The 72,089-nt window shown below is 46.8% G+C and overlaps 1 protein-coding gene across 1 annotated transcript; it reads left to right on the top strand.

Annotated features, from left to right (window-relative positions):
- The first annotated feature begins 16,357 nt into the window (after window positions 1–16,357).
- On the top strand, window positions 16,358–68,693 carry sparc (secreted protein, acidic, cysteine-rich (osteonectin)). The gene is made up of 11 exons (XM_072512934.1): window positions 16,358–16,456; window positions 26,954–27,054; window positions 40,348–40,420; window positions 40,946–40,993; window positions 53,844–53,934; window positions 54,997–55,118; window positions 56,277–56,397; window positions 61,406–61,542; window positions 63,938–64,086; window positions 65,819–65,967; window positions 67,824–68,693. Exons 1-11 carry the CDS (start codon window positions 16,358–16,360, stop codon window positions 67,850–67,852), a joined length of 1,119 nt encoding a protein of 372 aa, XP_072369035.1. The 3' UTR covers window positions 67,853–68,693.
- Window positions 68,694–72,089: the final 3,396 nt, after the last annotated feature.

Below are 72,089 nucleotides of genomic sequence, written 5' to 3'. Positions count from 1 at the left end.
CAAAAGGTTAGACAGCAGTTAAGTTGGCATGGGTACAGGGCACAGTCTAGTTATAGGGGCTAGGGCACAGACTGTATTTACCTCTTCACATCAAACGCCTGTTAATACCGTTGAAAGCTGCCTCTGTGCTCTGTCTGATGGGTGTGGGGGTGGGGCGGTCAGTGAGGGCCACTGGGAGTGAGGGTCGGTGGATGAGTGAGGTCCAGTGGGTAGACCATGCAGCCCCCCCACCTCCCCCAACCATCCCCATCACCCTGTCCCCAGCGATAAGACAGGACCGTGTGATGGACTGGCCAGCTCGCATGCAGGGATCACCCAGGCGGATGGTGCGACTGTTAGCATGGGTCAGACATTGTCTAACGATGTGAAGCACGGAGCTCATCGCAGAGCGGGCTGTCATCATCCTCCATCCCATGGACCAGACCCGCTGTCACTGCCAATCCAGTGCCCCAGCTCGTAATGCCACAGGTATATATAACGGAGGGGGAGGTGTGTGCGGGTGGTCGGTGGTGTGGGAGGTGAGGGTGGTCGGTGGTGGAGGAGGTGAGGGTGGTCGGTGGTGGGGGAGGTGAGTGTGTTCGGTGGTGGGGGAGGTGCGGGTGTTCGGTGGTGGGGGAGGTGAGGGTACTTGGTGGTGGGGGAGGTGAGGGTGGTCGGTGGTGGGGGAGGTGAGTGTGTTCGGTCGTGGGGGAGGTGCGGGTGTTCGGTGGTGGGGGAGGTGAGGGTGGTCGGTGGTGGGGGAGGTGAGGGTGGTTGGTGGTGTGGGAGGTGAGTGTGTTCGGTGGTGGGGGAGGTGAGGGTGGTCGGTGGTGGGGGAGGTGAGGGTGGTCGGTGGTGGGGGAGGTGAGGGTGTTCGGTGGTGGGGGAGGTGAGGGTGGTCGGTGGTGGGGGAGGTGAGGGTGGTCGGTGGTGGGGGAGGTGAGGGTGGTCGGTGGTGGGGGAGGTGAGGGTGGTCGGTGGTGGGGAAGGTGAGGGTGGTTGGTGGTGGGGTAGGTGAGTGTGTTCGGTGGTGGGGGGGGTGAGGGTGGTCGGTGGTGGGGGAGGTGAGGGTGATCGGTGGTGGGGAGGTGAGGATGGTCGGTGGTGGGGGAGGTGAGGGTGGTCGGTGATGGGGGAGGTGAGGGTGGTCGGTGGTGGGGGAGGTGAGGGTGGTCGGTGGTGGGGAGGTGAGTGTGTTCGGTGGTGGGGGAGGTGAGTGTGTTCGGTGGTGGGGGGGGTGAGGGTGGTCGGTGGTGGGGGAGGTGAGGGTGATCGGTGGTGGGGGAGGTGAGGATGGTCGGTGGTGGGGGAGGTGAGGGTGGTCGGTGGTGGGGGAGGTGAGGGTGGTCGGTGGTGGGGGAGGTGAGGGTGTTCGGTGGTGGGGGAGGTGAGTGTGTTCGGTGGTGGGGGAGGTGAGGGTGCTCGGTGGTGGGGGAGGTGAGGGTGCTCGGTGGTGGGGGAGGTGAGGGTGCTCGGTTGTGAAGGGGTGTGGTATTGTGGTGTCCGTGCCCTTGCCCAGCAACCCCTTGTTGGTGAAACGTGTGTCGATTAATGTGTCCCATAATCACTGGCCCTGGCGATGGCGTTGTGCGGCCTCCCGTGCCTGGCCAGCCCTGTCGTCCGATGAGGCACGCCCTTGCAGCTCACCCTCCTCTAGCACATCGCCCCTCTGCTGTGCTATATTGTGGAGGACGCAGTAGACCACAACGATGCAGCCAACCCTCCTGGCCTCGTACTGGAGGGCCCCTCCAGAGCGGTCCAGGAACCTGAAACACATCTTCAGGACCCCAAACCACCTCTCGACCACACCCCTGATCGCACAATGGGCATCATTGTATCGGGTCTCCGCATCGGTCTGTGGCCTCCGTGAAGGCGTCATCAGCCACGACCGCAACGTGTAACCTCTGTTGCCCAGAAACCAGCCCCGCAGCCGTTGAGGGTGTCCCTCGAACATGTCGGGGATCACAGATAGTGCCAATACGAACGAGTCATGCACACTGTTGGGAATCGGGCGCCGACGTGCTCCTCATCTGATGGTCACAGACCACCTGAATGTTCACGGAGTGGTACCCCTTCCTGTTCGTGACCGCAGGGCGACATGCACCCTATCAATGACCCCCTGGATCCGGGGCCTCCCAGCGACGGCAGCGAAACCAGCTGCTCGGGCATCCTGGTGGGCATGGTCCGCAAGAGCATACAGGGCATCGGCGGCGGCACGGATGCAACTGTGCGCCGATGCATGTGAAATTCCGGGCAGGTCCCCACTCGGCGACTGGAAAGACCCCGTCGCATAAAGGTTCAGAGCCACCGTCACCTTCACGGCTACCGGGAGTGGGTGTCCTCCCTGCGGTGCCAGGCGTGCCATCATGTGGCAGATGTGTCGGACAGTCTCCCTGCTCATCCGCAGTCTCCTCCTGCAAGCCCGGTCCGGGAGGTTCTCAAAGCACATGCGGTCACGGTAAAGCCGTGCCTTCATACGGCGTGGCCTTGGCACCACCTCCTCCTCCTCCTCGTCCTGTTCCCCCTACCCCTCGTCCTATTGGGCGACCGGCCCTCCAACCTCACTGGCTGCCACCTGCCTCTCTGCAGCCCGCTCCTTTGCTGCAGCCTCCTCTCTGAGGCACCCCCGCTCGCGCTGCCACAGAGCTGCATGCAGGGCAGCGGCTGCCGCCATGGCGGCCAACATCGCTGGTTGGTGACCAAACATGATTATCTGCAGGGGGTGAGGGGAACACATGTCACCATGGCACGACCAGGTATCATAGGCTACATGGTGGCCCGGTTGTCACCGCGCGTCCCAGCCACTCATGTCCCCCACCCCGCACCCCGGCCCCGTCGGCGCCCCCAGTCCTGGTGCCAGTTCCTGTTGCCAGGGCCATCGATTGATGGCACTGTCCTCAATGGAGGCTGCCGTCAATGTGGCCCTGGGTGGTGTCGCCAGTAGAGTGGGGTGGCCGGGGAGGGGTCGGCACCCACCCATACGGCTGTTTTCTCTGTGGCCACCCAGGGGCCGGGGCTGGTGGCCAACAAGATGGCGACCGTAATGGCGCTCGGTGCGTGGGCACCGCCCCTGTTATGTTGGGGGCTCCCCGGCTGCTCGGCCTGTTCCTCCTTTCCCTTCCCCTCCCCCAGCCCTGGCAGGGCCCCCCCCCCCCCACACCCGCAGGAAGCAAGGCCGGTGTCCGATATGGGAGCCCGCAGTCCTCCCACGCCAACTCCTACCTCCTCTCGCAGCCGCCTCAGCCAGCACGCCGGCTTCATGATTTAAACAAAGTGGTTGGAAACACGCCGCCGGGAAATCAGCCCATCCAGGGCGCTGAATCGCTGAGGCCCCGCAGAATTGGTTGTCAGGGCAGATAATGAGGTGCATACTGTACTTCCGGGCAGCACGGCGGGCGCCACGATTTTGTCAGGTTGGGGGGTCCGGCGAATTCCGATTTGGCGTGAAACCGGCGTCAAGCTCGATTTTGGCGTCGGAGCCAATTCTCCCGCCGATCGCGTTTCGCGATTTCGGTGCGATGTCATGGGGAATCCAGCCCAATGGGCGAAATGGCCTATTTCTGTTGCTATGTTTTACGATCTTAAAAGCACCAGAGGCTGCTCTTACCCTTTTTGGGCTAAATCGCTGGCTTTGAAAGCAGACTAAGGCAGGCCAGCAGCACGGTTCAATTCCCGTAACAGCCTCCCCGAACAGGCGTCGGAATGTGGTGACTGGGGGCTTTTCACAGTAACTTCATTTGAAGCCTACTTGTGACAATAAGCGATTTTCATTTCATTTCATTTCATTTTTGAGAGAGAGAGAGACAGACAGACAGACAGAGAGAGAGAGATGACTGGTGGTCACTTAACCTTTTTAAAAATAAATTTAGAGTTCCCAATTAGTTTTTTCCAATTAAGAGGCAATTTAGTGTGGCCAATCCACCTAGCCTGCACATCTTTGGGTTGTGGGGGTGAAACCCACGCAAACACGGGGAGAATGTGCAAACTCCACACAGACAGGGACCAGGGTACGACATCGAACCCGGGTCCTCAGTGCTAACCACTGCGCCACCGTGCCACCCCGTGGTGATTTAACCTGAGGGTCACTACTCCTCAGATGAGGGGCAAGGTTGAGAAGGCAGGGCCTTCATGAATAACCTCACCAAGTAGAGGAATTAAACCTGCGCCGTTGGCATCGCTCCACATCACGAACCAGCAATCCAAGCTAATCGTTACAAAATGCACCTGCTGAAGGCTCATGGACATGTTCTATTCAAAAGATTTAAATTCCAGTAAATTGCTGTTTGCTAAGGTTTACTCTGCTCGCACAATTTCTGCAACTCTCATCCTGTGTATAGTTCTCATTAGTGCAAACGTTTATTAGATTAGATTAGATTAGATTGGATTAGATTAGATTTTGATTTATTGTCACGTGTACCAAGGTACAGTGAAAAGTATTGTTCTGTATACAGTCCAAGCAGATCGTTCCATACATGAAAACATAGAACATACGATAAATACATGAGGATACATAATGAAAATACATAAACATAGACAGCGAGTGAAGTATGCGGTATATAGTGCTACAACTGGAGAGAAGACGCATAGAAAGATCAGTTCAGGCCATATGATCAGTGCAGTCCATAAGAGGGCCATTCAGGAATCTGGGGCGGGATTCTCCGATATCGGCGCGATGTCCGCCTACCGGCGCCCAAAACGGCGCAAATCCCACCTGCATCGCGCCGCCCCAAACGTCGCAAAGTCTCCGGCCCGGAATGGGCTATCAGTGACGTGACGCTATCCGCGCTGGCTCACGTGGTTCACGCCGCACGGCGTGATGGCTCATAAGACGCGCTGCTCCCCCCACCCGACCAGAACACCCGACCGGATGGCCGCCCGCCGCTCAGCCCCGAAGTTCCAGTCCCGCGACATTGAGGCGCTCCTGGACGCAGTGGAGCAGAGGAGGGAGGCCCTGTATCCCGGACACGGCCGCAGAGTCGCCCCACGCCACAGCCGGCGTCTGTGGAGGGAAGTGGCAGAGGCCATCACCGCTGTGGCCCTGACACCACGGGCAGGCACCCAGTGCCACAGGAAGGTGAACGACCTCGTCAGGGCAGCCAGGGTGATCCCCCCCCCTGCCCGATATCCATATCCCCCATATCCCCCCTCCCCATATCCCCCTCCCCAATATCCCCCATATCCCCCCTCCCCCATATCCCCCCTCCCCATATTCCCCATATCCCCCTGCCCCATATCCCCCCTCCCCATATTCCCCATGTCCCCCCTGCCCCATATCCCCCACCCCATATCCCCCCTCCCCCATATCCCCCCTCCCCCACATCCCTCATATCCCCCATATCCCCCCTCCCCCATATCCCCCATATCCCCCCTCCCCCATATCCCCCATATCCCCCCTCCCCCATATACCCAAGTGAATCCAGCCCTAACCTTAACCTCTGCAATACACGCGCAACCAATGGCGTGCATTCATATACCTGTCCAACACTGTTGCCTTTTACCCCTGCCACCACCCCCCCACAGACGAAGCGCGCACACAACACCAGGGAGCATGTGAGGACTGGAGGAGGCCCTGCTGATGAGAGGCCACTGACCGAACATGAGGAAATGACCCTGGAACTGGCTGGCGGACCTGAGGACCGGGAGGTTGCTGATGCAGAGGTCGGGGGCCCACCAGCAAGTGAGCCACCGACAACCCGTCCCCCTATCCCCCCTCCCCCATATCCCCCCTCCCCCATATCCCCCCTCCCCCATATCACCTGATCACTGCCTGCGTGTCTAACCATGCATGCTTCATTGTGTATCGCAGGAGCAAACGTCGAGGCACCCATCCCCGCAGATGCAGACCGCCCGCACGATGCCCCTCGGAGACCACGGGAGACGGAGAGACCCGGACCCTCTGGCATGCGACGCCCACACGATGCCCCTCGGAGACCACAGGAGACGGAGAGACCCGGACCCTCTGGCATGCGGCGCCCGCACGATGCCCCTCGGAGACCACAGGAGATTGAGAGACCCGGACCCTCTGGCATGCGACACCCGCACGATGCCCCTCAGAGACCACGGGAGACGGAGAGACCTGGAGCAACAGGGAGATGACGCCCCCGTCTCATGCGGGTGCGGCGACGCAGGCGTCTGCCACCCAGCGACGAGAGGGGCAGCCCCAGGCCCCCGTCACAGCCGAGCCACGAAACCACAACCCAGGACACCCCAACCCAGGAAACTGAAATACCGGACAGTGACACAGATTGTATGGGCGGAGACGAACCCCCACCCCAAAGTGCCATGGACCCAGAGTGGGACGCTGCGCACGGCACAACGCCACTGCTGTCACCAACACCCTCCACCATCGCAGAGATGCTCACCTCGGTTGGGCACTTTAATGATGAGGCATCTGGTGCACTCACTGGTGCGCACAACACAGCCGTCCCGGTACAGCAGGTGGAGGTAGGAGCAGCAGAGGGGCCGGGCGGTCGGAGGGCAGCCCGGCGCATGCGAACATCTGCCGCCCAGATGGATCCCGGGTTCCTGGAGTTACCACACCCACCCATAGGTCCGATGCAACCACCGAACCTGGGACGAGCGAAAAGGGTGATGGCCAGCTTGCGGCGGCTGCAGTCGCAGGTGGAGGAGTCCACCCGCGTCCAGGAGCTGGAAGTGGTGCCGGTCATGCGTGCCACCCAGGCCGACACCGCACGGGTGGCGGCCGCGGTGGAGGCAATGGGTGCAACGGTGTCAGACATGGGGAGCGGTTTGCGAGGCCTGGGGCTTTCCGTGCAGGCGGCGTCTGTGGCCCAGGACATAGCTGCCCTCTCACAGGAGGCCATGAGCCAGTGCCAGCGGCAGATGGCAGAGGGGCTCAACTCCGTGGCACAGTCTCTGAAGGCCATGGCCCAGTCTCAGCAGGCCATGGCCCAGTCTCAGCAGTCCATAGCCCAGTCTCTGCAGGCCATGGCCCAGTCTCTGCAGGCCATGGCCCAGTCTCAGCAGGCCATCGCTGAGGGCATCGGCGCCATTGCCAATGTGCGAGCCGGCGTCGCACAGTCACAGACAGGGTTTGCCAAACCCCTGAGCTCCATGGCTGCAAAACCTGCAGACCCCTGTCGATACCAGCACGGGCCTCCAGGACTGGCAGCGCCAGATGTCGGGGGGGGCGTCGGATGGCCAGTCCGTTCGCATCCCCCACCCATGTAGAGGCCTGGGGGCCATCGGGCACCCCGAGGGAGGAGGATGTGCTGGGGCCCGTTCCGGGTCCCATTGTAGGAGAGGTCCCGGAACACCTCAACACCTCGGGCTCCCCCCCTTCCGTCCCAGGTGCATCGGGTGGGCAACGGGCAGGACAGGCTGGCAGCTCGCCATCCCAGTTGCCCGGGCCGCAGCCTGGCCCATCCAGGCCAGGACGCCCAAGGAAACGGGCGCCAAAGGGATCCCGTGTCAGAGGGCAGGAATCGCAGGAGTCCACCTCCAGTTCTGCTGTACCGTCTGGGGAACCACCTAGGCGTAGTCAAAGGGCCCGTAAGGCCAAACAATTAGACACTGAGTAAGCTGGCACGGGTGCAGGGCACAGATGAGTTTTAGGGTCTAGGGCACGTGCATGAACTCCTTTCGTTATTAAAGTCAATGTTACACCTACAGAAGCTGCCTTTGTGCTCTGTCCAAAGCGCGTGGGGGTGTCATGTACGTTGAGCGCAAGTATGTGTGTGAGGCGTGGTCTTACCTCAGCCCCAGGTGAGTCTGCCCCCTTCCCCCTGGGCCGCCATCAACATCCCCCCGGGCAGAGGACGGGACCGTGCGCTGCAGTGTCACAGCCGCATGCAGGGATGGTCCGGGTGGATGGTGGTACTGTGGCCATGGGTCAGACATCGTCCAATGATGTGGAGCCAGGAGCTCATCGCAGAGCGGGTTGTCATCATCCTCCATGGCCTGCAATAGACACGCGTCCACCGGCAACTGTGTGAGCCCGGCCGTTGTGCCACAGGTGGATCGGCAATGGGGGGGGTGGTGTGCATGCGGGTGGGGTGGGTGGGGTTGGGGAGGGGGGTGAGGGTGCTGGGTGGGTGGATGGGTGGGGGGTGTGGGTGGTCAGCTGTTGCCATGGTGTGCGGTCTGTGGCCATACTACCCGATTCCCTAGTCAGTGAAGCGGGCGTCTATCAGCCTGTCCCGTGCCCGCTGGCCCAGCCGGTAACGATGGACAGCCACCCGCCCATGTCTAGCCCGTCTGCCCTGACCATTGCCCCCATCCCCCTCATCTGGGGAGGACTGCGCCTCTTCCTGCTGCTCCTCCACTCCGCCGTCCTCTGCCTGTAGCACATTGCCCCTCTGCTGGGCTATGTTGTGCAGGACGCAGCACACCACAATGATGCGGCCGACCCTATCTGACCGATACTGGAGGGCGCCCCCAGAGAGGTCCCGGCACCTGAAACGCATCTTCAGCACGCCAAAGCACCTCTCTATCACTCCCCTTGTCGCTACATGGGCATCATTGAGGGCACCCTCAGCCGGGGATGGCGTCCCTCGTACATGCCGGGGATGTATGATCGCGACAACACATATGAGTCGTGTACACTGCCCGGGTAACAGTGCAGGATCATCATGCGGTGGTCGCAGACCACCTGTATGTTCATCGAATAGGTCCCCTTCCTATTGGTGAACACGGCCCTGTTATCTGCAGGTGGTCGCACGGCGACGTGCATCCCATCAATCGCGCCCTGGACCATGGGGAACCTGGCCATGGCAGAGAAGCCCACGGCCTGGGCATCTTGGCTGGCCCAGTCCACAGGGAAGCGGATGTAGCGGTGCGCAATGGCATATAGGGCGTCTGTCACTGCCCAGATGCACCGGTGCACCGATGTCTGCGATATGCCGGACAGGTCCCCACTCGGTGCCTGGAATGACCCCGTTGCATAAAAGTTCAGGGCCACCGTAACCTTGACGGACACGGGGAGAGGGTGTCCCCCGCCAGTGCCACGCGGTGACAGGTGTGCCAGCAGGTGGCAGATGTGTGCCACGGTTTCCCGGCTCATCCGGAGTCTCCTCCTGCATTCCCGGTCCGTGAGGTCCTGGTACGACAGCCGGGGCTGGTACACATGGGGCGTCGTCGGGTGCCTCCGTTGCCGTGGGGCCGCGACGTCCTCCTCCCCCTCCTCGTCCTGTCGGGCGGGTGTCCCTCCAGCCTGGTCGGCTGCCACCGGCCCCTCTGCGGCAGCCTGCGCCGCCTCTCTGGCACGCTCCTCCTCCTCATCCAGGGCAACATGGACATTAGCGGCTGCCGCCACGGCGGCCAACATCGCTGGCTGACCGGAAAACATGACGGCCTGTGGGGGGTGGGGGGGGGGAACGACGACATGTTATCATTGCCCATACCCCTTCCTCCCCCCAGCCAGATGGCATGGACCCCATGGGTCCGACTGTTGGAGGCTGGCACCTGGCCAGGTGGACCAACTCACTTGCCCTCGCATCCCCGCTCCCCGGCACGCACCTCCCCATCCCCCTTCCCGGCACGGACCCCCACCCCCTCCGTCCCCCTCCCCGGCACCCACCTCCCCGTCCCCCTCCCCGGTGGGGGGTCGGAGAATCGCGCCCCTGGTAACAGCAGGGAAGAACCTGTTTTGAATCTATTGCTGCGTGTTCTCAAACTTTTGTAATTTCTGCCTGATGGAAGAGGTTGGTGGAGAGAATAACCTGGGTGGGAGGGGTCTTTGATTATGCTGCCCACTTTCCCAAGGCAGCGGGAGGTGTAGACAGAGTAAATTAGTGGGAGGCGGGCTCATGTGATGGACTCGGCTGTGTCCACGACTCTCTGTAGTTTCTGTCTTATGTAAGGATCATGGAGAATGCTAGAACCACATAATAATACAAATCTTTATTGTCACAAGTAGGCTTACATTAAAACTGCAATGAAGTTACTGTGAAAAAACCCTCGTCGCCACAATCCGGCGCCTGTCTGGGTACACAGAGGGAGAATTCACAAAGTCCAAATTACCTAACATAGAATACCACTGGATCCTAGAAAATGTGAATGTAACATAAAGAGGTACCAAGCCAATTTCACAAAAACACATTGTTCCTTTGTTTTAAAGTGAGCCAAGAGACTTAATTATAGTTCTGCATTTGCCCAAATCTAAATACAGTTTTTGGCTTTGTAAGGTGCAATTGTGAACACAATGACTTCACGAGGGAATCAAATTGGTTCTTGTCTTTGGAGCATTAATTCAGCATGAACCACAAGATCTTACAGTAAGAATGGTTGCAAGTCAGGTAGTTGCATGTCAGGAAGCCAGATCCAAACCTTGACAAAACATGCTTTCTCTGATTGAAGGATTGGAGGGTGGCTAATGTAACTCCACTATTTAAAAAGGGAAGTCAAGGGAAAGCAGGAAATTATGGACCAGTAAGCCTGACATCAATAGTGGGGAAAATTCGAGGATCCATTATCAAAGATTTTATAGCAGAACACTTCGAAAACAGTGGCAGGATCAGACAGAGTCAGCATGGATTTATGATGAGGAAATCATGTTTGACAAATCTACTGGAATTCTTCAAGGATGTAACTCGTAGAATTGATGAAGGGATGGGCCGCAGATGTATGTGACATAGACCATATGTAAAAAAAAACAAATCAGTGATTTTGTTTGATTCAAACTAATTTGTACTCAGTAAGATTTACATTATAGTTTGTCATGAAATGCAAATTGCTGTTTCCAATTACCGGTTAATAAAACAGTGGATGTAAAGTATTTGGACTTTCAGAAGGCTTTTGACAAAGTCCCTCGTAAAAGATTAGCATGTAAAATTAAAGTGCATGGGATTGGGGGTGACATATTGAGATGGATAGAAAATTGGTTGGCAGACAGGAAACAAAGAGTAGGAATTAACAGGTCTTTTTCCAATTGGCAGGCAGTGACTAGCGGAGTACCGCAGGGATCGGTGCCAGGGCTTCAGCTATTAACAATATATATTAATGATTTAGATGAGGGAACAAAATGCTATATCTTCAAATTTGCAATTGACACCACGTTGGGTGGGAGGGTGAGATGTGAGGAGGACGCAGAGATCCTTCAGTGTGATTTGGACAAGTTGAGTGAGTGGGCAAATGAATGGCAGATGCAGTATAATTTGGAGAAATGCAAGGTTGTCCACTTTGGTAGCAAACACAAGAAGGCAGATTATTATCTGAATGGCCATAAATTAGGAGAGGGGAACGTGCAACTAGACCTGGATATCCTCATGCACCAGTTAATGAAGGTAAGCATGCTTTTACAGCAGGCTGTAAAGAAGGCAAATGGTATGCTGGCCTTCATTGCGAGAGGATTCGCGTACAGGAGCAGGGATGCCTTGCTGCAATTATACAGGGTCTTGGTGAGGCCACACCTGGAATATTGTGTGCAGTTTTTGTCTCATTATCCGAGGAAGGATTTCTATAGATGGAGTGCAGCAAAGGTTTACCAGACTGATTCCTGGGATGGCAGGACTGACGTATGAGGAGAGATTGAATCGGTTAGGAGTTCAGAAGAATGAGGGGGGATCTCATAGAAACATATAAAATTCTAACAGGACTGGACAGGGTAGATGCAAGAAGGATGTTCCCGGAGGTAGGAGTGTCCAGAACCTGGGGTGGGATTCTCCGCAATCGGCGCGCTGTCCGCTGACCGCCGCCAAAAACGGCGCGAATCAGTCCGGCGTTGCGCCGCCCCAAAGGTGCGGAATTCTCCGCATCTTGAGGGGCCGAGCCCTCACCTTGAGGGGCTAGGCCCGCGCCGGACTGATGTCCGCCCCGCCAGCTGGCGGGAAAGGCTTTTGGTGCCCCCCCCAGCTGGCGCGGAAATGACTTTGCCGTGTGGCGCATGCGCGGGGGCGTCAGCGGCCGCTCACGGCATCCCCGCGCATGCGCAGTGGAAGCGGTCTCTTCCGCCTCTGCCATAGTGGAGACCATGGCAAAGGCGGAAGGAAAAGAGTGCCCCCATGGCACAGGCCCGCCCACGGATCGGTGGGCCCCGATCGCGGGCCAGGCCACCGTGGGGGCACCCCCCAGGGCCAGATAGCCCCGCGCCCCCCACAGTACCCCGGAGCCCGCCCGCGCCACCTTGTCCCGCCGGTAAGAGAGGTGGTTTGATTCTCGCCGGCGGGACAGGCATTCCAGCAGCAGGACTTCGGCCCATCGCGGGCCGGAGAATCGCCGGGGGGGGGGGGCCCGCCAACCGGCGCGGCGTGATTCCCACCCCCGCCGAATATCCGGTGCCAGAGAATTCGGCAACCGGCGGGGGCGGAATTCACGCCAGCCCCCGGCGATTCTCCGACCCGGCGGGGGGGCGGAGAATCCAGCCCCAGGTGTCACAGTCTGAGGATATGGGGTAGACCATTTAGGACAGAGATGAGGAGAAATTTCTTCACCCAGAGAGTGGGTGGAATTCATTACCTTAGGAAGTAGTTGAGTCCAAAACATTGTATGGTTTCAAGAAGCAGTTAGATATAGCACTTAGCGCAAAGGCGTCCAAGGATATATGGGAAAGCAGGTTTAGGCTATTGACTTGGATGATCAGTCATGATCATAATGAATGGCGGAGACAAGGAAGAATATTGGTCAGACGATTAGATTTCCTTTCATCTGTTAAGTGGGAAATCTATTGCACAGTGAAAAAGGATCACAAGATCTGGTCATAAGTATCACAAATACCAGCCTACGATAGAAGAGCATTGAGGATAATAATGGGGTTAGTGAGAGCATAATCTGTTCCTCCTTCTCATATTAAAAAGACAACAAATGTGAGATTTATAAATATATTGTAATGTGTGATGCAATGCTGTAAGAAGAAATAGAATAGTGGGTTTCTCATGTTCTATGAATACTGATGAGATTATTTTAGTAACTTTAGTCATAAACATCTGAAAACGATTTGGAAGGAAAGCAATCTTCCACTGCGCTTGGTTAAATATAGTCATTGTATTTTTAAACAAGGCAACAGAAAACTAAAAGTTACCTTTATTCACTCAGGCGATAATGACCTTTCAACATTTGAGCGCCTAAACCCAGTTCAGTTCACCCTAAATTCAGTTGAAGTTGTCTCCTGCAATATGTTAATCTACACTTGAATCACCACTCTTACAGCTTGTTGATGTGTATGTGGCTTTTGGGAGTACCACAATTCAGAAAGGTTCTCTGTAAAATTAGGAAGTAACTTTCATCATAACTATTGTTGAGCCATAATCAGGACTAACTAAGTGAACCATCAGTGTTCAGCACATTGGGCCAGATTTTAATGTCCAATGTGGGAATCGGGAAAGTGTGAATTCTGCCATCGCAATCCCTCCTCCATCCTATGAATGCTGGCAAGCAGGGTCTTCCAGGGATCCAGACCTAAGTGGCTTGGAGGTGGGAATGGAGGCAGGACAAGGCTAGATGGTCAGATGGAAAGGACCATCTCTGTTCCCGTAAAAGCTCAACTGAGTGCTTCTGGGGCAATTAACAACTCATCTATGTATACTTGAACCTTCTTACCACATTAATCCCCACATCTCATCCTCACTCCCTTACCCCTCAACCCTCTACCCTCAGCTCCACACCCTTGCACTCCTCAGTTCTTTACCCTCACCCCCTAACCATTACCCCCTCATTCCCTTGTCCGGGCATCCTCATACTCTCCCCCCCCCCCTACTCCTGCTCATAATTTGTATATTTGTATACTTACCCTTGCTTCTTCACCTTTACTCCCTTCCGCCCTCTCACTCACTATCCATTTTATGAATTGAACTCACAGCCATATTATAGCAGTTGGGCACTATTAAATAGTCTGTGGAACTTCCTTAATAAAAGAACAGACTCTTCAAAACAGTTGTACAAACAATGTGAAGCATTTGTGAAAAGATTAAGTAGTTGGATTGCAGCCAGGGGTCCATCAAACACCCTGAGTACACAAATAGAAAGAACAAAGAACAAAGAAAAGTACAGCACTGGAAAAGGCCCTTCGGCCCTCCAAGCCCGTGCCGACCATGCTGCCCGACTAAACTACAATCCTCTACACTTCCTGGGTCCGTATCCCTCTATTCCCATCCTATTCATGTATTTGTCAAGATGCCCCTTAAATGTCACTATCGTCCCTGCTTCCACCACCTCCTCAGGCAGCGAGTTCCAGGCACCCACTACCCTCTGTGTAAAAAACTTGCCTCGTACATCTCCTCTAAACCTTGCCCCTCGCACCTTAAACCTATGCCCCCTAGTAATTGACCCCTCTACCCTGGGGAAAAGCCTCTGACTATCCATTCTGTCTATGCCCCTCATAATTTTGTAGACCTCTATCAGGTCGCCCCTCAACCTCCGTCGTTCCAGTGAGAACAAACCGAGTTTATTCAACTAATCTCTTAAAAGCAGTTGCATTATCAAAATGAGTTATGTTTAAACAGATTAGGATGTGTAAACACATTATGGATTGCAGCTAAGAACCCATAAACCCCCCCCCGGGTAAACAAGCTGACATCAGAACTGCTATCTTGGTAGATGTCTCGACTGAATACGTAAAAACAATGGAAAAGATTACATTTATGCTTTGTTACCATATTTGCAGAACCTGTCAACATTGTGAAGTGCACTCTACATTTTTTTCCATGAGTTTATTATTGTTAAACTCATCCGAAGACTTTCACATCTACAATGTTGACCTTTTACTTGACAGAAGTAACAATCTGGCAAATGCATTGTTTAATGGGTAGTAACATCTTGCAATCACAGCACTGTCACATCTCACCTTACTGAACACAGACAGAATCATGCTACAGCAATTTATAATGAACTGTATAAATGAAAAACCAATTTAGTTACCTTCCCACCTTCAACCCATGGTTCATGCTTTCATGCAGCTGTTGTAAAACACGACAGCTTCAAAGGTTTGGCTGATTCCAAGAAAATGAAGAAAACTTAACTGACGTTGTCACTTGCCGCTTTAATAGGAGTAGGTAGGTGGTTTCTGGGACCCGTGACCTCCAATGTCCTTGCAAAAGTGGCATTGTATGGGAACAGAGGTGGGACCTTTGGCTGTCTCATTTTTTGACCCTGCATCCATCTGATAATAATAATTTTTATTAGTGTCACAAGTAGGCTTACATTAACACCACAACTGAGTTACTGTGAAAAGCCCCTAGCCGCCATTCTACGGTGCCTGTTTGGGTACAATGAGGGAGCATTTTTTCAGGACTTGTGGGAGGAAACCCGAGCCCTCGGAGGAAACCCACGCAAACACAGGGAGAACATGCCGACTCCGCACAGACAGTGACCCAAGCCGGGAATCGAACCCGAGTCCCTGGCGCTGTAAAGCAACAGTGCTAACCACTGTGCTACCGTGCTGTGGATGAGGACTATGAAAATACAGTCCATGGTTTTGTTCTAATCTGTTCATCCTTCATATTTTCTCTCCCTGATGAAAGGGCACAACTGGATTAAAGTGTCACATATATGTTTGACGGGTAGGCCTCAGATGTATGTGATATAGACCATATGTAAAAAAAGAAAATCAGTAGCCAGATTTTCTTTGATACAAACTAATTTGTACTCAGTAAGATTTACATTATAGTTTGTCAAGAAGTGCAAATTGCTGTTTCCAATTATTGGATGAAAAAAAACAGCTTTGTGCATTTGTAGTACTCGCATCCAAACTAGAAGGTTGTGAGTTCCACATTGAATTGATGAGGATGTAATGGTCTCTCTTGAATTCTCAGTTGGAGGAGAATATAAATGAGGCTGTGAGGAATTCCCAATATAAGACAGATGTTTTTGTGTTCTTTTGAATTCTTGAATTGAAAAGAGTACATTGTGTTAGTCTTGACCTCCGAGCAAAAGAGAAAGTTATTGCAATTGGATTGGACTGGATTTGTTTATTGTCACATGTACCGTGGTACGTGAAAAGTATTTTTCTGCATGCAGTTCAAACAGATCATTTAGTACATTAAACTACGTAATAGGGCACCACAAGGTACACAATGTAAATACATAGACATAGGCATCGGGTGAAGTATACAGGAGTGTAGTATTAATCAGATCAGTCCATATGAGGGTCGTTTAGGAGTCTGGCAACAGTGGGGAAGAAGCTATTTTTGAATCTGTTCGTGCGTGTTCTCAGACTTTTGTATCTCTTGCCCGATGGAAGAAGTTGGAAGAGTGAGTAATCCGGATGGGAGGGGTCTTTGATTATGCTGCCCGCTTTCCCAAGGCAGCGGGAGGTGGAGATAGAGTCAATGGATGGGAGGCGGGTTTCTGAGTGGAGGAATGCATATATTCGGATGATAAATACTAATGTGGATTGGTTGATTCTAAGTTGAAGACGATATGACAAAATAATTCATTACCCCTGATTATGGGTGGTTGTGAGGTCCAATTTAAAGGAGGATATGCAATGAAGGATCTCATCTGGCGGAGGGTGCTCAGCAGTGACTTTGACCTGAAGGAGATGTGCAGTGATGCTAACAGTGCTAGCAAGAGAAGATTGCAAAAGGTTAGCATTGGATTAGCTACAAGATCCCAAATAAAGTGAATTCTGAGTTGCCAGTGCTCTGCACTGCCAGCCAATTGGATAATAATTTGCTATTGTGTAGTGGGTGCTGTGCCAGGGTGATTCCCAGGCCCATACAGGCACCGTTGATGTGGAAGTGGCACATCATTTGTTGATGTGCACCCAACAAAGGCCGCTAGACAAAGCAGGAACAAAGAAAGGTGAAAGAGAAAGAAACGGATAAAGAACCAAAAGAAAAAAGTACTTAGCAGACAAACTTAAAGTTTGAGTTCTGTGACTTTTAATTATGAAATACACAAGTGGTTCGCCATCAGTCATTACCATTCTTACCTTGTTACATTGATCCCTCTATATTGCGACCATCAATTATCACACCTGGAGGGTGCTCTACCCTATCATTTTCAGAGTAAATTAGAGGATATTACTGACAAGTAGTGCGAATTGTGTATTATCCCCAAGGAACAAACACTCATAGTATGTTAAAATTGACTGCTTCCTTTGATAACGTTCATTAATTATTGTATGCTACTCATTTTTAAATCGCTAGGAGATTTGTGAAGCCAGATCTCATGAAGCATTGCAGTTTGAGATGAAGCAAAGGCTTATCTTTCCAAATGAGAGGGTGGCACAGTGGCACAGTGGTTAGCACTGCTGCCTTACAGTGCGGAGGACCTGGGTTCGATCCCGGCCCCGGGGTCACTGTTCGTCTGGAGTTTGCACATTCTCCCCATGTCTGTGTGGGTCTCACCCCTACAACCTAAAGATGTGCAGGGTAGAACAAAGAACAAAGAAAAGTACAGCACTGGAACAGGCCCTTCGGCCCTCCAAGCCTGTGCCGCCCATGTTGCCCAACTAAACTAAAATCTTCTGCATTTCCTGGGTCCGTATCCCTCTATTCCCATCCTATTCATGTATTTGTCAAGATGCCCCTTAAATGTCACTATCGTCCCTGCTTCCACCACCTCCTCCGGCAGCGAGTTCCAGGCACCCACTACCCTCTATGTAAAAAACGTGCCTCGTACATCTCTTCTAAACCTTGCCCCTCGCACCTTAAACCTATGCCCCCTAGTAATTGACCACTCTACCCTGGGGAAAAGCCTCTGACCATCCACTCTGTCTATGCCCCTCATAAATGGATTGGTAGGTGGATTGGACATGCTAAATTGCCCCTTAATTGGAGAAAAATAATTGGGTACACTAAAACTTAGTTTTAAAAATGTTTCCACATGAGAATAACAGTCAACACAAAATTTACAAATGTTAGCAATTCCGTTGCCCTACCATATACATCAGGCTTTACACCTATTCACTTCACTTTGTACGAAGTTTTACAACACCAGGTTAAAGTCCAACAGGTTTGTTTCGATGTCCACATCATGACTTCACTTTGTGTTCATGCTGTTGAATGGATGAGATGGTGTATGAAATCCCAAGTGCTCAGTGGGAGTTACTCTGTCCATTCCTTGCCCATATTAGTGTCTGTGGCCTTGTGCTTCCTCAAATTCCCCCTTAAAAGTATCCTCTATCAATCAGCAGAATTGAGTAATTCAGTTACTGTGTCCTTACAAAGATTTTACAATTACAAATGTTTTCCTGAGCATTGCATGAGATGTGAATCCAATAATGTTCAATGTCCTCTGTGCCTTGGCCAGAAATAGGAATCTGGTTCAGTCTTTAAATATTAGAGGGTTGAAAGAACTCACAGCGACGATAATCCTAAGACTCGATCAGAGATCTTGCAACAATAAGATAAGTTGCAATTCCTCTTTTCCCCTCCCTCTCCTCTCCGGAATGTTCTGACTCATGCTCGGGTACAATCTCATATTCTCATGAACTATCGCCAGGCACCATGACCAAATTATCATCCTTCATGTGACCTTGATAGCGTACCCATCAAATCTGATCCGTTTCTCAGTCAATATGACAAGTACTTCCCCAGAAAATGTCACTAAATATGAATCCGAAGGAGCAACATTGGATGATATGTCCTCACCCAAGGAGCAATGAGGTCAATTGCCAGATCCTGACCACTGCCCAGTAGAGGTCAATCAACTCAGCAGAGAACAGGAGATTTTGGTCTATGTGTCCTAACATTTCACTGTGGGATGCTTGTCCCAGTATTGAGAGAGCTCAGGCATTCATCGCTTGTGTTATCAGTTCACAAATCATGCCAGTTACTCTTGCCAGTTCGATGAAGGTAGGACATGTTTCATCTTAAGATGCCTTCGTGAAATAATATAAAGAAAGTGCTTGCGTGTGCCACAGGACTGTCTCGTTCACACAACATGACAACGGTTGTGCAAATAAGATACTGACACAAGAAGGTTGACAACCATGCATTAGCCCTGGTTTCACCATTACGTCTCGCAAACCTGATTCAAATAATTCTTTTAAACCATTATCTGCTTCGAGCCATGAAATTTAACTTATTTCTTTGTCAGTTTTGAAACTGACACTGCTTACTAGGCAATACTATTATTTTCTTTGATAAGTTTTTCCCAAGTAATCCAGATATATTTATCCTTACGCATTAGGTACATTTTCACATTCCAAGATGCACAGAGCTACAGAATACATAAGCATACAAGCATATAGGAAGGAATGCAGACAGCATGCAAAGAATGAAAAATGAATCAATGAACAGAGCAACACAAAAGGTTACAAAGAGGTGGTCAGAGACATAAGCAAAATGCTGTAGGATAACAAAATGGAATCACAGACCTGTCCAGTGATGCCTTCACCCTATCTTAATGTTAAAATACTCCTGTGAAAGACTTTAATGCTTAATACTTGTTGTTGAAATGTCGCCACAGTCCCAGAGAACCACAGGCTGCTCTCCCCTTTGAGAGCTGACTGGTGGTGGTTTAACCTGAGGGTCACCACACCCCAAATGAGAGGCAAGGTTGAGAAGGCGGGGCCTTCGCGGATAACCTCAGCCGGTACCAGAATTGAACCCACGCTGTTTCCATCGCTCTGCATCACGGATCAGCTGTTCAGCCAACTGAGCTCTAATATAACAGGACAGGCCTTTTTTTGTAGCATTGTGATTGAATTTATGGCAGCCACTCTTTACAATTCAACATGGACCTCAAAATGAGATTCAAAATCGAAAATAGCACAAGATGAGGCTTCTGACAAAAGTATAGAATCAAATTAATATATTTCACACTTCCGGTGACGGCGGGCGGGAGGCGGCCGCACAATGGAGGGCTCCCATTCTGGAACGGCATTTTCGGGGCTTTAAGCCCGGTCCCAGGGTCCAGGGAGGCGGCAAAAGCAGGGAGAAGGCACAGAGGCGGCAGAGTGAAGGCACAGTGAAGAAAAATGTCGAGGGTGAGCAAAAGAACGTCCGTAAGGAAAACAGCTGAAAGTCCGTCGGAGAGTGGAAAGGTCACCAAGGAAAATGGAGGCTGGAGCACCAGGGGAGGCCACATTGCTTACGGCTGAAGAAATAACTACGGTGATGGCTGCGGAATTCGAAAGGCAGTTTACAAAATACATGGAGACAACGAGGAAGGAGATGAGAGAGGTTTTGAGTGTGCTGGTGGAGGAGGCGATTTCCCCGGTGAGGACGGAGGTGGCGAGCACAGTGGCGGAGGTGCGAGAGCAAGGGGAGGCGCTGAAGGAAGTGGAGGAGACGTTATTGCAGCACGGTGATCAACTTGCCTCGATGGGGAAGGAGATGCGGAAGGTGATGGACATTAACAAGGATCTGCAAGGAAAAATGGAAGACCTGGAAAACAGATCCAGGCGACAGAATTTGAGGATTGTGGGGCTGCCCGAAGGAGTTGAAGGACCGAGGCCGACTGAGTATTTTGCCGCGATGCTGGCAAAACTATTGGGGGAGGGGGAAGATCCCTCCCGATATGAACTGGATCGGGCTCATCGGTCGTGGAGGCCTGTACCAAAGGCGAGTGAGCCGCCAATGGTAGTGACTCTGCTTCCAGAGGTACAGTGTGAAGGAGCAGGTCCTGAGCTGGGCCAAGCAGAAGCGGGTGGTGCAGTGGGCTGGAGCTGGTATACGTGTATACCAGGACTTTACGGTGGAGCTGGCGAGGAGGCGGGCTGCCTTCAACCGGGTGAAGAGGGCACTGTTCATTAGCAAGGTGCGGTGCGGCATTGTATATCCAGCGAAGCTGAGGGTGACTTACAAGCTCAGGGACTTTTATTTTGGAACGGCGGAAGCAACGGAGGAGTTTGCAAAGGCAGAAGGACTGTGGCAGAACTGAGAAATTGAGGAATGGCCATGTGCCGATGTAACCTCATGACTGTATTTTCTTCTTTTTTGTTTCACTGCGTGCGGGAGTATGTGCTAAAGGAGCCAGTGTTGTATATATTTCGACAAGGGAAGTGATGGGACTTTCACTCGAAATGAGGGTTCTTTGGGGTGTAGGTGGATATGCGGGGTTTGTGTGCTAAAAGGGGATTTCTGGGCTTTCCTAGGGCCGGGCAAGGGGGTAAGGGACCCGGGCGGGAGCCTCCACGCTGGCCGGTTTAAGCCGGCCAGTGAACGGGAGTGAGGTGGGGGGAGGGGCTGCGGCCATCGGAGCCTGGCAGAACAGGGTCCGAGTGGTCTAGCCGGGGTGGAAGGTTGGGGGGAAGGAACCGAGGTTGGGGGGAGGAGTTTTACAAGAGGCAGTGGACGGGAGGAGTTGGAGATTGGGGGGGGGGTACAACTCTTGGGTATCATGTACGGTACTCCTTCAGAGGTTGGAGGGTGTTGAGTGTAGGGGGGGATGGGGGAGTGGACTCTATAGGTCAATGGTGACTATGGGTGGTCCCGGGCTCCTTTTTCTTTTTCTCCTTTGTGTTTTTGTTGCCACCGTGGGAGGGTTTGTTTTATTGGATGCCTATATTGACAGGTGGGCAGTTGTTTGGGGTGGTGGGAGGATGGGATCGTTGGTCTTGGTTTTTTTTTGGGGGGGGGGGTTTGAAATTTTTAATTTAAAACACATTTGTAACATTTACAGAGAGAAAAAAAGGCCCTATGCAAAGAGCCTTAACATAGTGAAAACGAACAGTGGGAAAGAATAAACATGTTACTAAGGCACTTCCCCTTGTTGCTCATTGCAATCTCCCCAAAACACCCTAAGCAGTGCGCCCTCCAGCCCCCGCTCTCTGTCCTGGCTGAAAACAATCTTGGATAAAACATTACAGGACAGGATAATTTAACAAACTGCCGCCACACAAAAGCTCTGAGAGCCCAGAGTCCTTTAGTTCAAGTCCAGCTTCTTCTTTTAATAAAAGTCCACTCCTAGTCAGAGTAAGTTAGGTTAACAGACCGCCGCCACTGTACAGCAATGAAAAAACTAAGTGCCCGTTAGTTCAAGTCCAGCTTCTTATCTTTACTGAAAGCCCAAACCTGTTCTGGTGTCTCGAAGTAGTAATGGAGTTCCTCAAAAGTAACCCAAAGCTTCGCAGGATACAGCATTCCAAACCTCACCTCCTTTTTGATGAATCCTGCACGCCTCTTGGCCAGCTCCGTTCCCAAGTCCTGGTAGATGCGCACCTCGCAGTTCTCCCATCTGCTGCTCCTCTCCGCCTTGGCCCATCGCGGCACACGTTCCCTGTCAGCAAGCCGGTGAAAGCGGATCACCAAGGCCCTCGGTTGGTTGCCCATCCTGGGCTTCCTTGCGGGGGCTCTATGCGCCCCATCCAACTCCAGGGGTCGAGGGAAGGCCTCCAGTCCCATCAGCGCCTCGAGCATACCCATCACGTATGCACCCACATCCGATCCCTCACAGCCCACGGGGAGGCCAAATATCCTCAAGTTCTGCCTCCTGGCTCTGTTCCCCAGCTCTTCAAGCTGCTTCTGCAACCTCCTCTGGCGGGAGTTCAGCTCCTCCCCTCGTGCTCCAGCTCCGTTACCGTGTCCGCCTGGCTGGAGAGCTTCACCTCAACCTCCCTGAGCGTCTTCTATTGGACCGCCTGTGTCTCGACCATTCGGTCCATTACCGCTCTCATCGGGTCCAGCGTGTCCTTCTTCAGTTCGGCGAAGCAATTCCTGAAGAACTCCATCTGTTGCTCTCTTGGCCAGTGAGCCTCCGCTCCCTGGTCCCTGCCATCTGCCATGCTTCGCTGCCCGGTCTGGGGTCCCAGCTGCTCCCGCTTCGATCTTTGCCGCTCCACTCGACCACTTCTGGTCCAGCTGTCCATACCCCGGGGGGAAAGCCTCTTCCCTATCGTCCCCTCCACCAATTCAGGTCGGCAGGTCCTGGAAAAGTCCTTTGGAAAAGGTCCGTTTGCCCATCGTGGGCGGGAGCGATCCGACCTGCGACCTGCTTCCTCGAGGGCGCCACCGGAAGTCGATCGTTGGTATTGTTCAGGGGATTGATTTTGTATTTGTTACCGTTTACTGTTTGTGGGTGGGGTGTAAATTTTGAAGGAAAATGTGAAAATGGAGAATAAAAACATTAAAAAAATATATATATTTTTCATAGGATACAAAGAATTGTAACAATATATAGAAAAGGATATAATGAATCACAGGACCGAGAGACAGAAGGTGTCTATCAAGGATTGGAGAGCAGTTCATGGGATGTCAGAGCACAGAGGCTATCATGGTGAATCTGAGGATAGAAAGTAATTTCAGAGATTTTACATTAGAAATGGTGTGGTACATCAGAAGTAGATTTTTAAAAATTCATTCAAGGCTGTGCCCATCCCTAATTGCCTTTGAGGGGCAGTTAAGAGTCAACCACAACGTTGTGGGTCTGGAGTCTCATATAGGCCAAACTAGGTAAGGACGGCAGATTTCCTTCCCTGAAGGACATTAGTGAACCAGATAGGTTTTTCCAACAATCGACAATGGTTTCATGGTCATCCTTAGACTTTTAATTCCAGATATTTTGTTGAATTTAAATTCCATCACCTGCGATGGTGGGATTCGAACTCGGGTCCCCAGATCATTATCCTGGGTCTCTGGATTGTTAGTCTAGCGACAATACCACTATGCCACCTCCACCTTTCCTACTCCTATTTGGAGTAGGAAAATGATACCAGGGTGCAACAGGAGATGAGAGTAAGTATGGTGTATTAAAGTGCTGGAAGGCATGTTGTCTAAAGTGTACAGAAGATTCCGAATCCACTATAAGTTTGGCAGTGAAAGCAATAAGTATTTATTCTCACAAATTGTGGTGGAAATCTGGGTATGGGTGCTGGGTCAATCAAAAGTTTCAAACTATTGAATATTTTGTTAGGTATGCATATTGAGGGTTACGGAACAAATCAAAGTGACTAATTTGAGGTACACATCCGCCATGATAAAGCTGAATGGTGGAACTGACTCGAGCAGCTGAATGTCCTACTTTGTTCCATAGAACCATACTGATGTTATGGTGCTGAAAGAGGCCATTCAGTCCATCATGTCTGTGCTGGTCAAAAGAGAGAAAAAAGAAACTAGCTGCTCATTTTCATCCCACTTCCAGCACCCTGTCTATAGACTTGTGTAGCACAATCAATCAATCACGAGGCGAGAAGAGATGAAGTCAATCACTGGCTTTATTACGCAGACTTGTTCCCCAGCAGCTCGGTTACAGAATGCGGCTGCTGGGAGAACCCGGGTTCTTATACTCCACCTTACTGGGTGGAGCCAGTAGACGGCAGATCCAATCAGGACCCAGTGTCTGTCCACCAATAGCCTCTCGGCATCACTGGGTACCGTAATACCCCTAATACATACCACCACACCTTGCAGGTTACAGCACTTCAGATGCAGGTCCAGGTACCTTTAAATGAGTTGAGCATTTCAACCACAATCACGAGTGAATTCCAAATGCTCAGCCTCTGGGTGAAAATATTTTTCCTCATGACCCCTCTAACCTTGCTACCAATCACCTTAAACCTATGCCCCTGGTAATTGAACGCTCAGCTAGGGGAAACAAGTTTCTCCTGTTTACTCTACTTAAACCCCTCATTATTTTGTACACCTCACTTATGTCACTCCTTGGCTTCCTCTGTTCTAAGGATGTTCCTTAGAACAATGAGCAATGAGTAAAAATTGCAATTTTGGCAAAGGTATAAACTGAAAAAGGACATGAGTAGAACGATGCCAATAAGTAGGCTTTGAATGTGAACAGAATCGGTGCTTAGGGCAAAAACAGGCAGTGGGAACTGCATATACGCAAATTTCTAATTTTGGACATGAACCAACCCTGATCCTAAATGAACATGGTGCTTGGGTGTGAGAGTATAAAGAAACATTTACATATGTATAGCACCTTTCAACATATGAGAATATCTTTTGCTGTCAGTTAAGTATTTCTAAAGTGTCGTCACTGTTGTAATGTAGGAAATATTGGAAGCTGATTGCGCTAGTGGAGGCCAATTATCCCAGAACATCACTGCTCAAGATCCTTAGAATAGTCTCCTTGGCCCAATCATTTTTCGCCAATTTGTTAATGATTTCCACCAGAAGGACAGAATTGGGGATGTTTGCTGATGATGGACAATGTTCAGGCCATTTATGACTCCTCGGAAACTGGATCAGTCAGTGTTCATATGGAGCAAGACCTGGAGGAGGCCATTTGGCCCATCGAGTCTGCACCAACCCTCTGGGGCAATTTAGCATGGCCAATCCACCTAGCCTGCACATCTTTGGACTGTGGGAGGAAGCTGGAGCATCTGGCAGAAACCCACGGAGACACGGGGAGATTGTGCAAACTCCACACAGGCAGTCAACCGAGATCGGAATCAAACCCAGGTCCCCGGTGCTGTGCTAACCACTGTGCTGCCCCTAATCAAAACTTAGACTGATAAGTGGCAAGCAACACTCACACCACACGTGCCAGAAAACAACCATCTCCAACAAAGTGAATCTTACCACCTTCTGTTGATGTCAATGGCATTACTGTTGTTGAATCCCCCACTCTCAACATCTTGGCCATGACCATCGACCAGAAACCGAAACCCACGCAGACATGGGGAGAATGTGCAAACTCCACACGGACAGTGACCCAGGGCCGGGATTGCGAACTCAGGTCCTCAGCACCGCAGTCCCAGTGCTATCCACTGTGCCACATGCCGCCCACTACAGATAGGTTCTTGATTAATAAGGGGATCAGGGGTTATGGGGAGAAGGCAGTAGAATGGGGATGAGAAAAATATCAGCCATGATTGAATCGCGGAGCAGACCCGATGGGCCAAGTGGCCTAATTCTGCCCCTATGACTTATGGTCTGATGGCGGCTAGGGATTCTGTGGTAAGCAGCTCAGTTGATTGGCACCCCATCCATAGCCTTCAACATTCACTCCCTCACCAACAACAAACAGTGGCAGCTGTGCATTTCATCTTCGAGATGCACTTTAGGAACGCACTAAGGCTCCTTTGACAGCACCTTCCAAATCTGCAACCTCTACTACCCAGAAGTACAAGTGCAGCAGATGGCTGGGAACACAATGCCCTATGCTGCTCTTGCTCATGTATTTGCTTTGTTTGGCCTTTGTTCCACACTGTAACCAATCACTATTTGTCAATGTACTCTGTTGATTATTCTTTTTGTTGACTATGTACATACTGCATACATTCCCTTGGCCACAGAAAAATACTTTTCACTGTACTTCGGTACACGTGACAATAAATCAATCAATACCTTCAAGTTCTCCTCGAGGCCACACACCATCCTGGCTTAAAATATATCACTGTTCCTTCACTGTCACTGGGTCAAAATCCCAGAGCTCCCTTCCAAACAGCACTGTGGGTGTACCTGCAGTGCATGGACTGCAGCCGTTCAAGAAGGTGGCCCATCACCACCTTCACAAGGGTAATTCGGGATGGAAAATGAGAATGCTGGCCTAGCCAGCGACCTCCACATCCCTTGAGTAAATTCTTAAAAATACAGTCACCAAATTGTGCAGAGCAAGCATCCACAAACGGCGATGGGATGGTGTTCAGACAATCTGAGTTTTTATGTTAACTGAGGGGTAAATATTAGCCAGGCGACAGAGGGGAGAGCTCCCTTGCTCTTGTCAGTTTTAACATGGCCTGGATAATAAGTATACTCTGCTGACTGAGTTAGAACTATTGAGCAACTGCAAAGGCAGAAACAACACAGCAAAGATCCTGGAAACATTCAAGCCACATTTTGGAACCAAACTCTATTTTGTTACCAACAATAATTAGATGTGGGATATAATCCAACGTTTGATTTTAAACGGAAAGCCATATGTTTGTGAAAAGAAAATCCTACTTTTTCCCCCAGAAATGCACAAAGCAAATGGCACTTGCATGACATTCTTGAGGAGCTAATCTGTGAATTCCACAGCTGGAGCAATGCCGGAGCATGTCTATGGAGGGTGCAGCTGTATGCCACGTCTACTGAGATGAACTGTGATAATTGTCTGCACTCCCTTCATTGGGTCTCTTTAAATTTAAAATTTGGACCACGTACATATGCAGTTGCCACGTTTACAATTCTCCCCCCCCCCCCCCCCCCCAACCCCGGCATATAAAACAAATCCAGATGTTTTTTTTGTTATCCAGACATTGCCAGATAGCCAGCTGAGCCACAAAGAACCGATTACAGAAGAAACGGATGAGTTGTTAATAAATCCATACACGCTGATACCATTCACCACACAAGCGTAAGTGGAATCCGTTGAACAAAAATCGTTTTTCATGTTACAACGCAGATTTTGTTTTTGGCAATAGGGAGGTAAATCTGCCCGAAGGAAGCAGGGGATAGATTGTTCTGGTCTGTGGCAAAGGGTGCATTCCAATAGCAAACTATGCATTTGATTTTCCACCCAGAACAATTCGAAGGGGGAGGGAGAGACTGAGAGGGGGGTGGGGGGGAGGCGAGGGAGGAGAGCCAGCCCACCAGGGACATTGCTTCATTTCCTGCGAGCTTGCTCTAAAGAGGCAGCTCCTTCCAGTGCCTCAGTTAGCCTGGTGCTCTCTCACTGCCGGTCAAGTCTTCTGCTTTCCGAGGTACGACTGCGCTTTGTGTTCGCTATCTAAAGCTCTGTTCCTTTACAGCACTTCTGCAAATCGGGGATAAATCACTAACTGCAATGCTGAGGTTGCATCCTTTTATCCGCTGCTGAGCGTTTCCTGACAATCTGCTCTTTTGTTGGTGCTGAACGAGAATTTACTGTCACTCCCACTGACTGACAATGCGATGCTGTTTAGCAATGTTTAGACTGTTAACTGTTGAGACGTTTTATTCCCGTTATTGCTCCAGGGGTTGATTCTAAGGGATGTCCTTTGTTGTTTGTGGTGAGAGTGCGAGATTCTTTATCGCTTGCTGTGACCTTGGCTTTAGCATTTTAGTGTGTCCTGGGTGATCTAGACCTGGAGGCTGAGAAGTTTGTTGAAGGGTCTTTTTTTTCCTGAATGCACTTTTAATCGTGTTTCACCCTTAATGGATCCCGCTACCAAACAGGGGGGTTGATCCATTTTGATCCCATTTGGGGCGTGTTTGTTTCAGGAAAGAGGGGGGTTCTGCTTGTACTTTGTTACGGTTCAGACAGAGAGAGCCCCGGAGCAGTGAAAGTGATCCTGTCTGTTTCAGGGCGGGGTCCACGTGAGAAAGATGTGTGCTTGTGTAACTGAGATGAAGTTTCGTCTGTGACCGATCGGACAAAAGAATGGCAGAGACTGAACCCCTCCTCCTCCCCCTGGCAACAGTGAGACCACTCATTTGGTCTTTTCATTTTACGGAAGCTGTCTCTTGTAATTTAAACTTCTTTTGAAGTTTTGGGAATCGTTCAGGCGGCAAGAGTAACCGTGAGCCCCTGAACCGCGGGTCATTCTCGGTGTTAAACCAAATCTCTGTGTTTAAAAAAAAACCTAATGTTTGATAATCGATTTTTGTTAGCGGGTTTAACATGGAGCATTATTCAGATTTCTGTAAATGTGTGTTTATATTTAATTCAACCAATGCATTAAAAGAAAATCCTCCCTTTTATCATCTTCACAAAATGGAGAAATGTTAATCTGGGAACTTTGCAAGATAAGACATTTTTTTTCAACTGGGGGTAACCACTGAAGCATTTCTGCATGGAGCAGCAGTTTTTTAAAGGTACTATCTGCATTTTGTATGGGCTCACGGACAGGAGACGTGCATCATTGGTGGATCCTCTGGGTCGGAGACAGCTGGATGTCAGGAGGGCTTTTAAACATCTGCCCCGAATGATTCGCTTCCAAATCGGGGGTGGGCTGCTGTGATACGTCGACGTGAGGGAGATGGGAGGGGTGAGAAAGATGGGAAGAGAAGGGATGGAATCAGGACAGGAAGTCATTCGGTCCGTCGCTCCCGTGTCGGCTCTTTTAGTTTAACTTTCCTGCTCTGTTCACTGTTCCCCTGCCATCCGGCATCCTGGGCTTAAAAATAAAATGACCATTTCTTTTTGGCAATTACCGCCGAATCTGATTTTATCATCTTTACATGACAGTTTAATCTTCACCTTAACAAGAGGAAAAATGACCCTGATCGAACAGGTTCAAACTAACACAAAAGTTAATAGTGAGGCTGTAACACGCCAGAAAGATGCTCCATTTATTACAGATTAATATATTTTGGCGAGTATCCAGGTGTGCCCCAGGCTATATTAATACACTATAGCGCGGTAGCACAGTGGTTAGCACTATGGCTTCACAGCTCCAGGGTCTCAGGTTCAATTCCCGGCTTGGGTCACTGTCTGTGCGGAGTCTGCACGTCCTTCCTGTGTCTGCGTGGGTTTCCTCCGGGTGCTCCGGTTTCCTCCCACAAGTCCCGAAAGACGTGCTGTTAGGTGAATTGGACATTCTGAATTCTCCCTCTGTGTACCCGAACAGGTGCCGGAACGTGGCGACTAGGGGCTTTTCACAGTAACTTGATTGCAGTGTTAATGTAAGCCTATTTGTGGCAATAAAGATTATTAATTAATTATATATGGACATGCGGAGCTCGATAGGGAAAAGAGCAGTGTATACAATTCTCAAACTTTTTCCAAAGTTTCCTAACTTCTAATAAATTCTGTATTCTGTGCTTTACGGAAATTATTTACGGGGAAATCGCTGTTTTCATTTAACTAAACTCGCCTTTGACTCAGTGTTTAAAATGGCTCAAATTTCACCGAGATCCAGTAGCGAAGGAGGCACAATCTAATTTATTCCATTTGTGTGTTCAGTGTGTTTGTACAAGGTAAGGAGAAATCAATGACATTGCAAGGGTTAACTCAGGAGACACAGGAATTGGGGGGGGGGGGCAGTGGGATTCAGAATTACACAAGGCTGGTGTCCCAGGGACCAGGTCAGGACTATTAACAGTGACATTCCTTCCAAATTACCCCCTCTCTCTTTCTCTGGCTTCAGTGTTGAACACGGGAGCCCTGGGTTTTGGGAGAATCCTTAAAGGTCACAGAGCTGAATCCCCAAGCGGTGTGTGTGGATCTGGAGACGGTGCTCTCCAGCACAGTCCCGAATTGCAGGACAAGCAATGGGAAGATTTATTGTTGCTGAAATTCCAACAGGCAGATGGTTGCTGATGTTGGGGTTAAGCTATTTAAATTGAGGCCGTCATCTGCAGGAAGGAGCTGAACCACTGCTGAATTTAACTATCCGCTGCCAAATCCGCGCAGGGTTTATTTTTCATGTTGGCTTTGGGAGAGGCGAGGTGGGTCGGGATTAGGGTGTGGGTGGCCAAGGCCAGAGCACCAGGCGAGAAAGCGAGGCTTTCCCGTTTACAGGTCAGTACTTGCCTGTTTATGTAGACTAAGAATTCCAATGTATCTGCTTGTTCACTCCCAGTGCAGAATAGAAACATTTCTGCCATATCTGATACTGACACCACTGCTCTCATTTGAATCATGGAAAGAATCCCAAGTGAAACAATAGACCTGACAAGATGATCAATGCGTCCTGTGTGTGTGTGCATTCTGCGCTTCTGCACAATTCCAAAGATACTGAACAGTGTGATGGTACACAGATTGCTTCTTGTCCAAACACTTCCAGTTCAAATAAAGAGGGATGCTCGAACTTAAAATTCTCTGCGTCCTCAACTAATGTGGAGAAAAGTTTTTTTTTCAACAGTCTTTTCAACAGAATGGGAGACTGCCCTTGCCGTTCCACTCCTAAACTTAGTGCCCTGGGAACCGAGAGGGAGGAGACATATCCATGTTATCTTCAAATTGTTTAGTGCACCGGTCCCCACCCCCCTCCCAACACACACACACAAAACAGCTCAGTACAATGTCCAGGTTTGAGAAAGTCCTGGTGGATACAGGTCCTCCTCAGGGCCACTCAACAGCGGGACGTCAGAACCACAACCCAGATATCAGGGTCCATGATTCAGGAGGAATAGATTCTGGTTTTATCACCGATGCCGGTTCACATCACCTTCCCAACAAATGGAAACTTGGAAAAGGTTACATTTAATACCTGTAACATGCTTCTGCGGAGAAACCCACATAAATGTCATAATTTCAACCCCTCAAAAAATAGTGTTGTATTTAAGGCAACATGGATAAGTCTTGCGGGGGTGTATTCACCCTTTCCTACACCAATGTGTCTGCAATACACAGTACTTTCAAGCTCAATATTGATTACACTACTGATAATTACACCTACTTTTAACACAAATAACTGTGATAATCTTCGAAGGATGCAGTACAGCCTTGCAACTGAGATGGATTTATATAATTACACTGCACACTCCTCATTATTACATCATTAAAAATACAAAACATGCCTTCGGAGAGGATAGACAGATCATTAAAATTCCCAGCAGAAAATTGCACTCATTGTTTTAATGACTAGCAGTAATGTAACAGGATAAAATACTAATGGGCAGAATTCTAACGGCAATAATAAATACCGACCAGAATCACAGCATGTTTACAGCACAGAAGAATGCCATTCAGTCCATCATGTCTGTGTCAGCTCTCTGTAGGAGCAATTCAGGTCATCCTACCTATGGGTGGCATGGTAGCACAGTAGTTAGCACTGTGTCTTCACAGCTCCAAGGTCCCAGGTTCGATTCCCGGTTGGGTCACTGTGCAGAGTCTGCACGTTCTCCCCGTGTCTGCGTGGGTTTCTTCTGGGTGCTCCGGTTTCCTCCCACAGTCCAAAGATGTGCAGGTTAGGTGCATTGGCCATGCGAAATTGTCCTTGGAGTCCACAAAGGTTAGGAGGGGTTACTGGGTTACAGGGATGGGGTGGAAGTGTGGCCTTAAGTGGGGTGGTCTTTCCAAGGGTCGGTACAGGCTCGATCGGCCAAATGGCCTCCTTCTGCATTGTGAATTCTGTGTCCTATGTACCTCTGCGTATCCCGTCCCTCCCCACAACCTTTTCCCCATGACCCTGCAAATTCTTCTTCAGATAGTATCCAATTTCCCTTTGAAAGCCACGATTGAATCTGCCTTCACTGCACTCTCAGGCAATGCAATCCACATCCTAACCACGTAAACAAAGCTTTCTTTATGTTGCTATTGCTTCTTTTGCCAATCACCATAATTCTGTGTCTTCCAGTTCATGACCCTTTTGCCAACCAGAACACATTCTCCCTATCTGCTCCTTCCAGATCCGTCATCATTTTGAACATCGCCATCAAATATCTTTTCCACCTTCCCTACCAGAACCCAGCTGGGCCAATCGATAACTGAACTCTCTCATGGCTGGAACCATTCTAATAATTTTTTCTGCACACTCTTCAGTGCCTTCATATATTTTCCAACGTGTGGCGCCCAGAATTGGGCAGAACCCATCAGTACAAGCTGAACTAAAGTTTTATAGAGGTCCACCATAACTTTCTTGCTTTTGTATTTTGTGCCTCTATTTATAAAGTGCAGAATCCTGTATGCCTTATGAGCCACTTTCGTAACCTGCCCTGAAACCTTCACTGATCTGTCCACATACACCCCAAGACCCTCTGCTCTTACACCCTGTTTATTAGTGATTCCTTTATTTTATATTGCCTTTCCCCATTTGTTCTCCCAAAATAAATTACCTCACAATTCTCTGAACTAAATTGCACCTGCCACTTGTCCATCCACTGCACTAGCCTGTCCGTGACCTCTTCAAGTCTGTCATTATCCTCCTCGCAGTTCACAGTACTTCCCAAGTTTTATGTCATCCGCAAATTCTGACTTGCAAATCCATGCTGGTTTTCTTTAACTAATCCACATCAAGATTAGTGCAAGAAGAGACAGATAAGTTTACCGTTTCTAAAAGTGTTCCTGCCATTGAAATTAAACTGACTGGCTGTATTTGTCCTTTTATCCTTTTTGAATAAAGTTGTCCTATTTTCAGTTCTCTGGTTCCACCCCTGTACCTAAGGAGTGGGGTCAGTATGGATAGGTGCCCTGCAATTTCTATCCTTACTTCTCTCAGTATCATCAGATATACCTATGATCTGATCTTGGTGACTTGCAATCTGCTACACAGCCAGCATTTCTTTTTTTTAAATTTTTCCAATAAAGGGGAAATTTAGCATGGCCAATCCACCTACCCTGCACATCTTTCTGGTGTGGGGGTGAGACCCACACAGACAAGAGGAGAATGTGCAAACTCTACATGGGTAGTGACCCGGAGTTGGGATCAGACCTGGGTCCTTGGCTCTGTGAGGTAGCAGTGCTAAATACTGCGCCATTGTGCGCGCCCCGCAGCCTGCATTTCCAATAGCTACCTTTCATTATTTTTTAGTCCATCCAGTACCTGAACTACCTCTTCTTTTACAAGACTTTAGCAGCATCTTCTTCCTTGGACTAAAATACTCAATTAGCACCACAGCTAAGCCCTCTGTCTCCACTTGTAACCCCTCTTTTTGCTCATTAATTGGCCCTTCTCATCCTTTTACCATCTTTTTGCTATTTATATGTCTAAAGAAGACTTTTGGATTCCCTTTTATGTTGGCAGTCAGTCCCCTCTCTTATTCTCTCTTTGCAGCTTTTATGTCTTTTTTCACTTCCTGTCTGAACTTTCCATATTCAGTCTGGTTTTCATTTGTATTGTCAACCTGACATCTGTCACACACACACTTTTTCTACTCCATCTAATAGCTCTCTTTGTCATGCAGCATGGAAAGAGTCCCTTCGGCCCATCGTGTTTGTGCCAGCATCAAGTAACTATCTACTTTAATCCCATTTTCCAGCACTTGCACCATAGCCTTGTACACTATGGCATTTCAAGTGCTCATCTATATACTTCGTAAAAGTTGTGAAGGCCCCCCCCCCCCCCCACCCTCCACCACTCTTTTTAGCAGTGAGTTCCCGATTCCAACCATCCTCTGGGTGAAAAGGTTTCAGAATCATAGAATTCCTATAGTGGAGAAGGAGGCCATTTAGCCCATCGGGTCTGCACCGACCCTCTGAAAGAGCACCCTACCTGTGCCCACTCCCCTACCCTTTCCCTGTAACATCACCTAACCTGCACATCTCTACACTAAGGGGCCAATTCACATAAACTTCACATCTTTGGACTGTGGGAGGAAACTGGAGCACACCCACGCAGACATGGGGAGAAAGTGCAAACTCTACAGTGACAGTGACCCAAGGTTGGAATCGAACCCGGGTCCCTGGTGCTGTAAGGCAGCAGTGCTAACTACTGTGCCATCCTGCCACCCCCTCACATTTTTCCTTTCACCTCCTATAAACCTCCTGTCCATTATCTTAAATCCATGCCCCCAGGTCATTCACCCCTCCACTAAGTGGAAAAGTTCCTTCTTATCCACTTTATCTATGCCCCTCATAATTTTGTACACAGTTTTAGCTTCGTTTGCCCTACCTTTCCCCCTGATGGGAATGTACCTTGATTGTACCAAAACCATCTCCTCTTAAAGTCAGCCCATTGCTGAGTGACAGCTTTGCCCAATCTTTGATTCCAATTTACCTATGCTAGATCTGTTCTCATCCCAGTAAAATTTGCCCTCTCCAATTAATTATTTTTATGCTTCTTGCCCTTTTCTATTTGTTAAGCTAAAACTTATGATCAATATCCTCTAGATGCTCCCCAACTGATATTTTATCTTTCATATTTGTTGTAATTGTGTGTAAGCAAAGTAATGTGGTTGTCCATTCAGGTAAAACTGCCAATATGGCCAAACTACCAAGTGCACTCACTCTTTATAATTTAGACAAATATTTTCTGTGTACAATGCTTTGGCCATAAACAATTTGTATAGTTAATATGCCAAAAGAAACCTCTGACATATACACATTGAACAATAATCATGTTGCTGGAGCATAAATAGAAAAATCACATGGAACTATGCATTCATAAGACATTGGTCTTAAATGTTTTACATGTGGTGAATAAATGCTTCTCAATGTTTTGTGCCCCATTGAAAATTTCTTATTGCCATTTGCACAGCATATTAACAATGAATACAGGTATCTGTAAATCAAGTCATCAAGGGCCGTTTCTTTAGAACTTATTATAAATCAATGTTCACGTGCCAAATCAAAAGCTAGACATTTTGATTCAACAAGTTAAGGCCAGTACTGTACAGCACCACTGCAAACATGAACTGCAATCGCACGCAATTTATTGAATTGCTACCTTTTTGATTGTTTTCATTTCCATTCCTTTGTTTATCGTCAAGTCCATTGCTCAGATCTAAGTATCTGCAGCTATCCATGTATTTCCATTTTGACATCAAAGAACACATGAGCAGAATTTGCTAGAAGATTAATATATTCAACAAATGGAGAGAGTGAAATGTATTATTTTATGTGTATTATTGTGCATTTTTTGAGTTTGAAATTTATTTATACGAAGCAGATTTCTCTTGTTTTTAATGATGCCATGGAATAAGAATGGGTTCCTTTATGGCTGAGAGGGGAAATTGAAAGAATGGAGAAGGTGAATGGTAGCCACCAATGGACTGGAAAGTATTAAATAAAACCGACTGGATCTGGAAAGCAGGGTTTCCTGAAGTAATGGCAGGAATTCTTAGTTTAGGGTGGCATCTAATCTTATATATATATTGATTTTGTAATTGGTGTGGGCTTTAATATAGGTGTCAGTAGCACAGTTAATGTAAATATGTGAATGGATTCATTCCATGAGGCATTGTTGGTTCCCGATTTTCACGCCTCCCGAGTGCTCCAGACGACAAGACCAAAATCAAGCAGCATTCTGAAGTGCTTACCACTTAGTCAAGGAACTCTGATTCAACTGGTAAGTATGTTGTTTCTGCCTCAGAGAAGTTCTGGGTTCAAGTCCTACTCCAGACCTTGAGCACACAAAGCAAGGCTGATATTCCATTGTGGTACTGAGGAAGTGCTGCACTGTTGGAGATATTTATCTTTCAGGTGGGGTATTAAACCAAGGTCTTGTCTGTTCTCTCAGGTGACCCTATGACACATGTAAAAGAAGAAGGAAGTTATCCCAGTCAATATTTATCCCTTGGTTAACATCAGAAAACCAGAATATCGGGTATTTTATTGTTTGCGGGAGCTTGCTATTCCATTTCCTACATTATAAAAGTAATTGGTGGAATGAGATGGTGGTGGTCAGGAAAGCTTTTTTAAAATAAATTAAGTACCCAATTCATTTTTGTTTCCGTTTAAGGGACAGATTAGTGTGGCCAATCTACCAACCTGCACATCTTTGGGTTTTGGGGGTGAGACCCACGCAGACACAAGGAGAATGTGCCGACTCCCCACGGACAGTGACCCATAGCCGGGATCGAACCTGGGACCTTGGCGCCTTGAGGCTGTAGTGCTAACCATTGTGCAACCGTGCTGCCCATGAAAGCTGCTATATAAATGCAAATCTTTGTTTCGTTTACTGACTAATCTACATTATATTTACCAGCAGTTCTCTTCTTTCTAATTTCGGCATTTGCAGCTGTTTTTCTTCCCTGGGAGTATTTTCAAGTTGGAATTCTGTGGCAATTAAGAGGCAATGCACGTTCGCAAATAGCATATTTTAATGTCCTTGGGAGTTTGCTTCAGAGACAATGAATCAACTTGTTGATAGGTTCAAGACATATTCCAAATTTCAGCCTCTATACAGGACGAGGCTGATACTTTTGTGATGTGCTGCAAAGATGATGTTAAACGAAGACTCCATGTATCATCACTTATGCTTTGTAGGAAAACATAGCAACCAATTCAGTCCCAGCAAAGTGGCACAATCAGCAATACAGATGATAAGCGAAAGTGTCTTGGTGGCATTGGTGGAGGGTTGAATGTTGCTAGGAGCAGGATTTCCCCTCTTTTTGAACAACGCAATGCTCATCTGAAAAAGTAAATGGAGTATTTGTTTAACATCATCTGTGCAGCACATCACTAAAATATTAGCCAAGCATTAGATAGAGACTGCACTTGTGGAATATGCCTTGCACCTATTGTTTAACTGATTTTGAGGAAATTATAAAGCTTAATTTTTCTGATATCAGTTTGGATCAGTTAATTGTTCATTTTAATCAAATGGCTGCCTACCCAGGAGAGGGAGGGGAGTGTTTACATGACGTGATGTAACCTTTTTAACAAAATGCTGTGACACAATCCTTTTTTTTCTTTTTTAAAATAAATTTAAAGTACCCAATTCATTTTTTCCAATTAAGGGACCAATCCACCTACCCTATACATCTTTGGGTTGTGGGGCGAAACCCACGCAAAGACGGGGAGAATGTGCAAACTCCACACTGACAGTGACCCAGAGCCGGGATCAAACCTATGACCTTGGCACAGTGAGGCAGCAATGCTAACCACTGCGCCACGATGCTGTCCTGCTGTGACAAAATCCTGCAATTCCTGCCTAAACACACACCGCATGTGCAAATCCACTGCATGGTTGTGAGTGATGTTGTCATGGTGGAACTGAGGCACAGCATTCCCATCTGTACTACCTCCCTGCCGACAGAGATCCTCTCTCAGCATTGTCATGCTCATCCTGGATATCAATGCACAATGACCGTGTTGGTCTGTTGTTAAAAACAATACACTAAGTTGAGTTTGCAGTTGGGGAGATGCATAGAATAAGAGAATTTCTACAGTGCAACAGGAGGATATTAGGCCCATTAAATCAGTACCAACCCTCTGAAAGAGCACCCTAACTAGGCCCACTCCCCAGCCCTATCCCTGTAATCCCCACCTAACCTACACATCCCTGGACACTAAGGGGCAATTTAGCATGGCCAATCCACCTAACCTGCACATCTTTGGTTGTCCATGATTTTTCTGTTAAAAATAAAACCTTGTCAGGAAGGGAAATGTGCCTTTAGTAAGATGTAACATTCGTATTAAGATTCAATCTAACCAGAGTTCATTGCAATTAAGCTGCTGATTATCACGGGAGAGTGACATAGAATGGATTGCACAGATAGGATTCATCTGAATGGAGTTCAATGGGCCCTTTCTGTTGTTGAAAATATTTGACTTGAAAGGACTTCCTGCAGCCAGTGACTCTGCAGACGTGGCATCGAGTATTACCCTACACATGAACAGCTGGCACAGGAATTCCACTTGGATGTTCCTCGCCTCCAAACACAGTTTGACGTTTAGCCTGTTCCAAGGTAAACAGACCCCAGCCTGTTTCCGTGCGTGCGGTAATCCTGTCAGCGCAGCCCATTCTCACACACAAAAGTGCTGAAATAACACACTATTGGGTGGCAGGAGTGGTTACAGAACCAAAATAAATATGTCTGGTCTAGCCCACTTCAGCGAATCAGCACATGAACCTCCCCCACCCCAGTCAGGAAGACTGCACCCAGTCCAGATCCGAAATGTTAACCACAATCAGATTGGTCACATCTGGTCAAATACTAAGTCTTGATTACCATGGTATCTAATAAAGCGTCCAGGAAGCAGGCACGTAGCAAATTTCTGGTTCACCAGCTGTAAAACCTTATAAAGACTACTGAAAACCGTGCACGGTGCTATTATTAGGAATTAAGATGGTTTTCAAATCCTGCTGTATCTCTTGGATTCTTCCCTCGTTCACACTAAAACAAAAGCCCATGTTGAGGTAAAACAGACTTTCCTAAATAAGGGGACGGGGCAGCACGGTGACGCAGTGGGTTAGCACTGCCGCCTCATGGCGCCGAGGTCCCAGGTTCGATCCCGGCCCTGGGCCACTGTTCGTGTGGAGTTTGCACATTCTCCCCGTGTTTGCGTGGGTTTCGCCCCCACAACCCAAAGATGTGCAGGCTAGGTGGATTGGCCACGCTAAATTGCCCCTTAATTGGAAAAAATGAATTGGGTACTCTAAAAAAAATTTTTTTTTAAGGGGACAATGGATGACTCTGGAGTCATTTTGTGATATGCCTGCCCTGATTCAGTCGCTAACCAACAGTCCAAACTAATAGCTCTGACCAGACAGAGGCCCTCCCGCATGGCAATGTCCTTAAATCACATAATGGACTCTTAAAAATTGATATTTAAAAAAAATGATCCAGCAAACCAATTAAACGTGACAGTGCTTCACATTCTTTAGCCCTTGATTATCGGTTTGTTCCGTACAGCCGAGTTTTCATTTCTATTTCTTTCCATCCTCTAAACCGACTCCCTCCTCCAGGATCGGCAGTTTGGTTTTCCAAATGGAACACATTTTTCACACCTGAATTCACCAAATTGCCATTTCAATTTTTCCAGAAATGGTTTGTGAATTGAACATTTCCTGGCTGGCATGAGGCTAATTTACACACACTCACACAATGTATTCCAGGAATAAAATAATGAAATCATAAGAGCTTTGACACAATTTACAAAAGCATTTCACAGCCAATGAATTAGGGGGAACATGGTGACCAATTTGCACATCCATCTCATTCTTCCACAAAGAGTAATGATATTAATGACCAGGTGCATTCTTTTAGTGGTGTTACTGGAAGGGTACGCGTTGGCCAGGATACTGGGAGAATTCCTGTTTTCCTTCAAAGGGTATCATGGGCTCTCAATTTGGTTTCTCTCCAACAATGCAGCTCTCCCTCAGTACTGCACTAATGTGTCAATGTGGACGGTGGCACAGTGGTTAGCACCGCAGCCTCACAACGCCAGAGACCCGAGTTCAATTCCAGCCTTGGATGACTGTGTGGAGTTTGTACGTTCTCCTCGTGTCTGTGTGGGTTTCTTCCGGGTACTCTGGTTTGCTCCCACACTGCATGATTGCAGGTTAGATGGATTTGGCATGCTAAATCGTGGGATGAGCAGGTTAGGTTGCAGGAACAGGATGGGATGGATGAGGACGTGGACCTGGGTGGAGTTCTCTTTTGGAGGGTCGATGCAGACTCGATGGGCCGAGTGGCCTCCTTCAGCACTGTAGGGATTCAAGGTCCACTGGTCTCTTGAATGGGGAGTTGGATCCACAACCTTCTGTCTCAGAGACAAAATCGTTAATATTGAGTCATATGTAAAAGGACAGAAGGGAGAGATAAAAATTCAATAGATCAATGCCTTTGGTATACTAAAAAGAAGTGTTTATAGTGCATCCTCTGTATTTGGAAAATAAGGATGTGCTTGATGCTTTAGAAAATAAAACTGGGCCTGCCAGTTCAGATCATTTGTAGTGAGAAATTATAGGCAATGATTTGAATTACCAAGGTTTAGTGCCATCGGTGAAACACAATGTACCTGTTTAAAGAATTAGGAAAGTCAATTTTCTCCTGAGGACTATCCCATCACAATTCTCTGGTCACAGAAACACTTTTATCTTCACGTTTTCTTATCCACCCATTCTTTCCAGCACCATCCATTTAATTTCTTCTTCCTTTCATCATCATCCTGTCCTCTCCCTGTTCATGTCACACTGGTCCATCTCCTCCAATTCCCATTCTATACCTCCAGGAAATAAAATATTCACTTCTATATGCTCAAAATCAAAGTTTGTATTTAAACGTGTAAAATATGAATTGGCCTAAAGAGTAATGCTTGCAGACTGCCTCCACATTGTACTGTTTAATGAAATTAAATTAACCAAAGCTCATTGCAACTGTTTTTGTATTTTCTCAGATCTCAAAATACTAAAATGAGGACCTGGATCGTTCTTCTCCTCTGCCTTGCAGGCAAGGCACTAGCTGCTCCTGTAAGTATTTTCTGCATTCATGAGTGATACAAGGCAAGTGTGGGAGCTGCTACTTTCTGGTGTGTGGTGCATAGGAAAAAGAATTGTGCAGTGTGAACAAAATATATTATCACGCTGTGCTACCACTTGCCTGAACCAGGTCACACTTACTGTCCTGACTTAGGCTTTTCTCTAAAGATAAATATAATAGAAATCAAAGATGTAAAGAGCCTTTTGTGTGACACAAGCAGACACTCTGAACACCAATCTCTTATTTTGCTGCACTGCTAATCAAAATAGATTTGAAACGGTGTAAGTCCCATGTTCCTTTATAATTTCAATGAAAGGAGTTTCCATAATGGTTTGTTTTTCCTCCTGATTCACTGCAATGCAGTGATGGTCCTGGCAAAGCACATTGAGTGACACTTCCAGCACGGAGTTACACCTCCAGCAGTGGAGACAGAAATTTTAAAAGTGATGCTTTACTGTCCCTATGAATGAACGTTGCTTTGCTGAATCTTTCTGTCTTCCTTCCCAATTTTTCAGGAGGGTCTTATGCCTGATGAACAAGTTGTTGAGGAAACAGTAGAAGAGGTAAAAACACATTTTGATGTCATGATGAGTTTGATGCAAAGTAATTTTCCAAAGGCAAGCAAAAGAAGTCCTGTGAATAGTGAATTGCAGAAGTAACTGGGCAACAAACGATGTGTCTTTAAACTATTAGATTACAGTTCCGTACGATCTGTACCAGCTGCCAGAGAGTTGGAAGGTTCCTTCCACTCTTAAAATATAGCCTCCCCTCAATTTATAAACGCCCAGAAATACAAAATATGCTGGAAATGTGAAGAAGAATCTGGAGCTCTGAAGAAGTCATACTAACTCAAAAGGTGAACTCCATTTCTCTCCATTGGTGCTGCCTGACCTGCTGAGCTTCTCCAGCATTTTCTGTAATTCCATTTCCATATTATCTAAATTAGTTGCTTCCTTTATAAGGAGAGCGCATTTTATTCAAATGTACCTGCCTTAAAAGCCCTTGCAATAATGCCTTGCTGTGTTTCATTTATCTCAAGATTATGTGAGTTATTAATGTCACAGCTGCACATGAGAGCAAATTAATTTCAAACCTTTAGTAGCTAATCAGCATTATGAACGTCTCTGTTGGGTTCTGGATGAATGCCTTTCGAAGAACTTAGCCAGAACTTAAAAATCCCTCACCATGAAAGTAGATCAAATTACAATCAATAGTACATCCCTTCAAGTCTTATGCATGGCACTATCCGCACAGTAGCACTGTTGTTTCACAGCTCCAGGGTCCTAGGCTCGATTCCCGGCTTGGGTCACTGTCTGTGAGGAATCTGTACGTTCTCCCCGTGTCTGCCTGGGTTTCCTCCGGATGCTCCGGTTTCTTCCCACAAGTCCCGAACGACATGCTGTGAGGTGAATTGGACATTCTGAATTCTCCCTCTGTGTACCCAAACAGGCGCCGGAATGTGGCGACTAGGGGATTTTCACAGTAACGTCATTGCAGTGTTAATGTAAACCTACTTGTGGCAATAAAGATTATTATTACTATCCATTATATACCAATACTAGTTGAGAATGGCAGTGTCCTAAAATCCCAATCTAGTCATATCTCAATCCAGTCCTGTCTCAATCCCATCATATCTCAATCCAGTCCTGTCTCAATCCCATCATATCTCAATCCAGTCCTGTCTCAATCCCATCATATGTCAATCCAGTCTTGTCTCAATCCCATCATGTCTCAATCCAGTCCTGTCTCAATCCCATCATGTCTAAATCCAGTCCTGTCTCAATCCCATCATGTCTCAATCCAGTCCTGTCTCAATCCCATCATGTCTCAATCCATTCCTGTCTCAATCCCATCATATCTCAATCCAGTCCTGTCTCAATCCCATCATATCTCAATCCAGTCCTGTCTCAATCCATTCCTGTCTCAATCCCATCATGTCTCAATCCAGTCCTGTCTCAATCCCATCATATCTCAATCCAGTCCTGTCTCAATCCCATCATATCTCAATCCAGTCCTGTCTCAATCCATTCCTGTCTCAATCCCATCATGTCTCAATCCCATCATGTCTCAATCCATTCCTGTCTCAATCCCATCATGTCTCAATCCAGATCTGTCTCAATCCCATCATATCTCAATCCAGTCCTGTCTCAATCCCATCATATCTCAATCCAGTCCTGTCTCAATCCATTCCTGTCTCAATCCCATCATGTCTCAATCCAGTCCTGTCTCAATCCCATCATATCTCAATCCAGTCCTGTCTCAATCCATTCCTGTCTCAATCCCATCATGTCTCAATCCAGTCCTGTCTCAATCCCATCATATCTCAATCCAGTCCTGTCTCAATCCCATCATATCTCAATCCAGTCCTGTCTCAATCCAGTCCTGTCTCAATCCCATCATGTCTCAATCCATTCCTGTCTCAATCCCATCATGTCTCAATCCAGTCCTGTCTCAATCCCATCATGTCTCAATCCAGTCCTGTCTCAATCCCATCATGTCTCAATCCAGTCCTGTCTCAATCTCATCATGTCTCAATCCAGTCCTGTCTCAATCCCATCATATCTCAATCCAGTCCTGTCTCAATCCCATCATGTCTCAATCCAGTCCTGTCTCAATCCCATCATGTCTCAATCCAGTCCTGTCTCAATCCCATCATGTCTCAATCCATTCCTGTCTCAATCCAGTCCTGTCTTAATCCCATCATGTCTCAATCCAGTCCTGTCTCAATCCCATCATGTCTCAATCCAGTCCTGTCTCAATCCCATCATGTCTCAATCCAGTCCTGTCTCAATCCCATCATATCTCAATCCAGTCCTGTCTCAATCCCATCATATCTCAATCCAGTCCTGTCTCAATCCCATCATGTCTCAATCCAGTCCTGTCTCAATCCCATCATATCTCAAACCAGTCCTGTCTCAATCCCATCATATCTCAATCCAGTCCTGTCTCAATCCCATCATGTCTCAATCCAGTCCTGTCTCAATCCCATCATATCTCAATCCAGTCCTGTCTCAATCCCATCATATCTCAATCCAGTCCTGTCTCAATCCAGTCCTGTCTCAATCCCATCATATCTCAATCCATTCATGTCTCAATCCATTCCTGTCTCAATCCCATCATGTCTCAATCCAGTCCTGTCTCAATCCCATCATATCTCAATCCAGTCCTGTCTCAATCCAGTCCTGTCTCAATCCCATCATATCTCAATCCATTCATGTCTCAATCCATTCCTGTCTCAATCCCATCATGTCTCAATCCAGTCCTGTCTCAATCCCATCATATCTCAATCCAGTCCTGTCTCAATCCCATCATATCTCAATCCAGTCCTGTCTCAATCCAGTCCTGTCTCAATCCCATCATATCTCAATCCATTCATGTCTCAATCCAGTCCTGTCTCAATCCCATCATGTCTCAATCCAGTCCTGTCTTAATCCCATCATGTCTCAATCCAGTCCTGTCTCAATCCCATCATGTCTCAATCCAGTCCTGTCTCAATCCCATCATATCTCAATCCAGTCCTGTCTCAATCCCATCATATCTCAAACCAGTCCTGTCTCAATCCCATCATATCTCAATCCAGTCCTGTCTCAATCCCATCATGTCTCAATCCAGTCCTGTCTCAATCCCATCATATCTCAAACCAGTCCTGTCTCAATCCCATCATATCTCAATCCAGTCCTGTCTCAATCCCATCATATCTCAATCCAGTCCTGTCTCAATCCCATCATGTCTCAATCCAGTCCTGTCTCAATCCCATCATATCTCAATCCAGTCCTGTCTCAATCCCATCATATCTCAATCCAGTCCTGTCTCAATCCAGTCCTGTCTCAATCCCATCATATCTCAATCCAGTCCTGTCTCAATCCCATCATGTCTCAATCCAGTCCTGTCTCAATCCCATCATATCTCAATCCAGTCCTGTCTCAATCCCATCATGTCTCAATCCATTCCTGTCTCAATCCCATCATGTCACAATTCAGTCCTGTCTCAATCCCATCATGTCTCAATCCAGTCCTGTCTTAATCCCATCATGTCTCAATCCAGTCCTGTCTCAATCCCATCATGTCTCAATCCAGTCCTGTCTCAATCCCATCATGTCTCAATCCAGTCCTGTCTCAATCCCATCATATCTCAATCCAGTCCTGACTCAATCCCATCATATCTCAATCCAGTCCTGTCTCAATCCCATCATGTCTCAATCCAGTCCTGTCTCAATCCCATCATATCTCAATCCAGTCCTGTCTCAATCCCACCATATCTCAATCCAGTCCTGTCTCAATCCCATCATGTCTCAATCCAGTCCTGTCTCAATCCCATCATATCTCAATCCAGTTCTGTCACAATCCCATCATGTCTCAATCCATTCCTGTCTCAATCCCATCATGTCTCAATCCAGTCCTGTCTCAATCCCATCATGTCTCAATCCAGTCCTGTCCCAATCCAATCATATCTCAATCCAGTCCTGTCTCAATCCAGTCCTGTCTCAATCCCATCATGTCTCAATCCAGCCCTGTCTCAATCCCATCATGTCTCAATCCAGTCCTGTCCCAATCCAATCATATCTCAATCCAGTCCTGTCTCAATCCAGTCCTGTCTCAATCCCATCATATCTCAATCCAGTCCTGTCTCAATCCCATCATGTCACAATCCGGTCCTGTCTCAATCCCATCATGTATCAATCCATTCCTGTCTCAATCCAGTCCTGTCTCAATCCAGTCCTGTCTCAATCCCATCATGTCTCAATCCAGTCCTGTCTCAATTCCATCATATCTCAATCCAGTCCTGTCTCAATCCATTCCTGTCTCAATCCCATCATGTCTCAATCCATTCCTGTCTCAATCCAGTCCTGTCTCAATCCAGTCCTGTCTCAATCCCATCATATCTCAATCCAGATCTGTCTCAATCCCATCATGTCACAATCCGGTCCTGTCTCAATCCCATCATGTCTCAATCCATTCCTGTCTCAATCCAGTCCTGTCTCAATCCAGTCCTGTCTCAATCCCATCATGTCTCAATCCAGATCTGTCTCAATCCCATCATGTCATAATCCGGTCCTGTCTCAATCCCATCATGTCTCAATCCAGTCCTGTCTCAATCCCATCATGTCTCAATCAGTCCTGTCTCAATCCCATCATGTCTCAATCCAGTCCTGTCTCAATCCTATCATGTCTCAATCCAGTCCTGTCTCAATCCCATCATGTCTCAATCCAGTCCTGTCTCAATCCCATCATGTCTCAATCCAGTCCTGTCTCAATCCCATCATGTCTCAATCCAGTCCTGTCTCAATCCCATCATGTCTCAATCCAGTCCTGTCTCAATCCCATCATATCTCAATCCAGTCCTGTCTCAATCCCATCATATCTCAATCCAGTCCTGTCTCAATCCCATCATGTCTCAATCCAGTCCTGTCTCAATCCCATCATGTCTCAATCCAGTCCTGTCTCAATCCCATCATGTCTCAATCCAGTCCTGTCTCAATCCCATCATATCTCAATCCAGTCCTGTCTCAATCCCATCATATCTCAATCCAGTCCTGTCTCAATCCATTCCTGTCTCAATCCCATCATGTCTCAATCCCATCATGTCTCAATCCATTCCTGTCTCAATCCCATCATGTCTCAATCCAGATCTGTCTCAATCCCATCATGTCTCAATCCAGTCCTGTCTCAATCCCATCATGTCTCAATCCAGTCCTGTCTCAATCCCATCATATCTCAATCCAGTCCTGTCTCAATCCCATCATATCTCAATCCAGTCCTGTCTCAATCCATTCCTGTCTCAATCCCATCATGTCTCAATCCCATCATGTCTCAATCCATTCCTGTCTCAATCCCATCATGTCTCAATCCAGATCTGTCTCAATCCCATCATATCTCAATCCAGTCCTGTCTCAATCCCATCATATCTCAATCCAGTCCTGTCTCAATCCATTCCTGTCTCAATCCCATCATGTCTCAATCCAGTCCTGTCTCAATCCCATCATATCTCAATCCAGTCCTGTCTCAATCCATTCCTGTCTCAATCCCATCATGTCTCAATCCAGTCCTGTCTCAATCCCATCATATCTCAATCCAGTCCTGTCTCAATCCCATCATATCTCAATCCAGTCCTGTCTCAATCCAGTCCTGTCTCAATCCCATCATGTCTCAATCCATTCCTGTCTCAATCCCATCATGTCTCAATCCAGTCCTGTCTCAATCCCATCATGTCTCAATCCAGTCCTGTCTCAATCCCATCATGTCTCAATCCAGTCCTGTCTCAATCTCATCATGTCTCAATCCAGTCCTGTCTCAATCCCATCATATCTCAATCCAGTCCTGTCTCAATCCCATCATGTCTCAATCCAGTCCTGTCTCAATCCCATCATGTCTCAATCCAGTCCTGTCTCAATCCCATCATGTCTCAATCCATTCCTGTCTCAATCCAGTCCTGTCTTAATCCCATCATGTCTCAATCCAGTCCTGTCTCAATCCCATCATGTCTCAATCCAGTCCTGTCTCAATCCCATCATGTCTCAATCCAGTCCTGTCTCAATCCCATCATATCTCAATCCAGTCCTGTCTCAATCCCATCATATCTCAATCCAGTCCTGTCTCAATCCCATCATGTCTCAATCCAGTCCTGTCTCAATCCCATCATATCTCAAACCAGTCCTGTCTCAATCCCATCATATCTCAATCCAGTCCTGTCTCAATCCCATCATGTCTCAATCCAGTCCTGTCTCAATCCCATCATATCTCAATCCAGTCCTGTCTCAATCCCATCATATCTCAATCCAGTCCTGTCTCAATCCAGTCCTGTCTCAATCCCATCATATCTCAATCCATTCATGTCTCAATCCATTCCTGTCTCAATCCCATCATGTCTCAATCCAGTCCTGTCTCAATCCCATCATATCTCAATCCAGTCCTGCCTCAATCCAGTCCTGTCTCAATCCCATCATATCTCAATCCATTCATGTCTCAATCCATTCCTGTCTCAATCCCATCATGTCTCAATCCAGTCCTGTCTCAATCCCATCATATCTCAATCCAGTCCTGTCTCAATCCCATCATATCTCAATCCAGTCCTGTCTCAATCCAGTCCTGTCTCAATCCCATCATATCTCAATCCATTCATGTCTCAATCCAGTCCTGTCTCAATCCCATCATGTCTCAATCCAGTCCTGTCTTAATCCCATCATGTCTCAATCCAGTCCTGTCTCAATCCCATCATGTCTCAATCCAGTCCTGTCTCAATCCCATCATATCTCAATCCAGTCCTGTCTCAATCCCATCATATCTCAAACCAGTCCTGTCTCAATCCCATCATATCTCAATCCAGTCCTGTCTCAATCCCATCATGTCTCAATCCAGTCCTGTCTCAATCCCATCATATCTCAAACCAGTCCTGTCTCAATCCCATCATATCTCAATCCAGTCCTGTCTCAATCCCATCATATCTCAATCCAGTCCTGTCTCAATCCCATCATGTCTCAATCCAGTCCTGTCTCAATCCCATCATATCTCAATCCAGTCCTGTCTCAATCCCATCATATCTCAATCCAGTCCTGTCTCAATCCAGTCCTGTCTCAATCCCATCATATCTCAATCCAGTCCTGTCTCAATCCCATCATGTCTCAATCCAGTCCTGTCTCAATCCCATCATATCTCAATCCAGTCCTGTCTCAATCCCATCATGTCTCAATCCATTCCTGTCTCAATCCCATCATGTCTCAATTCAGTCCTGTCTCAATCCCATCATGTCTCAATCCAGTCCTGTCTTAATCCCATCATGTCTCAATCCAGTCCTGTCTCAATCCCATCATGTCTCAATCCAGTCCTGTCTCAATCCCATCATGTCTCAATCCAGTCCTGTCTCAATCCCATCATATCTCAATCCAGTCCTGACTCAATCCCATCATATCTCAATCCAGTCCTGTCTCAATCCCATCATGTCTCAATCCAGTCCTGTCTCAATCCGATCATATCTCAATCCAGTCCTGTCTCAATCCCACCATATCTCAATCCAGTCCTGTCTCAATCCCATCATGTCTCAATCCAGTCCTGTCTCAATCCCATCATATCTCAATCCAGTTCTGTCACAATCCCATCATGTCTCAATCCATTCCTGTCTCAATCCCATCATGTCTCAATCCAGTCCTGTCTCAATCCCATCATGTCTCAATCCAGTCCTGTCCCAATCCAATCATATCTCAATCCAGTCCTGTCTCAATCCAGTCCTGTCTCAATCCCATCATGTCTCAATCCAGCCCTGTCTCAATCCCATCATGTCTCAATCCAGTCCTGTCCCAATCCAATCATATCTCAATCCAGTCCTGTCTCAATCCAGTCCTGTCTCAATCCCATCATATCTCAATCCAGTCCTGTCTCAATCCCATCATGTCACAATCCGGTCCTGTCTCAATCCCATCATGTATCAATCCATTCCTGTCTCAATCCAGTCCTGTCTCAATCCAGTCCTGTCTCAATCCCATCATGTCTCAATCCAGTCCTGTCTCAATTCCATCATATCTCAATCCAGTCCTGTCTCAATCCATTCCTGTCTCAATCCCATCATGTCTCAATCCATTCCTGTCTCAATCCAGTCCTGTCTCAATCCAGTCCTGTCTCAATCCCATCATATCTCAAACCAGATCTGTCTCAATCCCATCATGTCACAATCCGGTCCTGTCTCAATCCCATCATGTCTCAATCCATTCCTGTCTCAATCCAGTCCTGTCTCAATCCAGTCCTGTCTCAATCCCATCATGTCTCAATCCAGATCTGTCTCAATCCCATCATGTCATAATCCGGTCCTGTCTCAATCCCATCATGTCTCAATCCAGTCCTGTCTCAATCCCATCATGTCTCAATCAGTCCTGTCTCAATCCCATCATGTCTCAATCCAGTCCTGTCTCAATCCTATCATGTCTCAATCCAGTCCTGTCTCAATCCCATCATGTCTCAATCCAGTCCTGTCTCAATCCCATCATGTCTCAATCCAGTCCTGTCTCAATCCCATCATGTCTCAATCCAGTCCTGTCTCAATCCCATCATGTCTCAATCCAGCCCTGTCTCAATCCCATCATGTCTCAATCCAGTCCTGTCTCAATCCCATCATGTCTCAATCCAGTCCTGTCTTAATCCCATCATGTCTCAATCCAGTCCTGTCTCAATCCCATCATGTCTCAATCAGTCCTGTCTCAATCCCATCATGTCTCAATCCAGTCCTGTCTCAATCCCATCATGTCTCAATCCAGTCCTGTCTCAATCCCATCATGTCTCAATCAGTCCTGTCTCAATCCCATCATGTCTCAATCAGTCCTGTCTCAATCCCATCATGTCTCAATCAGTCCTGTCTCAATCCCATCATGTCTCAATCCAGTCCTGTCTCAATCACATCATGTCTCAATCCAGTCCTGTCTCAATCCCATCATGTCTCAATCTAGACCTGTCTCAATCCAGTCCTGTCTCAATCCCATCATGTCTCAATCCAGTCCTGTCTCAATCCCATCATGTCTCAATCCATTCCTGTCTCAATCCCATCATGTCTCAATCTAGACCTGTCTCAATCCCATCATGTCTCAATCCATTCCTGTCTCAATCCCATCATGTCTCAATCCAGTCCTGTCTCAATCCCATCATGTCTCAATCCAGTCCTGTCTCAATCCAGTCCTGTCTCAATCCCATCATGTCTCAATCCAGTCCTGTCTCGATCCCATCATATCTCAACCCATTCCTGTCTCAATCCCATCATGTCTCAATCCATTCCTGTCTCAATCCCGTCATGTCTCAATCCAGTCCTGTCTCAATCCAGTCCTGTCTCAATCCATTCCTGTCTCAATCCCATCATGTCTCAATCCAGTCCTGTCTCAATCCCATCATATCTCAACCCATTCCTGTCTCAATCCCATCATGTCTCAATCCATTCCTGTCTCAATCCCATCATGTCTCAATCTAGACCTGTCTCAATCCCATCATGTCTCAATCAGTCCTGTCTCAATCCCATCATGTCTCAATCCAGTCCTGTCTCAATCCCATCATGTCTCAATCCAGTCCTGTCTCAATCCCATCATGTCTCAATCAGTCCTGTCTCAATCCCATCATGTCTCAATCAGTCCTGTCTCAATCCCATCATGTCTCAATCCAGTCCTGTCTCAATCCCATCATGTCTCAATCCAGTCCTGTCTCAATCCAGTCCTGTCTCAATCCCATCATGTCTCAATCCAGTCCTGTCTCGATCCCATCATATCTCAACCCATTCCTGTCTCAATCCCATCATGTCTCAATCCATTCCTGTCTCAATCCCGTCATGTCTCAATCCAGTCCTGTCTCAATCCAGTCCTGTCTCAATCCATTCCTGTCTCAATCCCATCATGTCTCAATCCAGTCCTGTCTCAATCCCATCATATCTCAACCCATTCCTGTCTCAATCCCATCATGTCTCAATCCATTCCTGTCTCAATCCCATCATGTCTCAATCTAGACCTGTCTCAATCCCATCATGTCTCAATCCAGTCCTGTCTCAATCCCATCATGTCTCAATCAGTCCTGTCTCAATCCCATCATGTCTCAATCCAGTCCTGTCTCAATCCCATCATGTCTCAATCCAGTCCTGTCTCAATCCCATCATGTCTCAATCAGTCCTGTCTCAATCCCATCATGTCTCAATCCAGTCCTGTCTCAATCCCATAATATCTCAACCCATTCCTGTCTCAATCCCATCAAGTCTCAATCCATTCCTGTCTCAATCCCATCATGTCTCAATCTAGACCTGTCTCAATCCCATCATGTCTCAATCCATTCCTGTCTCTATCCCATCATGTCTCAATCCAGTCCTGTCTCAATCCCATCATGTCTCAATCCAGTCCTGTCTCAATCCCATCATGTCTCAATCCAGTCCTGTCTCAATCCCATCATGTCTCAACCCAGTCCTTTCTCAATCCAGTCCTGTCTCAATCCAGTCTTGTCTCAATCCCATCATGTCTCAATCCAGTCCTGTCTCAATCCCATCATATCTCAACCCATTCCTGTCTCAATCCCATCATGTCTCAATCCATTCCTGTCTCAATCCCATCATGTCTCAATCCATTCCTGTCTCAATCCCATCATGTCTCAATCCATTCCTGTCTCAATCCCATCATGTCTCAATCCATTCATGTCTCAATCCAGTCCTGTCTCGATCCCATCATGTCTCAATCCAGTTCTGTCTCAATCCCATCATGTCTCAATCCATTCATGTCTCAATCCAGTCCTGTCTCAATCCCATCATGTCTCAATCCATTCCTGTCTCAATCCCATCATGTCTCAATCCATTCCTGTCTCAATCCCATCATGTCTCAATCCATTCCTCTCTCAATCCCATCATGTCTCAATCCATTCCTGTCCCAATACCATTTTTTCTCAATCCAGTCCTGTCTTTATTTTCTTGGAAAACTGACATTTGTCATTGAACGCAAGCTGGTGGATTTGACTAATATAGTTTTTAATGGTACCTAGAGTCTTCTTTCAATTAATCATTTTAATATTTTCTTGTTGAAGTTTTTAGCCATCAGTATTTAATTTCCCTTGGAAGGTTAAATTAAAGAGATTCCACGATAATACCATTTTATCCAATCTTTTGGAAGGAGTTTGTTTCCGTCATTGGGCTGTAATGCCCTGAGGGTGAAGGAGTTTACCTGATAGGCAACAATTTGCATTTATATAGTGCCTTTAACGTATTGAAACATCCCAACGTGTTCCACAGGGCATTATAATCCAAAATAAATTTATAATCCAAAATAAGTTAAGTATTCTTTCACAGGTAATATTTGGCAATGGCCATCTTCGTGAAGAGCACCTCTAACATCTCCTTTTGATTTGAAACAGCATTACCATCACTAAATCCCCCATTCCTTCATTGTTGCCGGATCAAAATCCTGCAACTCCCACCCTAACAGCACAGTGAATCTACCTACACCAGATGACCTGTAACAGTTCGAGTAGGTTGCTCACCACCATCTTCTCAAGACAAATTAGTGATGGTCACATACTGTGAAAAATGATGAGTTGAGGCATTTTACGAATCCCTTGATAATTTTGTTTGTGACAGTGGACCTTCATGATATGTTGTCATTAGAGTTGGCACTGGACCTTGACTTGCAGGAAACAACCGAAGAGATTGTTGTTGAGGGTGTAACAGAGGATCCTGAGATGCGCATATGTGACAGTTGTGTTCGCTTTTCCTACTTTAAAAAAAAAATGACCACCTCAATTCTTGCAGCACTCGGGCACCTGAATTCACCTTGTATTCAGATTGAAAGAAATTTGCTAAACATGAATACCTTCTGAACTTCTGCTGCCAACATTGGCTGATTGATATGCTTTTACGGGTCAAAGGCCCTTGGCCGAAACTCTTAATGCTCATTCAACATTTAACTAAGTTTATATGAATATTTTAATACATCTAGGGCCAAGTCGAATACACATGTATGCAAATATTTCTTATTCCTCACATCAGATGATTAACAATTAATCATCAATATTTGCAAATATGATGAAGCCACACGCTACTACCCTGGGTGACTATTTTAACCATTAATTGAAGCTAGGATAATACAGTGAATAATCCACCTCATGATTCCCCAAAGCCTGTCTATTATCGCCAAGGCACAAGCAGGAATGTGATGGAATACTCTCCACTTGCAAGGGTGATGAAGCTCCAACAACACTCGAGGAGCTCGGCACCATCCAAAACAAAGCAGCCCACTTGATTGGCAGCCTCGCTCCACAGTGGCACATGCAGGAATTCACTAAGGCACCTTAGACGGCAGCTGCTACCATCTAGAAGGACAAAGGAAGCAGCGGAAACACCACCACCTGGAAGTTTCCCTCCAAGCCACACACCTTCCTGACTTGGAAATATATCACCATTCTTTCACTGTCATTGAAGCAAAATCCTGGGACTCGCTCCTTAATAGCACAGTGGGTGCACCTCCAACATGTGGACTGCAGCCATTCAAGAAGCAGTTCACTACCACCTTCATAAGGGTAATTAGGGATGGACAATAAATTCTGTCATAGCCAGTGAGACCCACATCCCATGAACGAATGAAGAAATAGGCAGGAATATTATCTGCAGGTTCATCAAGCCTGTCTACACAATGATGCCTGGAGCACCATGATTAAATTTTTTTGAATCCATCATTTGTGTCCCCTGGTTGCTAAAATTGCATGCGATTGGACATGATCTTAGTTCATAAAGGTGCAACTTTCGTGTGAAACATATGTTGGACATCTATATCCAGCATTCAAGGACATTAGCTCAGATGCTGTGCACTCTGTTTATCCATTCTTGCGTATTCCATGGTTATCAAACTTTGAGAAAAGGCTTTTTTACAGTTAAAGTGGGATAAATATCAAATTCATTAACAAACAATTTGTATTCAAATAGGCATTGCCAGTTGGAGCGAACCCAGTCCAGATTGATACAGGAGATTTTGACGATACTGAAGATGATACCAAGAAGGACATTGAAATTGAGAGTAAGTCAAAAGGCAACAGAACTAAACAAATCAGGCCATGATTCTGCAGGCTAATCTTTGTGAAATACAAATTCAAAATTGATCCAGATTCTCTTAGGCTTCAACTTAAACTTGAATGGCTTTAGAACCTTAGGCAACAAATGGGCACAACACAGAGCTGTGCCAACATGACGGGTGTATCTTGGTGTATTCCTATTTCCATTCTGAATCTCTCACACTGTCATTTTATACACATGCTATCAGCAATGGCACAGTGCATGACTCTGCATAATGTGTTGTTATTTATCTCTAATTTTGCATTGGTATCGCTTTATTTATTTTGTATAGATAAGAGAATTAAGGAATAAATCCATGACATAATACTCAACAACATTTAGATTTATTGTCACGTGTACCGAGGTACAGTGAAAAGTATTGTTCTGCATACAGTCCAGGCAGATCACTCCATGCATGAAAAACATAGGACATACGATAAATACACAAAATACATAGACATAGGCATCGGGTGAAGCATACGGAGTAGAGTGCTACAACAATAGAGAAGATGCATTAAAAAAAAGTTCAGTCCATATGAGGTTCATAATACCATTATCATAATTAAAAATACGGTTATGCTGCAATTAAGTATTTTATTTTGAGCTGTGGTCATTTTCTGCAGTAATATTCCAGTTAGAATAAAGGATGTTGTTCAGCTGATCGGAGATTACCCATCGGAAATAAAAGCAAGCCACATGGTAGCACTTAACAGTCTCTTTTCATAAAAACAACCTTCTGAAACCAGTTCTGAAGTTAGCTTTCACTTGCCTCAATCTGTTCACCAAATCTAAGGTGAGAGAACAGCTGGGTTATTTGTAACTATTACAAACACGCAGTATTCAATTTCAAAGTTGCTTCAGACAGTTTTGTCCTAACGAGAACTTCCTGCAATTGTGGTGTGTATAAGCCACTCCCTGAAATCCTAAATAGAAATAACAAGGGCGGAAGTCAGTCTGAGGACCATGGGCTGTATCATTTGTCAATGTTTACATAATGTAACTTTGAGATTTGACCATATCTTTCTAGACCCTTGTGAAAACTTCCACTGCAAAAGAGGAAAGGTGTGCGAGGCTGACGAGAACAATGAACCTATGTGCGTCTGCCAGGATCCATCAACTTGCCCACCCAGCACAGTTGAATTTGAGAAGGTCAGGATCTAACTGTTACTGAATAGGAAAACATTGCTGTCACTGAAAAATCTCACAACAGGATGATGGTGGGGTGGAACGGAATTGACAAGGGACAATCACAGCAGCTTTTAAAAAAAGAAGATATAAAAGGGGATCATTGAGAACTCATACATTAACAAAGTGGGGACTATAAAGGGCCATCCATGCAATTCATAGAGTGACGCACCACAGACTGTGGAGACCCCTTTCGTAACAAACAAGAGTTTCTAAAGGGAGACCTTGGCAGCATTTCAGGAGCAATAAAGAGTCTGATGGATGACCAGTTTTCCAGTGACTTCTCGTTTGATGGACTTGAATTATCAAGTTTCATATTAAAGGTCTACAATGAATATAAACCCCATTTCTATGATTAAATATATTTACTTGATAAGATTAGTTAGGTTTGCACATGTTGATGTTTGAGAATAGTGCAGGAAGATGCATTTTGTTTTCACTGCCCTGTGGTCAAGATCCAAATCCAAGTGTCCATTTAGCGGAATAATATGAAATTACATAATTAAATTATTTGTAATGGTAGGTCTGCCTTGTGGAGTCAGGTCACCTGCAGATTCTAGTGTTCAGTGGTTCAATGTTAAGTGTTTGACTATGCGAGTGTATTTATAATTGATGCTTGATTAGTTAAACCTGGACTTGGGCTCAGAGAAAAGTAAACAAAGCTGGAGAAAGACTTGGAAGCCAGAGGTAGAAGCATGGAGTGGACAGTTTAGAACACTGCAAATAAAATCTGTCACACACATAGAAGCTGGTGTCATCTCGGTATAATTCTGAGATACATCTCAGAATATATTAACGATCACCTGAAGCAACTCAAAACGTGAAGTTCACTACCATTGTATAACTCTGACATTTGTAACTTACCATTGGCTGTGTCTCACTTGGGGGTTCTGGGCGGGTGGGGGTCTAATTTTAACATTACCCATCAGTGAGAATGGGCCAGGCATTTAGGTTGGGCACCTGTTTTATACCCTGTCAATTCTATATTTATTGGGTTACTGTTTAGAACTGCATGAAAAGCATAGCATTTAGAGCAAGTGTTTTATGATGCTGAGCAGGTTGATTTAACATTGCTATTTTAAATCAGATACTAACATTTCTGTATTCCATAATCTTCCCCAGGTCTGTGGCACTGACAACAAGACCTACAACAGTGCCTGCCAGCTCTTTGCCACTAAGTGTGCGTTGGAGGGCACCAAAAAGGGCCACAAGCTTCACCTGGACTACATTGGACCATGCAAATGTATGTGAAATGTGCTCTTATAGTGAGCATTATATGCTGGAGAGGATGATAAAATCTTACAGGAAGTAATATCATTTCCTACTCATGCTATGCATTGATTGTGCCATATTATCTGTATGAACTCTTGTCAATGCACTTACCCTAATGGATTGTTTAGCTCCTGTGTGGGCCCATAGTTTCTCAACAGAGCAACTCCAGATTTAGGGCTCAGTTTACCAGTTGGGTCCCTCCAGAATTAAGGTGGGACACGGCCTCTCCCAGGATTCCCGATGGTCGTTATGCCTCACGAGATGGCGTGAGATGGTGTGATCTGGATTCCGCCCTCACTGGGTGGGATCCAGTCTCGCAGAGTTAAGTGAGTGAAAAAACCCATTTAACTGTGTCTACTCTGGATCAAACGGCCACCTGGCAACTACCGGCCTCGCCGAGGAGACCCCAGCCGGGCACCTATTAGCACTGGTGGGGACCAGGTGGAATGGCACTTGTGGGGGGTCTCCCTGGCGCTCTAAGGCCCTTGGATGATCGGCTACCAGGCAGCGTGGTATCCTGGCACTTCTGGTGGCACCTTGGCAGTGCCAGGATGCCCAGGTTTCACTGCCAGGCTGACGGGCACTGCCAAGCTGTCATTTTGCCCTCCTGGAAATTCGGGTCCGGGGTGCGCTCCGCGTGTGAGGTGGGGTGCAGGTGGGCCCGAGGACCCCCTTATAGGTGGGTTGGAGGAGGGCGGGGATCTCATCAGGGGGTGAGAGATCAGGGCGCCATTTTCTCCTCCTGCACTGGATACATTACCGTACGTATGCCTAAACAGGGCTTTAGAAAGGTTCAGCATATCATTTGTCCTTTTGTCCTCAATACCTTTGTTTATGAAGCTTAAAATCCCACATCCTTTGATAATTACTCTCTCTATATATCCTGGCAACTTCAAAGTTCTTGCACATGAACAACAAGGTCCCTCTGCCTTGTACACTCTTTAGAACTGTGCCATTAAGTCTATATTGCCTCTCCCTATGCCTTCTGCCAAAATCCATCACCTCACACTTCCTTGTATTAACTTCCGTCAGCTAATTGATTGCCCATTCTGCTGACCTAGTCTTGCTGCAGTCCATAGGTGTAATCTTCGCTGTTTGTCATACCTTCATTTTTGGCATCGTGGACACATTTTGAAAATTTGCACTGCAATATACAAGTCATGAACAGATATCAACAAAAGCAGTGGTTCATCCCACACATGATGGCAAACATCGCTGTTTACCATCCTCCAGTCTGAAAAAAACAGCAGGTACCATGGTTGAGACTTTCTGACCTCATTGGGGCGGGACCACCGTGGCAGATTCGGTGGGACTGGACAATCCTGGTAGTGGGCGGGCTTGGAAAGGTCCCGCCCCTTGTCTCGCTGTTTTCTGCCTTTAAGCCAATTTTGTAAATCCGAGTTGACACTGACCCTCCCATTCCACAAGCCTCAATTTTATTAACCAACCTTTTCTCTGATTCATTGTCAAACGTTTTCTTAAAATCCAGAGACAACATCCATTGTATTTCCTTCATCGACCCTATGAGGTGGGTGTCCCTCAAAGATCTGTGTCGGGGCCTCATCTATTCACTGGATTATCCAAGCTTGTCAATGACACGCAAGCAGTTTAGAAGGATGCATGAAATTTAAAAGAGCGACTGATAGATTAACTGAATGATGAAAACTGTGGCAAATTGATGTCAATATTTGGACCTAAGAAGGATACATCAGGATACTTTCCAACTGGGGAGAAGCAGTGGATGTCCAATGAGACTTTGGGGTCCATGTACATAAATCATTAAAGTATCTTGACAGGCAGAGGAAAGAAAATTAAAGGCTTGTGAAATATTGGCCTTTATTTCTAGAGGACCAGAATAGAAGGGGTTAGAAATTGTGCTACCACCAGACATAGCCCTGGTTAGACCCTGAGGGTGGCACAGTAGTTAGCAACTGCTGTTTCACAGCGCCAGGGGCCTGGGATTGATTCTGACCTCGGATGACTGTGTGGTATTTGCACGTTTTCCCTGTGTCTGCATGGGTTTCCTCTGGGTGCTCTGACGGTTTCCTCCCACAGTTCAAGATATGCAGATTGGGTGGGTAGGCCATGCTAAATTGACCATTAGGGTGGGGTTGCAGGAATATGATAGGGGATTGGGCCTAGGTAGGGCGGTCTTTCAAAAGGCCGATTTGATGGGCTGAATGGCCTCCTTCTGCACTGCAGGGATTCTATATTGAGAAGACTGGGATGTGTTCTGAGTAGTGGAAGGATTGCAGTATAAAGTTACTGGACTCCCAAGTGCTAAATTATTCCGAGCAATTATACAAATTATGGTTGTATCCCCTGGAATTTGGAAAGTAAAGAGGAGATTTCCTTGATGTTTTCAAGATGTTGTGGGGAAATAGAGAAAATATTTCGCTATTTGGGAATCTGGAACCAGGGAACATATTCTAAATATCAGTCCCAGGCTTCAAAGGAGTGAAGTTAGAAAACACTTTTACATGACAGAAGTTTAGAACTCCCTTCTGAAAGTCAGTTGTTAACTTTAAATTTGAAACTGGCATATTTTTGTTTGCTAAAGATATTATGGGATATGGGGCAAAAGGCAGGTTTATGACATTAGGATTAAGAGTCGCCACGGCCTTGCTGAATGCCAGAGTCAGATTCCTCTGAGGGTCACAGCAATCACCACATAAAAAAGGAAGGAACTTTTTTTATTCATAGTGCACACCTTCAAATAATTAATTATACAAAAGGGTTAGGAATGAATGGAAGTAGAGAGAGAAATAGGTAAATAAGTAGCCATGTAAAACGATCCGCAGAGAGTAGAAATGGCAAGGATAAAAGCAAGAAAAAGAGATGACTGCCTTGGATGCTTCTGGCAAGCTCGATAAAAGTTGTAAACAGTGCATTATAACTCACAACACCTATTTATTCACTGTGTGCACAGTCTTAAAACACATTGCAAACATCTTTTGACCTCAGAGACTGGAATGGAAACTCACTGTTAGACACCACAAAGGATTTCACATAGTCAGCTTTTCCATCAAGGCAGCAGCTCTCATGAGGCCAAGACAATGAATGAGGGAGTGCGGGGTTGCGGGAAGGGGAGCATTCATTTCTTTGAACAATTAGCACTGTAACAGGACCAGTCTATCACTCTGTGCCACACTCTGTTCCAGTTAGGGTCACTTCAGTGGTTTATAAAAGGAGTATATAATGAGAGGTATTGTTAAAACAACAGTCTTTAATCTGTTCTGCAAAGCTTATTAACTATTTGACCAGATAAATGCATCCCCCGAAGAAGGCTGTTTTAATAAGGACACGGGGTGTCCACACAGAGTAAAATAAGAAACACCGTTTAATTTACACAAACTATATGTACATTAGTTGGTAGATCCCGCTCGGGTTTCTATTCTGGTCGGTGCCTCACTGGCCGACCTTTTATACATTGGGTAATTGAGATACCCCGTCCCTAGCCAGAGAGCTCGTACCCCACAAGGAGCATGGGAAAGACGAGTATTCCCACCCTGTCGGTCCCGTGCAGGATATTACAGCTGTACTAAGCTTCCTGCACCAGATCAAGAAATACAAACTAACTTATACTTTAATTTTGCCAGAATATTTGATTTCCCTTACAAAATGCATGCCTTTGTATCTGTAAATACATGAAAGATACTTTAGAGTTCATAGAGTTTATTGCAGAAAATTATTCTATATTTAAAGTCATTCCAAGTTGAATCTTCCCTGCCTCATAACAGTACATTTTTCATATTTCTCCCCTGCCACCCTCCACTGCCCTCCAGCCGTCAGCTGATGACCTGAAGTGCACTCTGAGTGAGACATCTTTTCCATCACTTAACTCTTCCTCAAACTGCCACCTGTCCCTACACACAGCGTGCATCTCTTTTGTTGTTTGTGGAATCTTGCTGTATGCAAAATGGCTGCTGTCTGCCTGCATAACAATCACTGCATTTTAAAGTCATTTATTACGTGTGAAGCATTTTGAGAGATTTCTGAAAGATGTGATAAGCTGTTGTCCATGCAAGTCTTTTACTGTTTGAATATAAAATGTTGTCTTGGAATATGCAATGCCTGTGGGGAAGTGCATGTTATTGGATGAATTTCTGCAGGCAGCAATAACGCCAATATACACATCTGTTTTGATTGCTTACCACATGGGGATAACTACTGATTTCCACTTAAGAGGAGATTTGATATCTGTGGAGTAATACCTCATAAACCACTGGTGTTCACTGGAAAAGCCCACTGTCTGTGATTTTCTGCTGCATGCTTCCAATACACACAGTGCATCCAGTAGATAAGGACCTGGAAGATCTACACTAGACAATTAGACTTTGAAAGACATATCTTTAGAAAATGACGCAGCACAGAAGCAGCCCTTTTATCCATTGTACCTGTCCAGCTCTTTGTCAGTGCTATCCAGTTTTTCCATTCTGCTGCCCTTTTCCCATTGCCCTGCAAATTGCTCCCCTTCAAATACTTACCAATTCCCTTTTGTAAGCAATTATTAAGTCTGCTTTCAGGCAGTGCTTTTTAGATCATTAACAATGCACTGTGTGAAAAATAAATTATCCTCATCCCACCTGTGATTAATTTCTTAAATTTGAGTCCTCTGATAACCTACTGTTCTGCCAGGGGAGCAATTTCTCCTTTACTTTATCAAAGCCGGTCATGATTTTGAATGCCTCTAATAAACCTCCCCTTAACCTCTTCTATTCTAAAGAGAACAATCCCGCTTGATTAATCTCTCAGTCCCACATCCCTGGCACCATTCTGTCAGTTTATATGGCTGTATACTGTCTTATTCTCAAGCTATTCTGTCTTCATCGGCCTGGAACTGTTAATTTTCCATCTGTTGGCTCTTCAAGGTTTGGACAGAATGGAAATTAATTAATCCAAGATAGAATTAAATAAAGTAACTACTTTGTACAGGGCTTTTAATATCTTTATATGATCTCTTTGGGATTCCTCTGCAGTCATCCAAGAATGTGCTGATAACGAGCTGGCTGAGTTCCCTCTGCGCATGCGTGACTGGCTGAAGAATGTTCTGGTGACTCTTTATGAGCGTGATAATGAGGACACCAACCTTCTCACTGAGAAGCAGAAGATGAAGGTCAGAAAACTCACCCATTTTGATTTTAATGATTTAAAGAAGTGTAAAACGTCAGGATTTTTAAAAAATCAATTATTTTCTCTTCTTTTGGTATTTAGTTACTTGTAGGAAGTGTATAAGAATGCACCGGGGGCTGGTTTAGCTCAGTTGGCTAGACAGCTGGTCTGTGATGCAGAACAAGGCCAGCCACACGGGTTCAATTCCTGTACCAGCAGAGGTTTTTCATGAAGGCCCGCCTTCTCAACCTTGCCCCTCGCTTGAGATGTGGTGATCCTCAGGTTAAATCACCACCATGTCAGCTCATCCCCTCAAAGGGGAAAGCAGCCAATGATCATCTGGGACTGCGACGACTTTACCTTACCTATAAGAATAGCCCAGATCGCTCATTCTCTGGTGTTAATCTCTATCCCTTTGAGAAAGTATTTGGCTTCTGTTTGACAATCCTCCATGATAGAATGCCAGAGATTAGAAATTCATCTGTGACAATGACACGAACCATGGAATCCTACAGCATAGAAAGTAGTTGTTTGGTCCATCATGCCTCTGCAGAGTCACGGTGTTGTAGGTCCAACATGATGCATGTCCATGCTCATGCATTCGAAAGGTAGCTGTGGCTACATACAGCAATTTCATGGTAGAGGTTTTCAAATATTTCTATTTTGAAGTACCCTGTAAATATTGATGCACTCTGGGAACAATCTCAAAACTCTGACACTCTCAGTATGCACAGGAGAACACGCAAACACAAACATTTCAATTTTAGTGTAACTGATATCTCCTTCCAGGCTTCCTATGTCCAGAAACTCCAGTTTGAAAGAATGTGCTGCATAGAAGTAAATGGATACTTCAAAATTCTACTAATGCTATTAAAATTACTACACATGCTAATTTCTCAAACACATTAATTTCAGTATAACAACCCCTCCCTCGGCTCCCTGTCTACTGTCAGGAAGTGTTCAAAGGAGATAAAACTTTTTTTAAATGGGGAACCAATTGGCCATGCCCTTTACTCTTTTAACAATGGTAGGGTTCAGCCCATCTTGGAAAGGTGTCAAATTTCAGTATGGCATTAAGATCGGGCTCCCACAGTACAGTTCGGATCATGATTCAAATTTAACAATTACCGGCCAAGATCCCTGGAGCTCTGGGAATCCCAGCAGTGAAAGAAAGACAGAATCTGTCAGCTCCAGATTGTAGGACTCCACAAGGAATACTCTGACTCCCTTTGATTGTGATCTTTCTCCATGGGTGCGATCTAACGGCTGCGTCGCACCCGACTCGAGACATGATGTGGCCGGTAAATCTCGTGAGGGGCCAATCGTGAGATTTACCAGCCTCGCTACGCCTCGTGAGATCTAATGGGGTCTCGTGAGATGTTGCGATCCGGATCCCGCCCACAATGGGTAGGACATAAATTTGCGTATTCACATTTGAGTAAGGCACACTGAGGCCCCGGAATGAAGCAGAGTCCTGTTTAATAGCTAAATGCTTTTGACACAGGATTCTGTTTCATTTCTGTTAAATCGTGCCTCATAGCTCCTGTGAGTGACTGAAATGCCTTCAACTCCCAATTTTCAGCATGCTCCACAATCCTAAATGTGCCTGACTGTGACCTCCTGATATTTTGCTAGTAGTTGGGCAAGAAAGGAGTTACGATGAGGTTCGTTTGTTAAATGCGGCAGGGCCCTCATGTGCCTGGCCAGCACAGATGTTCCCTGGCTCCATGCTCCCTCTGACCCACTCTGCTATCATATAGTCATGAGGCCACAGCAGGAGGCTATCTGGCCCATTAGCTCCTTCCTATCTCTCTTTGCAGCAACCCAGTGAGTCCCACTCCCCCTCTCTATCCCTGTTGCCCTGCAAGTGTCCATCCAATTTCCTCTTCAAATCATTGATCATCACTCCTTCTCTAGACTGTCAGTCCCAGGTCATTATACTTGCTGTGTAAAATAGTTCTTCCTGTATCTCCCCTGCATCTCTGGCCCCAAATCCGAAATATCCCGGTTGTTGTTCGTAAATGCTCAGTTCTTTTGTTAAAGATCTTTTCAAAACTGGAACCCTGTACTTGGACGATTATTTCCATTTGAGTTTAGATTTCTTATTACATACATTTCTAATGTTCAAATTTAGTGGGCTTAAGGTTTTGAAATAATCACTTCCTCATTGATAGATTAGTCATAAACCTGGGCAACGCTATTCATTAGCTGAAGAATTATGCAATTTAAAGGAAACAACCCTTGTTTGTTTTTATATACTCCATGACCTAAGCAGTTATGTGCTGTTTTCATGCTTCTGCCTAGTCTTTTTTTGCTGGAGCAATGTAGTCTTATATTGGAAGAAGTACTATTGTCATCGCTACAGTATGTCTGAGGATTGTTGCCCTTCTGTCCAACAGGCGAGGAAGATGTATGAAAATGAAAAGCGTCTGCAGGCCGGAGAACATTCTTTGGACCTTTTGGCTCATGATTTTGAGAAGAACTACAACATGTTCATCTTCCCTGTTCACTGGCAATTTGGACAACTCGATCAACACCCAGCTGACAAGTACGCATTTCTAGAGATACTGGATATGTGTAGATCAGGGACCTTGCTGACAATAATCTTGTATTTTATAGATACCTAGCCACTAATCCTGTCTTGGAAAATATGTCGGCCCATAACATTTTGGTTCGCCAGCATCACATTTAGGGGATACCCCAATGATGTTCTGGGCAATCCCTCTGGGAAGTTCCCATATAAGGGTTTACCTGGTAATTATACAAAAGTGTTAATTTTCTCTGAACTGCGCTGGGCTGGGAACCATTGACAGAAGTAATTTAAATCGTTAACTTCAGATGGTTCTGCCTGTTTTACCCTGATAGTTACTCTGAAATAGTTTGAAGGAAGAAAAATCACTCCTAACTCCAGAGTCATACAGGACACCCCGTATACACATGACCACCCCCCACCCCCAGCCTGGTCTAACCCTGACAATGAGGGTAAGTTCATAAAGGTGGTAAAAATGCACTAATCCCCTCTTACCTGGTGCTGTCCAGTGCAGGTTATGTTTGGTGTTTGTCTTTCACCTTTTCATTTTGTAATTCCATGTGCTGATCTAACTACATTCACAGGCCCCACCGAAGTCAGGAATTGTATTGTGAAAATGTGTTTTGCCGACATTTTCTCTGAGTCTTCGAGAATTTCTTTGACTGTTCTATCTATTTAATATTAATAATAATAATCTTTATTAGTGTCACAAGTAGGCTTACATTAACACTGCAATGAAGGTACTGTGAAAATCCCCTAGTCGCCACATTCCGGCACCTGTTCGGGTAAACTGTGGGAGAATTCAGAATGTCCAATTCACCTAGCAAGTTTAATTCCTTTTGAGATTGGTAGCCTTAAGAGATCAGAGCCGGCATAGACCATAGGGCTTGTTGAGCTTTCTCTGCCATTCAGTATGATCACGGATGATCTTGGACTTTCCTGCCCACTCCCCATATCCCTTGATTTCCCAAGCGAACAAAAATGTTTATCTCCCTTAAATGCAGCCAACAATGGAGCATACACAACCCTTTTGGGTATAGAATTCAAAAAATTCACAATCCTTTGACTGAAGAAACTTCTCCTCGCCTCATCTTAAATAATTGGGAGACTGCCCCTGTGTTCTAGATTTCTACCATGCGTGGATCATACAGGGCATACAGTTCATCGTGCATCTACCAGTACTTTGAAAGAATTATCCCATAATCCAATTCCATGCTCTTTCCTCAGCCCTGTGGACTTTCTCTTGTACAGCAACCCATGTGGAGCATCTAAAACTGATATCCAACTTATTCAATGTATTAGGGGCTGGATTCTCTGTTCTGGTGACACTCGCTATGGGTTATGCACTGACTCCCTTGACCCACCAGCAGGTCCACCGCATCAGGGCGGCACTTGGGCAAACTTGCACCAAATCCCGCCGGGAGGATTTCCCACTGCGGCGGTCGGTGCATCATAAAGGGGTGGAGACTTGGGCTTCCAACCCTTTAAACCGATGGAAATGGATGCAAATCAAGATTTGCATCTTCTCGCCGGCACGGGGTGTGTAGCTCGCTGCTGCCACCAGTGGGGGTCCGGAGCACTGGAAAGGTTGTTCAGTCGGTGCTCCATTTTGTGCCGATCAGGAAACCCAAAACCGGCGGCGGGCACTGATGAAGCCACCCCTAAGTCACCTGACAGTTGTTTGCTGCATCAGTAAATTATGCCTTTAAATGAATCTAAGCCTGAAAACCTACCTTTGTTTTAAATCCAGGTACCTTTCTCATTCTGAGCTGGCTCCTCTACGCGCTCCCCTCGTCCCAATGGAGCACTGCACTACTCGCTTCTTCCTGAAGTGCGACGCAGACAATGACAAATACATCGCCCTTGAGGAGTGGGCCTCATGCTTTGGTATTAAAGAGGGTGAGTATCTCAGGCTGCAAGAGCATAAACTGTCTCTGTTCGCTGGCTGATGTTTAAACTAACTTTCCAATAGCAATGGTTAAATTGAAGGGAATGAGAAAGCTGACCAGGGCAACTTCCGCACTCTGGAACACTTGGGGACATCAATTACAAAAATAAAATGCCTGGAAAAAGCAAAGATTTCAGGCCAAGCTACTTCATATAAAGATTAACAGCAATATGAAATAAGTGGTTCGTTGAAGCAGGTAGTATTACTAGGTTCAAGAGGGAGCTGGTTGTTTTCAGGAGGAAGAGGAGATTGAGAGAAATATTGAAGTGAATACATCTGATAGAAAACAACTGTCAACGGACAGGCATAATTAGGTATGTTTGCGACAAACTGCAGAACAAACTTCTTAATATATAACAATGCTTGGAATCGATTTCCATCGGTTTTGATGGGTATTAAAATTGGGCAGTTACTCAAAAAGACGACAACTATAATACCAGTTTTATACTTTAGCAAATTTTGCTCTCGTGGATCCATCACTTAAAAATTAGTTGCTTGTACCTCTGGTTAAACTGGTGACAACGTGACTTATCCTTGAGTTAAATGGTGTGGATTTGTGTCCCACAGAGGGGTATTTAAATGTTTGATCCCAAGATAACCATTGTTAGAGATGCTGATCTTTGGATCAGATATCAAACCTTGGTGCTGTCTACCTGCTCTAGCAGTTCAGGTGGAGGTTAAAAATACCTACCAGAAAAAAAAGATCTCTCCCAATTTCATAACTGGGCTGGATTCTCGGCAGCCCCGCCGCCAGTCCGGCAATTCTCCGGGACCCGAGAATCGACGTGTTCGCGGAGTTCTCCGCGCGGCTGGGGGCCAATTGCCAGAGGCCCGCCCAACGATCCTCTGCTCCCGACCGGCCGAGTTCCCGACGGCGTGGTTCTAACCACCTACTGCCGTACGGGAAGCTTGCGTGGCGGCTGCGGACCCAGTCCGCGGCCGCCCTGGTGGGGGGCGGGGAGATTGGACACCGGGGGCGCCATATAGACGGCCGGGGGATAGATCGGCGCGTTTGGCTCTTTGGAAGCGTGGCCGATCGGGGGGGCCTACATTCTTCATCTGCCACCGTGGTCCGTGTCCGCCATGGCGCTTGGCGCGGCCGCTGGAGGCTGCCACCGTGTGCATGTGCGGACTCAAACCGGAAGTGCGGGGCCCGTAGCCACAGCTAAAGCTGCGTGAATGACTCTGGGTCCCTGCTAGCCCCCTGCAAGTTAGTGAATCGGCTCCACTTTTTCCAAGGAATCTTCAGAGTGAAACACCAGCGTTTTACGCCGGCGTGGGGACATAGTCCCATTTTGGGAGAATCCAAAATTCCTTCCTTGTGAAATCACGGCAAAAAGTTAAATATTTGACTGACATTGTGGGATATTGCTGATACATAATGGCTGTCTCGTCTGCTTCTAAAAATAATTGATTACATGAAGTTTATGGGGGTCATTTTCAACTTCCTGCTGGCTCGTAAATTTGATGTTGTAAATCGGACTCACCTCATAGAAACCACTCAGTCTTTTCTTTTGAAGTCAGTAAACAAAGGATTGTCGGGAAATTCCTATCATGGTCGTTCAATGGATGATGCTAGCTTGACTCCCTGAAGGTAAATAGAAAATTAACACGGCCCCACTCCCCTCCATGAGGCCTTGGGGTGTGATAAGAACCTAAGTAGTTGCAAGCATTATTATTCTCACAATAAGCTGCCACTTGTAAATATAAAATATTGTCTTGTGTAATTGTGTACTATGGTGCAAATGCAAAGCATTTTGTCTGATGATCTGTGAGCTAATTTTAGTATTTTTTCTTTCTTTTGCAGAGGATATTGATGGCAACCTTCTGATATAAACTCTTGTGTTTCTATGCCGATTGCTGCCCATTGCTACCTTCGGGTAGTGGTGCTATGTAGAGTCTGACTACATTAATGGTGCTACTCTCATTTATTATCTATACCACTGTAACACAGTGCATGTGCTTCCAATAACATCTTGTCAACAAAGAAGACATACATCTTCCTTCAATTGTCGAAACGCGATCATTTTTTAAAAAAGTGTGGTGTCCATTTAGAGAGTAACTTTGCATGTGTTAACGTAACAGTGCTATGTAGATTGTTGCCCATAGAAGAAAATAATGCATATTAAATTAACCCTTCAATGTCCAGGAGCCAGGAGGTCCATAGCTTCACTCCTTTGTACAGGCAGACAGTGGATTGGTGTCGTTCGATGGCTGGGTGTTAGAGAATTAATTTCAGTATGCTGTTAAAAGTGATGTTGGATTTGCATTTAAGGCAGGGGTGCTGATGTAATTTGTTTTGCATCTGAAATGGATTGTAAAGCAAAATAAAATGGACACGCCAATGTTAATATGTATGGAAATAAATTTGGAAAATGAGAATGTGATCGTACAAGTTGGAGAAAGTCTACCTCGAACGTACCCTTTTGCTATTCGCTAACACATGAGAAGCACTCTTTCAATATTTCTTCTTCCTAATAAAAATAATTAAAACAAAATCTTTCTTGCATGCAGTTGAGATGTTGGAAGTGTTTTATTTCACTGCAGAGACCAACTTATTCCAACTTTTGTATCTTTGGTGTGCTGTACCTGGTCAGGGAGCTAAGATATTTTCTGTTTCATGCTTCTCAACTGTTCACTGTACAATGCAATAAAATAACACTACAGTGCTACAATATATTGCATACCCGTGCTTCTTAACTCCATGTCACACATTGCAATGCCATCACAAATTACACTGCAGCATTATTTTTTGTTCATAATGATACATGCAACAGACTCCACTGTAAATTATAATATAAACTGTAACTACCATGGTAGGAGCAAAAGTTAGCTATGTAGCCCTTCAACACTGTTCTGCCATCAATAAGATCATGGCTGACCTTCAGCCGAATTCAATGTACTCATTTGATAGAACACTAAATTAAAGTGCAAAATAAAGTTAATCAAATGAACAAGTTAGGGAGGCCATTCGGCCAATCTCCTCTGGGCGAGCACTCCACCCAAAACCACATCCCCTTAACTTAATCTGCACATCCCTGGACACTAAGGGGCAATTTTAGTGTGACCAATCCATCTAACCTACACATCTTTGGACTGTGGGGGGAAACCAGAGCACCCAGAGGAAACCCACGCAGTCACGAGAAGAGCGTGCAAACTCCACCAGTCACCTGAGGCCGGAATTAAACCCGGGTCTCTGGTGCTGTGAGGGAGCAGTGCTAGCCACTGTGCCACCATGCCAGTTAAATAAAATGGTAGCTCCTTAAAGGGACACTAACAAAAGACAAAATTTAAAGGAAACTTAACTAATCAAATTAAAATGTTGTTAAGACGGTCTTGTGGTGTTGTGGTGCCCTTACCTCCATACCAGAAGCTGCAGGATCAAGTCCAATGCCAGGACTGTTGGCCATGGAAGGAGCATTCACAATGCAGTTCAAATGGCTGATGATCAGCTCGGGAATCCTTCCAACACTTCCCTACTATTCCCCAAAGAGAAGTGTGTGTGAAGATATGTTTTAAAAAACTATTGTTTGCAGGATTGATGATGCACCCCAGCCCTCATGGTGCCCACTGGTCACAGAAGGCCTCAAACCCACCAGTGGGCACTGCATGCTCCCTCTCTAGTGACACTCAGATGTAAACATTTTTTTAAAAATGTAGAGTACCCAATTTATTTTTCCAATTAAGGGGCAATTTAGCCTGTCCAATCCTCCTACCCTGCACATCTTTGTGTTGTGGGGGTGAACCCCACACAAACACGGGGAGAACGTGCAAACTCCACATGGACAGTGACCCAGAGCCAGGATCGAAACTGGGACCTCAGCGCTGTGAGACTGCAGTGCTAACCACTGCGCCATCATGCTGCCCCTTCCCAGATGTAAACACAACCGCGGAAGAGGGCAGACCATTGGGTTGGACAACCCCCTCAACTGCCTGCTGCCTGAACCTATTAAGACCACATTCGCCTGGTTCAGCAGCAGGCTTACAAATATGCCCTCTTCCCTCCTCGCCCTCCGCATCGGGTTGCCAAAGATCAGGGCCTACGTCAGGTCGGAGAATCCCCAGGGGGAGGCGCGAATCCCGCCCCGCAGACTCGACGCCGGCTTCCCTATTCTGCTCCGTTTTTCGGGCGCTGGCGGGATTCCGGCCACGCCGGTCGGGGGCCGTTGACAGCGCCCCCCCCCCCCCGGTGATTCTCTGGGCCCCGTTGGGCTGAGCGGCCGACGAGTTTGGCCCAGTCCCGCCAGCGTGGATTAGTCACCTCACACACAGCGGGACCCGGCAGGTAAGTGTGCGGGGGCCATTCTGGCGGGGGAGGGATCAGTGGCAAGGTCCGCGATCAGGGCCTGCCGATTGGCGGGCGGGCTGGTTCAGTGGGGGCCTACTTCACTCCACGCTGGGCCCTTGTAGGGCTTCGCCATATTGCCTGGGGGCCGGTGCGGAGAAGGGAACCCCTGTGCATGTGCGGAAATACGCCGCCCATTCCGTGCTTGCGCGGAAATATGCCGCCCGTTCCGTGCATGCGGAATTCACGCCGGCCCTTCGGCGCCGGCTGGAGCTGCGGGAACCACTCTGCCGTCAACCTAGCCCCCTAGAAAGTGAGAATTCCTCACTTTCGGGGGCCGTTGACGCCGGAATGGTTGGCGCTGGGTTTCCCGCTGGCGTGGGGACATAGCCCCATTATTGGAGAATCCCGCCCCAGATACATAGGTCTGATGTGAAACCAGAAGTTAAGAAATGGCCCTTTCAAATAAAGGGAGAGGGGTTGCAACCTCGTGCAGTCCGCATAAGCATGGAATATAGTTTTCTCAAGGCCTGAGAAAACCTAATTCCATATATAGGCGGTAGCACAGTGGTTAGCACTGTTGCTTCACAGCAGCAGGGACTCAGGTTCAATTCCCGGCTTGGGTCACTGTCTGTGCGGAGTCTGAACGTTCTCCCGTGCCTGCGTGGGATTCCTCCGGGTGCTCCAGTTTCCTCCCACAAGTCCCAAAAGCCATGCTTGTTAGGTGAATTGGACATTCTGAATTCTACGTCAGTGTACCGAACAGGCGCCGTAGTGTGGAGACTAGGAGATTTTCACAGTAATTTCATTGCAGTGTAATGTAAGCCTACTTGTGACACTGATAAAAAGATGATTATGACCTGTCCTTGATCTCAGATCTAAAATTAGCAACTGATGTAGCATCAATTGCTATTTATGGAGGAGAGTTCCTGACATTCCCATCCTTTGTGTGGAGATGACTTCCTACTTTACAGTCGGAACCAAACTGTGCCCTATGGAGCATGAATTATTATTCAATCCAAAAACTAATATGGCTTAAAAAGTATGTAAACTGCACACCCCACTGTCCTTCCTATTGTATTTCCAGCAATACAATCCATGATACACTGGGATTCTCTGTTTGAGAGTTTAAACCCTCCCGCCAGCAGAGAATCAGGATTGGTCCACACAGGCTCTAGGAGAGCCCCTAACGTGCCGTTCCATGGTATTTGGAAATTTTCTTTTCCAAATTGGGTTTTCCGTGCCATTCCATGGGATGCCAGGATCCATGCTGCAACTGAGAGGCACGGGACCTAGTCTCTTGGACAGGTCCCACATCTCTGAGACCAGAGCACCATTTTTAAAGGGCGCCCAGACCTGAAATAGCTGCTGCAACCCCACTCCCATCCAACCCCAGATCGCAGGCAGGGCACCACCTCACCCTAATCGCTGGCAAGCCCCCTCCTCATCAGAACCACCTTCAGGCGCCCCATTCAGCCCCCTAACCGGTCCCCCATTCAGCCCCCTCTCATTCTGCCTTCTGGCCACGCCACTTGGCAGAGCTACATTGCACCTTGCAGTCTGAGGGAGTGACGGGTTGGTCGGTACCCTCCCACCATTGCCGCCATGGTGCTGAGAGGGGAGGGGGGGGTCCTTCATTGGAGGTGGGGGTCAGGGAGTCTTGCGTTAGGTTGGTGGGTCTTCTCTGGGATGGGGTTCCTATGGCTGCTCTCCCCAACTGCAACTTTTAAAACTTATTAAATAGTCGCTCAATATGTAAAAGTTAAATTTTTCTCGTAACATAGTGAA

This window comes from Scyliorhinus torazame, chromosome 7 (assembly GCF_047496885.1).
Source record: "Scyliorhinus torazame isolate Kashiwa2021f chromosome 7, sScyTor2.1, whole genome shotgun sequence".
Taxonomy (NCBI): Eukaryota; Metazoa; Chordata; class Chondrichthyes; order Carcharhiniformes; family Scyliorhinidae; genus Scyliorhinus; species Scyliorhinus torazame.
This window is presented reverse-complemented; position numbering and strand designations above follow the sequence as displayed.

Excerpts from the sequence above, each read along its gene's own strand:
- sparc (XM_072512934.1), top strand. The coding sequence starts at position 16,358 with ATGAAGGATCTCATCTGGCGGAGGGTGCTCAGCAGTGACTTTGACCTG. Across the intron at positions 56,398-61,405 it reads CTACATTGGACCATGCAAAT|TCATCCAAGAATGTGCTGAT; the intron begins GTATGTGAAATG and ends ATTCCTCTGCAG. Across the intron at positions 64,087-65,818 it reads GATCAACACCCAGCTGACAA|GTACCTTTCTCATTCTGAGC; the intron begins GTACGCATTTCT and ends TTTTAAATCCAG.